This window comes from Abramis brama, assembly GCF_963993115.1.
Source record: "Abramis brama genome assembly, chromosome: 11".
Taxonomy (NCBI): Eukaryota; Metazoa; Chordata; class Actinopteri; order Cypriniformes; family Leuciscidae; genus Abramis; species Abramis brama.
The window spans coordinates 6,455,772-6,527,860 of record NC_139973.1 but is presented as its reverse complement, the minus strand read 5'-3'; the positions used below and the strand labels follow the sequence as shown (position 1 = coordinate 6,527,860).

The 72,089-nt window shown below is 37.2% G+C and overlaps 2 protein-coding genes and 2 long non-coding RNA genes across 4 annotated transcripts; 1 reads left to right on the top strand and 3 right to left on the bottom strand.

Moving 5' to 3' along the window:
* The first annotated feature begins 42,739 nt into the window (after window positions 1–42,739).
* Window positions 42,740–53,226, top strand: LOC311091678 (uncharacterized protein). The gene is made up of 17 exons (XM_084127686.1): window positions 42,740–42,943; window positions 43,030–43,156; window positions 43,248–43,307; window positions 43,399–43,476; window positions 43,591–43,959; window positions 44,040–44,141; window positions 44,231–44,463; window positions 44,549–44,727; window positions 44,823–44,916; window positions 45,022–45,372; window positions 45,772–45,889; window positions 46,497–46,588; window positions 46,691–46,808; window positions 46,959–47,063; window positions 48,351–48,515; window positions 50,613–50,795; window positions 52,667–53,226. Exons 1-17 carry the CDS (start codon window positions 42,857–42,859, stop codon window positions 52,897–52,899), a joined length of 2,694 nt encoding a protein of 897 aa, XP_083983812.1. The 5' UTR covers window positions 42,740–42,856; the 3' UTR covers window positions 52,900–53,226.
* Window positions 53,227–57,015: 3,789 nt separating this feature from the next.
* On the bottom strand, window positions 57,016–58,498 carry LOC311091701. Its single transcript, XR_014608148.1, has 4 exons — window positions 58,433–58,498; window positions 58,146–58,185; window positions 57,506–57,579; window positions 57,016–57,155 (listed from the first exon to the last, which is right to left on the bottom strand). It is a non-coding gene; the product is annotated as an uncharacterized lncRNA (long non-coding RNA).
* Window positions 58,499–58,965: 467 nt separating this feature from the next.
* Window positions 58,966–60,652, bottom strand: LOC311091704. Its single transcript, XR_014608150.1, has 3 exons — window positions 60,592–60,652; window positions 60,365–60,444; window positions 58,966–58,996 (listed from the first exon to the last, which is right to left on the bottom strand). It is a non-coding gene; the product is annotated as an uncharacterized lncRNA (long non-coding RNA).
* Window positions 60,653–61,261: 609 nt separating this feature from the next.
* Window positions 61,262–65,306, bottom strand: LOC311092720 (uncharacterized protein; the record flags this gene model as incomplete). Its single annotated transcript, XM_084129655.1, has 3 exons — window positions 65,052–65,306; window positions 62,643–62,799; window positions 61,262–62,124 (listed from the first exon to the last, which is right to left on the bottom strand). Exons 1-3 carry the CDS (start codon window positions 65,259–65,261, stop codon window positions 61,262–61,264), a joined length of 1,230 nt encoding a protein of 409 aa, XP_083985781.1. The 5' UTR covers window positions 65,262–65,306.
* Between the last annotated feature and the right edge of the window lie 6,783 nt (window positions 65,307–72,089).

Here is a 72,089-nt window from a genome sequence, read left to right as displayed (position 1 = left end):
ACTTATTGAGGTCCCCTGGAAACATTGCTGTTGTGTTCTGTTCTATTTGCAGCGCGTTTCTGTATTTGGTTGTGCTGTGAGTATTTGGAACACACATGTGTTGTAAAACTGATGAAGATGTTTTTTTAAATTGTGGGTGTTTTTTTATTTGCATGTGTTTTCTTCAGTTGCAGCGCGTTGAGCTCTCTCGGCCACCGTACTCAACAGAGCAGGTGACAATGAAGATTGAACAATACAAGCCAAGTTTACATCATGCAAAAATCCCCCAATATGCAGGAGAGAAAAGAGAAGACCATTCACTGCTGCTGCTTTATTAGAAGAGCCATTAGAACAGCATGTATGCTAGCAATGTGTATCTTAGATATAGAATTTAAGAGGAATTCTGAAAAGATGCTGCATATTGCTACAGCAGAGGCTGACCAAGAATTTAAAAGTTGAGCAGCAAACTCATTGGCTACTGATACAGAAGGAACCAATCAGCTGTGCCCTATAGAGAACGATGTGATTGCAAGCAGTTTAAGTTAAAGACCTATCAGCCTGTGCCATCTAGTTGTTGGCAGAACTTTGTATTTTTTACTTTGCTACTGTGCCTTTAAGACATTTATGTAAACACTATCTATATATGTGGGTAGATCTGGGTTGTGTTTTCCAAAAGCATCATAAGTAGATTGTAGAAACCATTGGCACCAACGCTCTTTGATCTACGTAGGTTTACGATGCTTGAAATGCAGCCCTGGGTGGTCGTTTTTAACTTTCTGACTTTTTTTAAGCTTACTTTCAATAAACACTCTTTTTGGACCAAGGAGAAAGTTTTCAGTGTTGAAACTTAGATTCAGATTTGAAAAGATCTAAAAAAGTTTAAATCAATGCATGTTAACTAACTTCAAGTTGTAACCGTAGAGTAAAATATCACAACAACTTCTGTGCCAACGCATTTTATTTTTAGTCTCACTAAGTGTTTTGTGGCAACAACGTGGTCACATAATTTAATATCCCATAAATGATTCCACAGGACTACACATGGAGTCTCTTCTTTCTCTTCCCAAATTCTCACTCATGTCCCTCTCTGGTGTATTTTCACGGGGGGTGCATTCAAACTTTATTTTCTCTATTTTTCTCTACTCCTTTTTCTTTTCTTCTGATCAGTATTAACATTTCTAGATCTTATTTTCAAGCTGCCAGCTGTCTGTCGATGTTTTTAAAATTCGGTAAACTACAACATTGGGTTCATGCAAACTGTGTATGACCCTCTCAACATCAATCTTTCATATAAAAACATTGTACTAACCTGTCACAATCCAGTATGCTTGTAAACTTCTCAAAAGTCTTTTTCTTCTCTCTTGTCTTTTTTAATATACAGCCTCACCCAGTCACCCTGACACCCATTCCTCCTATAAACTCACAATGACTTTGACAAATTCCACAACCCGAACTGTCGGCTCCTGGGCCCGGTGCCCGACAAGACTTGTCATGCTTCTCTGGCCTGTACGGCGCCGGGGAATCAATCGCTGTCCCTATTCATAATCCATACCTCACTGTACCCTGAGCAGCCATTTAAATCCTCATTTGTCCTCGGCATCGCAGAGGTGAAAAGTTGATGAATAAGGAATTATTTGGATTGCACATTCACACCAGTCTGAGCGCTGATGTCCTATTTTTGACAGTATCGTAATAAGCTGCTGAATTCTGTCATTTGTCACCAGGAATCTGGGGCACTGAACAGTACAATTTTCAGCAGTTTTTTTTTTTTTTGCTGCAGTTATTTTAAGTGTATATCATTAACCACCCGATGTTTTGTGAATCTGGTATTGTATTTGAAATATGACATAAAGAATTGTTATTTCATGATAGATGTTGCCTTTTCAAGATAGTCGAGAAGTAGTTGTTGCAATGGTTCAATAAGACAGCGAGTTAATATGAGGTCACCTGCCTTAAGGGCAACCAATGAACAATGTCAAAATCTTCTCTGACCAAAACATCCAGAATGCGCAAGTTTTGACATTCAAAACTAATGAGATCATAATAAACTAATGAGACCGCCCAGAGGCTTTCAATGAATATGAGGAGCACACAAACAAGTTGCATGTAAATGTCAGCTAGTTCTGTGTAAAAACAAGACTGTCTACTCATTAGCACTGATCTGGAACTACTCTTACTCGGATCATCTCTAAAGCATCAAAATGCAAATCCTTCCATCAGCTCGAATCTGAAGGGTAAGGCGACAACAGGCTCGTGTTGTGCTTTTTTGCTGTTGTGTTTCTGCTGTTTAGCTGAACTTCAGCTTTATACAGAAAATAAATTATAAAACGGTTATCTGGAGTGTGCCATTAAGAATTATTATTACCAACATGATCATCAGGAAATCTAATTCACATCCAAATGGTAATTATTCTACATAGTACGGAACCCAAACAGGCTGTAATCTGTTTAAATAATCAGAATTTAATCAAATTTGCTGAATATAAAGTGCTGTTTGCTGTCTGTCACTGAATGAGGCTTGCATGAGACTTCCATCGAGCCTGATAGATGTTGTTTTTCAAACTTAGGGGAAGAAGTTAGCTCTATTATTTCATGCATTTTAATTATGCTATATATAGTGTATTGAACTGGACAGACAGTTCACACTGTAAAAAAATATTGTTGGTTTATCTTTAAAAGTTACCTGGTTGCCTTAAAAATTTGATAACATTTTGATAAAATTTAATAAATAGAAACTCAAAATATTATGTTATCTGAACCATATTAATTTTCTAAGTTGATCTGACAAAAGATTAAAAGTTGTGATAACAAATCATGAAAATAATTTTTTACAGTGCATGGCTATGATATAAAAGACTATTGGCTATTTTATGCTCTTTGACTTGACTTGACTTCATGCTGCCAAATAGAAAATATTTAAAAAAAAAATCATATTTAAAATGAAAATACTGTTATAACTATTTAATATATAAATTTTGGATCAATTTAATAAAAACAAACAAAATGGAAGTCTATGGCACTACATAAATCTGAGCTTGCATTTTTCTAAAAGCGTTTACCTGAAATATTCACATCAAAATTGTTTATTATTATATAATTGACCTGTAAAGTTGTCATAATTGTTTATTTTGAGGTAGGACTACTTTTCTATGTGGATGAAGATCTGGTCATTAATGCCGTGTTTAAGTATTCTCCATGAAAAATGTTGTTGATTAGTGCTTAAGTTGTATAACCCAGATGTTCCTTTAAAGGAGTGGTTGATTATGATTTCACTTTTCTAACTCTAGTTAGTGTGTAATGTTGCTGTTTGAACATAAACAACATCTGCAAAGTTACAATGCTCAAAGTTCAAAGCAAAGGGAGATATATATTTTTTAAAGAAATTACTTTTTAAGGACTACAACAAACGGCTGGTGAGCATGAGCTTCCTCCCGGGTTAGTGATGACATCAACCCTAAAATTTACATAAACCCCGCCCCTGGAACACAATTTATAGATTATCATGACAGAATATGCTAATCAATGACTAGAAGATAACTACACATAAGCTACATAAATTCATCAACTAACCTTTCAGAAATGTTGTCTACATGTTGTCACTTCTACATGTTGTCACATCTCTCCATCTGACTCCGGTTTGAACATAAAAGGCTAAAAGGTTTTGAAATTTTCAGTGCATGTCTGTGTGAGGTAAAAGGACACAAGCTGTTGAAGCTCCGCCCTTTGTGCTGGGAGCAGCAGCTCATTTGCATTTAAAGGGACAGGCACAAAAACGGTGCGTTTTTTGCTCACCCTCAAAAAGTGACAACTTTAACATGCTATTTAAAAATATCTGTGGGGTATTTTGAGCTAAAACTTCACATACACACTTTGTGGACATCAGGGATTTATTTTACATCTTGTGAAAAGGGCATTATACCACCCCTTTAACAGCTTTCATATTCTTCAGCTCGTGGGATTTGTTTGTACTGTATTGTGCAGCGAAGGGGCCTTTGGTGGCACGTGTTATAATTTTAGGAGGTTAAGAACAGACAGGAAAGGTCTTTTCTGCAGAAGAGCCACCATTGACAAGGACATGCCCATCTTTCTGTCCTCGTTTAAATCCCATGGAGAAGGCCACCGCACGGAGTCAACGTTCATTAGCATCACTTGCTGTTATGGAGGGGAATTAATTGGCCAACTCTTAATGACAGGGCACACTAATGCCTAACAATGATCGCCATCTGTGTTTAAGATCTCGCTCGGATTGCACACCGTGTGAAACATCAGAACTGTCCCTACAGACATTGCTAGTACAACATTTACTTATAGATACTGGGATAAATGTAATGAGGAACTAGTGTACTGAACATGGGGTTTTATTAAGTTTTAGAAAAAATATATTTCAAATTCTTAAAGTTTTGACTTTTTATCAGTGATAAGAAATGTTTTTTCATCAGAAAGTCCTTACAAAATGAGACTGAAACAGCCGATTCTCATCTTCACACAATAAGAGATACAAATCTTTCATTTATTATTTTATTATCTCTCTATTTACCTTTGTGCTGAACTGACTTTTTTAAATTGCCGTGCAATTAGCAAGGTTGTGCACTATTGTTAGAGTTGTATTCAGAAGGACTTTTGAATTTGTATGCAATTCCTGAACTGAGGAAGCAAACTGAATGCAGAATTTCAAGCCCATTGTGAATGCAAAGTAAAATTAAAATGAACCGAAGTTCAAAGAAATGTAACGTAATTACATATAATGTACATATAAAGGTCTATCAAGACAAATGTTTGAATCTCTAAAGATGCCACATTTAGGAATTTGTAATTAGTTTAATAATATTTGAGTTATTCCTGTTCCAACTTCCTGTGGGGTGTGGCTAAATCAATTAAAATTCACACACATGATTGAAAGGGAGCCAATTCTTCCATTCTCAATTATGTGAATCTTATGTAGAAAGCACCAAATTGCATGTTATTGCATGATGTTATCGTTTTAATATCCAGATAATCCTAAATGAAGTGTACATGAAGTTTTATGTATTACAAGTTGTGAAATTACCATAATCTATAAAACAGGATATAAGGCAGAATTTGAACATCAGTAGACCCGTCCGTTATGCAAGTGTCATGAAGAAATACATGAACTACAACATGATGCAATTTCAACAGCATAATGCCGCAGAAAGTTACTGACACCATCAAAGCAGAGCAGAGGCGTCCGAAATAAGTTTTGAGGTAGAGACGACTGGCGTGGAAAACTGGAGGAAGAAAAACATGACAGAGAGGTTAATGAGAAAAGAGAAATGGAGAAGGGCAGCAGCATCGCTTGAACCAGCTCTTCAGCAGTCGGTTAATCAGGTCACGTTCTCTGATATGATAATCCCAAGGGCGCTGCATGAAAGGAGAGGCTAACACCATGCTGACAGTGAGGGAGAGGGGAATCTGATAGAAGGAGCTGTTTGGGAGGTTCCTCTATGATGTCTCCTCTCAATCGTGTTCAGGAGGCCTTGTAGTCCCACACTCGCTCTGCCTTCAGGCGTGGTTGGGTATTTAGTTGTTTGTGCATTTGGTCCACCCAGATTGACGGCTCCATCCGTGGGGAAATGAATAGCAATGAATCCTGCTGCTGATTGTGTTTATTTGTACACGTTGAAATTTGAGACAAATAATAGAGGTCACTTGGATATTGCCAGGACTTAACAATAAGGATTTTTTTCCCCCTGTAACATTTTCATTATATATATATATATATATATATATATATATATATATATATATATATATATATATATATATATATATATATATATATATATATATATATATATATATATATATATAATATGCGATTTATATTTCAGAAGATCTTAACAAAGCAATTTACAACAAATTACTTTTCATTTTCAAAAATAGCTCAATAATAGAAAACTATATATAATTTATAACACACCCTGTTTTGCTAAAAGGGTATTTCTAATGGATACTTCCAAGTCATTCCTGAACTTTGCAATTTGTTAAAATTTTAACAAAATTGTATCTACATTAGTCATTTACTTATCTATTTCCTTGATATGTCACATTTCCTGGTTACACTTTATCTTGATAGTCCACTTTGGCCATTCTACTAACTATAAGCAACTTTGTATAGACTCAACTCAGTATAGACTGTTAGGTTAGGGTTAGTAGAAAAAGTTGACAGAATGGGAGGACCATCAAAATAAAGTGTTAGATATTAAGCAGACAGTCTACTAATACTCTAATGACTGGTAGTTGTCAAAGTTATAGTGGAGAAAGTCTAAAGTGGACTATCAAAGTAAAGATACCCATTTTGTAAAGGCGTTGCATTTTTGAGTAAAACATTTTTTAATGTATTTTTTCGTCTCATGAATTCTCTCTAATAGACCCCCATCATACTCTTACAGCCCCCATTTGAAAACCCCTGAGCTAGCTAATGTAAAGAAACACATTCAGTACATAACAGAAATCATAATGTTTAAGTTGTGAGGCTTAAAATTGATCAGTGAACGCAAAATTTACATACAACACTGAAATGTATCAATGGAGCCAGTGACAGTTCAGTCAACTAGCCTGAATTTTCCTCAATGGCCCCAAGCCATCAGCCCATCCTTTTTGTTGAGCCCAGATTTCTAGTTTCGCCACTAGTATGCATGTCTGTGTGTGTTTGTCTCGGTATGTATGAAAACACAACTGTGTCAGCCTGTATTTTCTGCCATCTCGATGAATCAGTATGAATGAGGTGAGGGATGAGCTGCGCTCTTCCACCTCAGCAGTCAGAGAAGTGTGAGATTCAAATGAATAAGATGCTTCCAGCTGTGTTTGAGGGATGTCAAGGTGTCAGAACTCGAGTTCGGCCAAGTCCTGCTGAAATTCACTGTGCAAAGACGTTCCCTAAGGCTATAGTAAAGGGCCGAATGCTCAAATGTCAACGGCTGACTCTTCCCTTCAGTAAAAACAACACCTACTACTGATGAAAACAGCTATAACCCTCTCTGGCAGGTTACATTTCAGTGAACAGAACTTCCCAACATGGAAGTCACATGATGTAATGTATGTATGAGTCGCGATGAGCTACAGAAGACAGCTCAATACTACTGGGCAGGGTTACTTTACTATTCAGAAAATGGTAGTTTTTATTTTGGTTTTTGTACTTTAATTTTCAATATTAGTTTACTTAAAGTTGCAGTAAGCAATTTCTGAGAAACGAAATTGAAATCAACACCCAAACAAACAATTTTGTGAATATTTGTTAGATGTCCGTTCTCTGTGTGTGCTGAAATAAGACATATTGGCCCTCATTTATCAATCTTGCGTAGAAACGGGCGTATATATTGGCGTAAGATTATGCTTACACTCCTCTCATCGCCTGATTTATGAAGCTGTGCGTACCTTTGAAATTCTGGTGTACGCAATACCTGCCCTTGATAAATGCCGCGGCTGAAATCGATCGTCATTAGAATAACACGCCCCTATATATTCAAGTCTCCGCTTCCCCCACGCCTTCATTTTACGCCATGGACACACGGAAGACGGCAAATTAAAGAGAAACTTCTTTGAGAAAGAGAAAGCGAAACCAGGGAAGTGGAAAGAAACAAATTTGATTTCTAGATTTGTATTATTAATGACGCTTATTGTTATTTAGAAGAAGAATGTCGTTATTATTATTTGTATTATTATTATTATTATTATTTAAAAGAAGAAGAATGGCATTTTTATTATTTTGTCAGTCTGAATTATTTTTTTGGTCATTGAAAACCTTTCATTACTAAACCCAGTACGTGCATACCTGCCAGGCCTAACCCTGGCCTAACCATCGTTTCAAAGAATAGTACAACGGCGAGCGCGTCGAGTATAAACGCCTCGTCCGTTTGGGGAGGTGCGCGCGCAGTCTGCGGAGACTCGCGCTGCGGAGCCAGGCGAAAGTATAAACAAGGCTTGAAACGTCAGGTAAAGCGCACAGGCTCGCAACTTAAGGAATACATATGCCTACAATTCAAATGCTTTGGTAAAGTCACACAAATTAAACATTGAAGTCCATGTTGCACAAAAATAAACACTGAAGTTTATAATTTCTATGTTGTTGTTTTTTTACAGTGGGTCATATTATATTATATCTTTTAGTTTGTCAGTGCGTTTTGTGGTGTTAGGAATTGTTTTTTTGCGCATTCCCGCACTCAAAACGTGCGTACACCACCTCCTGAGCTGGCGTAGGATTTGAGCGTGCCGTACGCCAACGTCCATATTGATAAATCTCAAAGTCAACGTGGTTTTGGGTGTACGCCAGGTGTACGCTGGAAATTTGGTGTACGCACTTTTGATAAATGAGGGCCATTGTGTTTGTACATGGCCCTGGCTGTGTAAATAGGAGGAAAAAACCCAGAGTGGATCGGGACAATGCAAGGAGCACCAAAATAATCGTATAGCTAATTAGCAATAGGCGACATATACTGTATACGCTTATGACAGGGGAGGAGAGAGAGTGAGCAAGCAGGATATTTGTAGAAAGACTAGAAAGAGAAATGGCTAAGAGAAAAGGTCAGAGGAACATAATTGGAAAAATAAGGGTTATGATTAGGCAAGAGCTAGGACCTGTGATCATTTTGGAAAAGACGTTGGAGTGCAGGGAGGCCTGAAAACTCGATATGTGAGCAACATTGCTTTTGCTTTGTTTCACAGAACCAAGATATGCTGTTGTTGTTTTTTAATCACAGCTGATTCCTTCATTTTTGAGCAAGCTCTCTGATACGCCAGCTGTTAGTCGTTGCCTGTGTTGCATTGCATGTTTGTTATTTTGGGGGCGGAGCAATGAAAGTAGGGGTGTGTTTCTTTTAGGTAGGTTGTGTTTGTTTGGCTGCCGATTTCAAATATCAACAGTGCTTAATGGGTTATCTGTGTCTGTTTTGGGTGGGTTTTGCATGTGTTTTAGTTCTGTTTCCTGTGTTTGTATAAGTTCCCATTGTCTCCCATTGTTAATTTGCACCTGCTCTCTATTTCGTTGATTAGTACGCCCTGGTATTTAAACTCTGTGTTTGTTCTGTTCATGGTCCGTTCATGTCGCATTTTACCCAGTTGTTCTGTTCCTGTTTTGCCCAGTGTTTTGTTTAGTGAGTTGAAGTTTAATAAACTGTTACTGCCTGTGATTAGATCCTTCTTATCTCATCTTTACCACGACCGCACTTGACACAGTGTTTCTCAGAAATTTCTTACTGCACCTTTAATAGATAACAGTGGCCCCAAAATGTTTTTGGACACTTTTGGGCACTTAAGTTACACTTAAAGTGTAACACTTAGATGCAAAATATCATACCAAGTGACATCTGCACACAAATAATGCTAAAGTTTCTGAGTCACTTTCTAAAATATATTTAATCAACTGATCTTGATGGGTCATTTTTCGTGTGACATTAGTTCCTCTCAAGTTCACACAGAGGAGTTCATTAAATTAAGAACATGTTCTGCAAAGTTTGACAATTTTTTGTCCTCATTTAGATGAATGCTTTATATTTTGAAATTGAACTAACATAATTTTGTAAATGTATGTTTTAGTAATATTCCTTAAAAATAAATACCATTTGTTTAGATATTTTGTTATCTAATGTAAAAAAAAAAAAAAACATTTTTTATTATTTTTATTGTGTTCAAAAAAATTTTTTAGAGCCACTGTAAATATTTTTCCGTTTTTAATTTTCACCACAAATTGTTACATCTGGATATGATGGCATACTCTTTATCAGAAGCTGCACTATACTGCTTTATTTGTAAAAAAAAAAAAAAGTGTCAGTTGTCATATTCAAAGGACTACAGTATACTGCAGTAATTACTGCAAAAGGAATGTTCTATAAATTGTATCTGTATTTATGATTCAGCAGCATGGACCGAATGCGCTCAGGTGTGGCGTCAGATGCCCCGCACCAGAGAATACCTACAGTAAAGCTGCTGGATTTGAAGTTCATGGTATAGAATATCATATTCAAGAGTTTAGCTGCATTCTGGTTTATAATTGCAGCATCATTGATTTCAGATTAAGATTTCAGATTGATTTCTGTCTCTAAATGACTAGTACAAAAAAGCAAACTGTAGTTAATGTTGATCAGATGACTCTGCCTTTCTAAATTGGGCAGATTTTGGACAGAATACACCAATAATCTGAAGATAGGCTTGAATTTCTCTCTCTCTCTTTTTCACTGCTAGTCTTCACCTTTAACTGAAATAGTTTCACTAATAACTTTCCTATACTGAGCCTTGATACGTTTTCAAAGAATGTGTCCATCTAAAACGAGTTAAAGAAATGGCAGTTCTGATGACTCAGGGTTACTGATTGCTGCCGCAGAAAGAGGAGAGGATAAGCCGAAGATTGCCAGTGAGAATTTCATAAAGAGGCCTCATGCTGCTCGAAAGAAATTGAGAGGGGAGACACTGAGTGTGGCGTCATGCTGTCGCAATCTCAGATGTGTTAGACCATTTACAAGAAGAGCATCACAATCGGGGTGGCTTATACAACCGGGGCATAGATGAGCGTTCTCCATCCCAGCGTGAAAAGACATTCAGTTCGAGATATAATTGAACCCTAGAGCTAATTGGAAGCTTCTTATTGCTATCTTTTCTAATTAATCATGACTTTAAAAAATGTCCAAATACAAAAAAAGTAGGATGATTCAAGATATGAGGTTGTTTTATCAGGTGTTTGTGCAGGCTGAAGAATAATACAGGGCCAGGGAGTGCTGTCATCTAATCAAAACGGTGTATTCACTGACATTTGGGACTCCGAGCTTCCTATACCACTAGGGCCTGACTTTGCCAGTGTGACATTTAGATTGAAAGGGAAACTTTGAATGTTAGATAGTGTGCTTTACATCGCACAGCATCAATCAATCAAAAAAAGAAAAGAAAAAAGGCTGTATTTCAAACAGGGATGTGCACCATTAAAAACAAAAAGAAAACGAAAGAATGGCTTTTAAATTACAATTTTCTTTTGAATTTGAATGGAGGAAGTCTGTATACATACTGTATACATATATACTGTATATATATATATTTATATATATATATATATATATATATATATATATACAGTGAGGAAAATAAGTATTTGAACACCCTGCTATTTTGCAAGTTCTCCCACTTAGAAATCATGGAGGGTCTGAAATTGTCATCGTAGGTGCATGTCCACTGTGAGAGACATAATCTAAAAAAAAAAAAATCCAGAAATCACAATGTATGATTTTTTAACTATTTATTTGTATGATACAGCTGCAAATAAGTATTTGAACACCTGAGAAAATCAATGTTAATATTTGGTACAGTAGCCTTTGTTTGCAATTACAGAGGTCAAACGTTTCCTGTAGTTTTTCACCAGGTTTGCACACACTGCAGGAGGGATTTTGGCCCACTCCTCCACACAGATCTTCTCTAGATCAGTCAGGTTTCTGGGCTGTCGCTGAGAAACACGGAGTTTGAGCTCCCTCCAAAGATTCTCTATTGGGTTTAGGTCTGGAGACTGGCTAGGCCACGCCAGAACCTTGATATGCTTCTTACAGAGCCACTCCTTGGTTATCCTGGCTGTGTGCTTCGGGTCATTGTCATGTTGGAAGACCCAGCCTCGACCCATCTTCAATGCTCTAACTGAGGGAAGGAGGTTGTTCCCCAAAATCTCGCAATACATGGCCCCGGTCATTCTCTCCTTAATACAGTGCAGTCGACCTGTCCCATGTGCAGAAAAACACCCCCAAAGCATGATGCTACCACCCCCATGCTTCACAGTAGGGATGGTGTTCTTGGGATGGTACTCATCATTCTTCTTCCTCCAAACACGTTTAGTGGAATTATGACCAAAAAGTTCTATTTTGGTCTCATCTGACCACATGACTTTCTCCCATGACTCCTCTGGATCATCCAAATGGTCATTGGCAAACTTAAGACGGGCCTTGACATGTGCTGGTTTAAGCAGGGGAACCTTCCGTGCCATGCATGATTTCAAACCATGACGTCTTAGTGTATTACCAACAGTAACCTTGGAAACGGTGGTCCCAGCTCTTTTCAGGTCATTGACCAGCTCCTCCCGTGTAGTTCTGGGCTGATTTCTCACCTTTCTTAGGATCATTGAGACCCACGAGGTGAGATCTTGCATGGAGCCCCAGTCCGAAGGAGATTGACAGTCATGTTTCGCTTCTTCCATTTTCTAATGATTGCTCCAACAGTGGACCTTTTTTCACCAAGCTGCTTGGCAATTTCCCCGTAGCCCTTTCCAGCCTTGTGGAGGTGTACAATTTTGTCTCTAGTGTCTCTAGTGACAGCTCTTTGGTCTTGGCCATGTTAGTAGTTGGATTCTTACTGATTGTATGGGGTGGACAGGTGTCTTTATGCAGCTAACGACCTCAAACAGGTGCATCTAATTTAGGATAATAAATGGAGTAGAGGTGGACATTTTAAAGGTGCTCTAGGTAACTTTTTAACCTTAACTGAACAGCTTTGGAGTCAGTGGAATGGTTATATTACTTATTTCGAGTTGAATGGTGGTGGTTTCGCACCCCCCTGGTGCCCGAGAGCGGAAAAAACTCACTTGCAACTTTGGGCCGGCGGGTCGGCGTCAGGAAGTATCGCGTGATATCAGGTCTCGCGATGTAACGAATTGCTTGAGGCACTGCACACGTACACGCCCCCATTCAAGCACCGGCTAGCTATAAGCAAAGGGCAACGATAGATTGAGTTATGGCTGAGGCTGTAAAAAAGATGCAGAAAGCTAGGAAATCTTTGTCGGAGGACCAATGAAAGAGGAAACGGGAGACTGACCGAGCAAGAAGTCAGACTCGAGTAAATATCGGACCTGTTTTTTAAGAATGGGGAGAACTGAGAGAAACAGAAGCCTGCAAAACGGATGCTGATCCTGCTGTTGCACTTGTAAGTATCTTTGGAATAAACTGTGTTTAATATTTAAATTTCAAGTAATTGCGACCTCAGGATGTTTGCTATTGTCTGTAAAGGTTTTTATTATGATCGCTGTCTGTTACGGGCTTATTAGTACGCTAGATACTATAACTTTGATGTTAGCATTGTCATTAGCAAACACGTTTGATTTCTGTAGTTGTTTGGCCGTTCCTCTGTCGGTTTTATTTGTGTAACTTACACTTTTATTTTATGTCACTAAGTCAACGCGTCTGATAATAGGCAATAAACATGTTGCACATATCATGATCGAGCTAGAAAAAACGTTCTGATGTTTTCTTAGACAAGCAAAGGTAAACCGTCATTCTACCAGATTAACTTATAGACCTTACTAATATAACTTTAGACAAATATTAGCCTCCGATATATATATATATATATATATTTATGCTCATGCCCTTTCTCCCAAAAACAAACAAACACCAAAGCAGTAGTTCGCCTCGTTCATATCGTTCGTTCCCAGTAAAAATAATAGTATGCATGACAACACAATAAAAAAATTAAAAAATTAAAAAAAAATCACCATCAGTTGGAAAGAAAAAATTTCTTTACTTGCCTCGGTAGACCTAACTGGTTTTGAAATAGCCTGTTCCTCTGCTCAGCTGGGTTGACAGCTGATCAGCTGGGTTGCTCGTGGCGAGGGGGGGAGGGACAACAGTTCGTTTTTACGACAGAGTGTTTGAAAGCATTTACTACCAGACACTAGGGGGAGCTTCGTAGAGAAAAAACACTCAGGGCCCTATCTTGCACCCAGCGCAATTGACTTTGTACACCGACGCATGTTTCATTCCTATTTTGCACCCGCGCAAAGCGCGCTTTTCCCTCCACAAAAGCACGTCGCTAAACTAGGGAATGAACTTGCGCTCCCTGGGCGGTTCAGTGCAAAAAAGGAGGCGTGTCCCGGCGCAAACAATCCCTGGTGCTATTTTACTGTTCCATAAAACAATTGCGCCACTGGCCAGAAAAAACCTAGTCTAAAGTCAGTGGCGCGTCGCGCGTTGTTCATTATGCTATTTTAAGGGCGCATGCTTGACCATAATGTATAGCGTGCACAACGCGCATACACTTTGATTCTCTAATCTACACAGAAGCAGCAGTTTTCATTTTTGCAAATCAAATTATTACAAACGATAGATAGATAGATAGATAGATAGATAGATAGATAGATAGATAGATAGATAGATAGATAGATAGATAGATAGATAGATAGATAGATAGATAGACAATTTATTATAAAAGCATACATCTAGCTTACACATTTACCCACATTATTATATGCCTGTTTAATTTGGGTGTGTTTCTCCATCCCCAATGTCACTTCTCTCTCTTTTACGGCCATGACGAGAGCGTTGCTCTCCTCGGCTGTGAACCGCTCCTGGCAAATCCGCCGTTATAATAGCAATACGCCAAGGAAAAAGCGCGTCTGCTCTTAAAGGGAATGTGAGATGACGCTCTGATTGGTTTATTTCACGTTACGGCCAAACCACACCTATGAATAATGAAGCTACTTCAGACCAACCCCTTTTAGATTTGCGCCGGGCGCAAGAGCCATTTATCCCGCCGGGAAAATAGCAACAACGCCGAGACCCGCCCACAAAGTTACTTGCGCTTTGCGCTTTGACACTTGCGTTTCAGATCGTTAAAATAGGGCCCTCAGACTTGCATGGTGTCCCTTTAAAGGCAGACTAACAGGTCTTTGAGGGTCAGAATTCTAGCTGATAGACAGGTGTTCAAATACTTATTTGCAGCTGTATCATACAAATAAATAGTTAAAAAATCATATATTGTGATTTCTGGATTATTTTTTTTTTATTATGTCTCTCACAGTGGACATGCACCTACGATGACAATTTCAGACCCCTCCATGATTTCCAAGTGGGAGAACTTGCAAAATAGCAGGGTGTTCAAATACTTATTTTCCTCACTGTATATATCTACTATATATACATATACATGTTATTGAATATGGAAATGTTAATGTATTTAGTTTAGGTGGACTACATCTGCTACGCTGCTGTTGATTATTTCTGCTGGACTTGCAACTGCTAATAGATACACAGGCACACTGCTGTGAGCATGTAAGATATGCTGTTGGTGCATAAATAGACATACATAAATCCAGTAGCAGATCTAGACTGGGGGAGGTGGAGGGTTTCAGAGGAACTCTGACGCTGCACAACCAGCTTACTATTTAAAAAGTGAGAAGCTAGGTCATTGGCTGCAGTATTAGCAGAGACCAATCAGCTTGTCTCACACGGTAATAATATGATCGCTGGTAGATTGCATGTAAAGGACATTTCAGAATTTCATGACGGAACTGTGTGTGTGTGTGTGTGTGTGTGTGTGCGTGTGTGTGTGTGTCTGTCTGTGTATCTATTAGCAGTAGCAAGTCCTTACAATAATCATCAACAGCAGCAGAAGCAGCATAGCAGATCTAGTCTGCCAAGACCAAATACATTAACATTGCCATGTTCATGCAATGTATGTATTTTGTAAAATGTATGTATTCCTGCAATAAAAAAAAAAAAAAAAAAAAAAAAAAAAAACAACAACAAAAAAAACATTGCCATTTTCAATAACATGCAAAAAACTATTCAGATAGTTGTTGTGATGCATTAACTTATACATACAATAAATAAGGTCTATTTGGAAAGATTCCTATTTAGCAAATGAGGCAATTTTGGAAACCAACAGTTGTGGAGTTTAGGGAACTGCTGAAAGGTATTTGAAATTCAAAATTAAGGGAATCGTTTGTGGTGGTCTCAGATGTCTCATTGAAGCACTTACTGATTGCTCATTGAAGTGAACCACAGATTAGATTACATTTTTGGTGTCTATCTTTAGTATTTGGTCCTATGATTAAAAACATAACTGCATTTATGGCATCAGGGATGGGCTTCGGGCACTTAACACCAACTGTTTTTAGTAAAGTCCAAATGTTTTTGTTTATCACCTTGTCTTTGCCAATGAGTTTTCATGCATAGTCTGTTTTGAGTATAATAAAACTATTCAGATTTTTTAAATACGGTTCTGTTCTTCAGATGTCACAAGACCTGCATAATTCTGCAATAAAAGTTAAATGTAATTTAAATTACGGCACTGCAGTCTGTTCTGCAGACAATAACGAATAGATTAGCTGTGTTTTGTGAATTGTACATGTATCTAGTTGATAATTAGGCTAATTTTGCTTTTATTGTGATCAGATGACCTCCACCACTGCTTCTGCCGCAGCTTTACATTAAAATCTTCCCGCTCCAAGATGTTAGCATTCAGCCACATGTTAATGTCACCTATTTCCATTTGAAGGGTACGACACGGAGGAGGTCAGGACATGCGCCTCTTCCATGCAACGTGGAACCTCAGGTGCACAGAGCTGAAAATAGGCTTTACCGTATCAGATGCCTACATGCCTGGGCCTGCGAGCAGCCATCTTGACCTTTTTCACTATTCATTCCCCAATCGCATCAGTGGTCCCTTAGCCAATCAGAGGGTGGGGAATTTGCAGGTCAGCGCAACCACTTCAAAGGAGAGGTGGCAGAGTGGGAGGGGGAAGGTCGAAGACCTCTATGCGGTGCCGGGCTTATCTGACAGTTGAAATGAGATGCGATTTCCCAGTGAGGGGTAAGAGCAGCTAGGGCGGACTAGAAAATGGCCCGTCCTCAAACAAGCTTTAATGTCAAGTAATCTCATTGTGTGGGGAAATTGTGTTGTGGGTGTTATTGGGCAGGGCAGTGAATATACACACTGAGCTGGCAAAGGTAAAATGAACTGTGGTAAATATGAGGTGTGAGGCCTTCATTGCTTGTTCTCCTTGCTTTCATTTAGGTAAAGGAGACATTCACACTTTTGTGTTGATAACTGAAATGTATTTTTTATACTCGTATATCATATATAAATTTTTCTCTTATATATAAAATCAATAATTATAATTAATAATTCATCCCTTACTCTTAATATTTTATTTATTTATTTTGTATTTTTTTTGTATTAATAATCAATAATTCACCCCATACTCTTAGATAATACTCTTATTATTTATGAGTAAAATATGGGTGAAATATTCCAATTACATACAAAAGTAGAAATATCACAGATTCTTTTTTTATATTTCTTTTTTCTGTATGACTGTAAAGTTTTGGATGTTTGGTTCAGGAAATGTGCTACCAGGATGGTGTGTTCATTAAAACACAGGGGTCCAGTACTCAGTCCATACTCATTTATTGTAACAGATCAGCCATAGAGTGGAATGGGAATCAGATATAGAGTTGTATGATTTCTATAAACAATTAAACAACAAACAGAATCTTTAACACCACTAGAACAACTAATAAATCATTAATCTCATAATCCAATCCTAAACAGTTCAACATCAAACTAGTAAGAAACACTGAAACATAAGTAGAGTAATCACATAGAACATTTCAGAATTCGACACAAACAGAATCTCAAGAATTAACATTATAAAACAAATCAAAAGAACACAAACTTACATTGTCAGGAACACATCAACTCTACAAAAGGTTCTCATTAGGAGAGAAAGAACGGACAGTCTGCTTCCATTGCATCTGGCACACACCAACACACCAAACACTAGTGATTAAGTGCACCTGAGGAGACTTAGCTCCTCCCCTGACTAGCTACGTCATGTGATCCATAGGAATTCTCAACAGCCGCCCCCAAATGTGTAAACATTTGACCCTAGAGAATTCTGTACAATTATTAATTCAAGTCATCTGAAAACTTAGTAAGGACCACCAGACGACTAACTGGGCGTATATAGCGTTTCCTCTCAATGAGAACCTCCACAACCCCTATCCTGCCATCAGGACTTGGCAAGATCTGTGTGACAGTTCCTATAGACCATAGTCCCAGTGGAAGCTGCAGGTCAACGACCATAACTACAGCATCACATGAAATCGAATTTCCCTCCTGCATCCACTTCTGACGAATTTGAAGGGAAGGAAGATAATCTCTGATAAAACTTAACCAGAATCTATCAGACAGAACTTGACTATGCTTCCACTTTCTACATGAAAGTATTTCAGAATCAGCATACATTACTTGAGCCAGTGAAGCATCTTGCCGCCCCATCAACAGTATATTCGGAGTTATGGGATCAGGGTCCGATATATTAGATGTCACATATCCAAGAAGTTTAGAGTACAAGCATTCAGTCAACTTCCCATTAACCTCGGCTGGGACAGGGACGGACTCTTCGGCTGGGACAGGGACGGACTCTTCGGCTGGGACAGGGACGGACTCCTCGGCTGGGACAGGAACGGACTGGTGCCGTGTAACAACAGGTTCCGTTAACGTTTGTGCCTGAGGCAGCTGTAGAGAATAGGGCTCTAATAATCCTCCCCCTTCTTGTGGCAATGGCATAGGCAGCATAAATCTTGGTGGAGGAGGGAGAGTACTTTGTCTGCTGAGTTGAGGAGGTGATGTAGATGGATCCATATCATGTCGGTTTGCCTCATGTTGTCTTAGGCATTCACCCAATTCATGAACAAGAGATGCTCTAGCATTATCATCCTCTTGATTATATTTAACAACAGGAGATGTTGTCTTAGAACTCTGTTTGGAACTGATCGAAAAGGAAGATTTCCTACTTCTTATCTGCATTGTTCTCATTCTCTGGTTTAGTTCTGACAACATTTCTTTTATTTGCTGTACATTGCCAGCAAGCTCCCTCACCTCAGCCCGAGTTTCAGATATAGCAGCTCTCGGTGATACTTCCCGAAGCACACGATCAGAAGTGGTTTAAATGACGGAGTAATTTAAGTTTATAGTGCTACAATGTGGAGAAAATCCAGCAAAACGCGCCCGCGCGTTTGCCGACCTCAGAGGGTTAAAGGGGTGGTTGAAATATGATTTCACTTTTCTAACTCTAGTTAGTGTGTAACGTTGCTGTTTGAACATAAACAACATCTACAAAGATACAATGCTTAAAGTTCAAAGCAAAGGGAGATATTTTCTTTCAAAGAAATTGCTTTTTAAAGGTGGTATCAGCGATTTCAGGCCCAAACATAAATGTTCACATTCATCTAATCTTACCTAACGATCCGCTAGCTGCCCGCCCCATAAGCATGCCGTCAAAAAAACGTGTCTCTGTAGGCAGCCTAGGCTCTGAGATCTGTACACAAAAACAGTTGTTTTCACCCGGTTTAGCCAAACACTCAAAACCAAAATAAATAGTGTTCCAACCAATCACCGACAGGGGAGGGTGTTGCAAGGTTTTGCGCTCGTGCACGGCTGCCTATGACGGCTGCACACAAAAACCTTGCAACACCCGCCCCTGTCGGTGATTGGTTGGAACACTATTTATTTTAACACTAACCGGGTGAAAACAACTGTTTTTGTTTGCAGATCTCAGAGCCTAGGCTGCCTACAGAGACGCGTTTTTTTGACGGCATGCTTATGGGGCGGGCAGCTAGCGGATCGTTAGGTAAGATTAGATGAATGTGAACATTTATGTTTGGGCCTGAAATCGCTGATACCACCTTTAAGGACTACAACAAACGGCTGGTAAGGACTAAACGACATTCCTCCTGGGTTAGTGACATCATGAACCTTAAAATTTACATAAACCCTCCCCCCGAATGCGATTTATAGATGATCAAGACAGAATATGCTAATCAATGACTTGAAGATAACTACACATAAGCTACCTTAATTCATCAACTAACCATTCAGAAATGTTGTCTACATGTTGTCACTTCTTCTTGAGTCTCTCCATCTTTCTGACTTCAGTTTGAACATAAAAGGCTAAACGTTTTTGAAATTTTCAGTGCATGTCTGTGTGAGGTAAAATGACACAATCTGTTGAAGCTCCGCCCTCTGTGACGGGAGCTGCAGCTCATTTGCATTTAAAGAGACAGACACAAAAATGGTGCGTTTTTGTTCACCCTCAAAAAGTGACAACTTTAACATGCTAAATAAAAATATCTGTGGGGTATTTTGAGCTCAAACTTCACATACACACTCTGGGGACATCTTGTGAAAAGGGCATTATACCACCCCTTTAACACTGATTTCACTTTCCCAGTAGAGGTTTTGCTGTTGACCCAGGTTTGTTTGTATGGTTTGATTAACGTGAAAACCACTTTCCTCGTGGTTGATATGAATGTGAACCAGAGGTGAACTTCTGTTGATTACCCATATTTTGCAATCAGTGCATAGGTTTGTATCCGTAAAAATAAAAATAAAAATCAGATTTAAAAAAAAAGTTTAATAGCTTGTTGCCCGATCACATCATGTTAGTGTGAGTGGACACTTTTGGTCAGAATAAGCTGCTAAGTTGACCAGACTTACCTGTATGTAAAAGTATGACTCTGTGAGACTAGAGGGAGTCAATAGTCAGTATTAAAAGGAACCTGCAAGGCTGGATCGATCCAGAGAGTAAGCTGAGTCAATGGCTCCCTACAGAATCATATGTGGGCTGTGTGTGCAGTGAGATGACACAAGTAGGCATTTGCTTTAATCTTTGAGATGCATATGCCGGGTCATCCTGTGACACAGAGCTGTGTTGTGCATTCAGATACACACTCAAGCTCAAACCCTCAGGCAGTGAGGCACATCTTTGGGCCTTCAGTATAGTCAAGGATTAAATCAAAATGTGAACTTATGAAATTTATATCACATATTTTAAATATTTATACAGTATGTCCACTAGTAGAAACTAACAAAAAAGGACACTGTAGCACAGATGCTTGGCAAGGCAAACATCACTTACTATTGATCATGCTTAGTTTTAGGGGGGTTTCGAAACCCTTAACCCAAAGTATTAAGCTCAAATCAGTAACTCAAATCATTTGTGTTTGTACCTTTTTAGGAATTTGGATGGTTTTCGCCTACCGATAAAATTGGTGAGTTTTGCATAAGTACCACTTACATGTAAAAAATATAGTTAAATTAGGCATTTTCTTTGTCTTTGCCCATCATCTTGGATGAAAGGATAATCTTGTGGCAATACGTTCTGGGATTACATTATCTATGAATATATGATATACTGTGATACTATGATATACTCAGAGCTACTTGATCATCTTGGTATAATTTTGTTGTCTACAGCTAATGTGCAGACCAATGAAGCCTATAATAATGTTATTGAGGTTGTCAGCTTAGGGTTTAAAACAGAGAATGCTGTTATTTGTTAATTTTCCTTCACCTGCTCATCGTTTTTTTAATGAAGCAGGGAAAACTGAATATAAAAAGGAAAAGTGGCAAATGGAAAATAAATATTATTTTCTGTTTTAGATTGTCCTCATCCCCCATAAATAACTTTCTTTGGCGCTCAATATCCATATCCATATCCAACACGCATCCAAAGGAAAAAATAAACTTGAAGTGGTTATTTGGCCCAAAGTTTTTGGAAATAACCTCTGTATCTCACAGAATGTGTTTGCAATCCAAACATTTTAGCAGCCGTTTGAATCCCGAGTCCTCTGAGACCGCCATATATGAAGCGAGTCCTCATTTTGAATTTCAAATACATTTCAGCGGTTCTCAAAATTCATCCATAACTTGGTCTCTCAGGGACAAAGCAGTTGCTTTTGCAAACGGTCCCATATGCTCAATATGAATCTCAAATGACAGTCCATGGAAATGTAAGTCCTCGTAGGGCAAAACCGTAGCATTTTATGTAAAATTAAATGATTAACATTTTTCAAGGAGGTCAAATGATAAATAAAGGGAGCTATGAAACTGAATAACCCTCATTATTTTTGTTTCATGCTAGATTGTCAGTATTTATCTTTCTTTTTTTTCTTCTCTTTTTTTTTTTGCGCACATTCACTCTTTTAGCAGACCATTCAAAGCCTTACCAAACAAATCAATACATTAAATTGGAATAATGCTCCTAATGGCTTCCATTCAATGCTTGCCATTTGATTTCAGAGGGGAGGCAGGGTGGGCCTGCTTAGCTACACAAACACAAATGAATAGGGCCCAAATTGAAAAATCCATTGTGTGCTTCTCTTCTGCCACGATTTCAGTCTCCCGCTTCCTTTGTGATGCACGTTGTCTTAATTGAACTCATATTTGAAAGAAATAAGCTACGTAAGCTATTTCCCCCCCAACTACATCCTACTGTGCTGTATTTCGATTGAATTTAAGGCCACATGCTTCCCTGTTTCTCACAGGTTGCCATTATCTATTTTGTGGAAATACATTTAAATAATAGAACGTGGGTAAAAAAATAATTGAATATAGCCTGGTCTAATGCTATTATTTTCAATAATAGAGCCAAATGTGGTTGTGTAAATAAGCACTGCACCTGTTGGAAAGAGAAATCACATCTCTGTAATGGCTAAATTTGGTTTTCTTAAAGTAAATGGAGAATTTAGCTGAAATCTCCTGCTTCTCCGATTGTTCTCATGAGAAAAAGACCCTAGTAATCTCACATGTGTCTCCTTTAGAGTTTCAGAGATCTCAACAAAGTCGCCATGAAAGCGGCCTCGCAATCAGAAGGTTTGATGTCACATTGACGTATTGATCAGCATCGAGGTTGTAATCCCTGCTGAAAGAAAAACCACAGCGCATTGAATGTGATCCGTTATTGGTGGGATTTGAAGGTGACAGAGCAGAAATCTGACTCCGCTAACGAGCCCGCAAGGGGAAAAACGGCAATTATCGCGTCTATAATAAAGTGTCAAGAGTCCAGAAGACTATAGGACACATGTGGGTCATTCCTACTAATGCTCTGATGCTGCACTGATATAATGCTGCATCAGACCATCTGTATTGTTGTCATAACAAAGCTTATATTTCATAATTAAAAATTGTAATTTCACATGTTTCCATATAAATAATTTCATATTTTAAACCATTAAATTAAAATAATTAATGCAACTTTTGTGCCTCTTGCTTTATTTAATTTTCTTTTTTCACAATAATCACAATTGTAAACAAGACACAAGAGTAAATCTTAAATTAAATAACTTGCTCTCTAAGCAGATGCTGCAATTTTGTTTATTTTATTTTAATTTAATTGCAGTTTGTGTTGTGTTCCTGGCTTCCTCACTAATGTCTAAAATGCAATACTATAGTAATTTATTAAGAAATTCCTGTTTTTGCCCCCTTTAGCTAATTGAATTATTTCAAGAAAATGTTTTCTTGTGATTATATTTTAAATCTATTCAATGTGTTGTTCTCAGGGAGACAATCATTGAGTATTAGTAATGAATTTGATGATATCTTTATATATTAACTGGTTTGTCTCACTTGATGTTGGGGGTACGCATTAAAAGTAACGTGAGTTCAAGTAACTAGAAAAGTTACGCATTACTTTTAAATTTACAACAAAATATTTGAGTTACTTTTTCAAATAATGCAACTCTGTTTGGTTACACTTTATATCGATAGTCCACTTTTCACATTCTACTAAATCTAAGTAACTTTTCAACTACTTGTCAACTAACTCTAATTAGCAAATATTAAGCAGACAGTCTACTAATCCTCTAATGAGAGTTAGTTGACATGTAGCTGCAAAGTTACTTATAGTTAGTAGAATGTCTAAAGTGGACTATCGAAATAAAGTGTTACCCTTTGTTTTCCCATTTATTAACTGACCATGTTGAGAGAAATCATGAAAGAGTGCAGAGTGCAGCCAGAGGCTTATTAATTTCACTTTTGGTGTGAAAGGGCCTTTACATGTGCCAAAAATGTTGTGTTTTCTGTTATTAAAAAACAAACCATCATGCCCAGCCCAGGAGAGAAAAAGTAACGCAAAAGTAAACATTTTACTTTCCATAAAAAATAACTAAAGTAATTAGTTACTTTTTTAGGGAGTAACGCAATATTGTAATACATTACTTTTAAAAGTAACTTTCCCAACACCAGTCTCACTCTAAAACATTCAGTGTTTGAAATTACATAAATTGGGATGACAAAATTCCAAAAGACAGATTTGACAACCTAATGATAACTATTTATTTCCATCATTGATAAATTTGACCAGAGCATGAAGCCTATGTGACCTTTTACAGAAATACTTCCTGAAATTACCACACAAGCATATTTATTTTTAGGCACAGAGTTGGAGACTTCTGGCACTGCATAACTAGAATGACAATACAGCGGATGCTGAGCCTTCCCTCACGTAACCCCGAGAGAGTGACAGTAACCGCGTTTCCATTACCCTTCAAATTGCGCAAATTGAAATTGCAAATTGAAAATATGGCCAATGGAAACACGTCAATTTCGCAAAAACTTCCATTTATCGCAAAAAAGTTTTTACCCTCGTAAAGATGTTTTTTCAGGCAATTCAAAAAAGAAATATTTCGCAAAACCGCAATGGAAACAGTTTTTTCGCATTTACAGGCCAGCTGACATACTGTAGATGACGCGGTATGTTTGGACAGAATACGAGATAGTTCTTTATTAAATTCATAAAAGACAAAGAATGACAGGAACACTGGATTTTAAACCTCAAAGAAATGCCACAATCAAGACCTCGAAGCAGATATGAGGGAGAAACACCCAGAAACACCTCATATGTGCTGCTCTCAAGTATAAGGGTCTTTCCTTGCCATTAATGATTGGATAACACACATACGTCTTCTTCGATTAATAATAATGGCCAGTCCAGTGGCTGGGATATACATAAACCTACCAACGTCCGTTGCCATGATTTTTGGAATGACTTTAGTTTTAGTCGCAAAACATCAGTTAATGGAAACGGTGTCATTGTGCAATATTTTTTTGTCGACCTTTAGAAAAAAACGCAAAAGTTTTGCGCAAATCTGTAAGGGAAACGCGCCTAGTGAGTGTTGGTAGTGGCCACTAATTCTAGTCCTCCTATCTCTGTACTTAATCATCCAATCAATCTTGCCTTTGACAAAGGCTCCTGTGATAGAACATCTCTGCCTGCAATCTCTTCTCCATCTCTGCTACTCTCAGGCCTATGGGGAAAGAGAGAGAAGGACTGTGCGGAGGGGGTCTTAATCTACTCATTCAATTCCTGCCAATGCTCATCGCTCTCTCTCCGTTTCAAAGGGCAAATGCAGCATGCGGCCAAAAAACACCACCACCAAATTACATTGTCTCTTCTGAGTTCTCTTTCCTTCTCTCTGCACTTTTTCTCTAGATTTCTCGCTCTTTCTCTGTGTTTCAGTGGCAGTGGCCGGCTTCTGAAATGAGAATGTTTTGGTGTTGCTAGTCAAGTGTAAATTAATGTTTCAGTTCGATTTGATCATTACACGGTTTCCAGTTTAAAGGTATATGGGACAGCATTTAGTTGACTCTCTCAACGAGTAACTAAATTCTATTCCTGTGCCTTTTGAATTCCTTTAACCTATGAAAAAAGTAATATGCTTCTATTAAGGCAGGGTCTTGCAGGTCAATAGGGTAAAATATAGGGTAAAAACCACACTTTCCAGGTGATTAATCACAGTACATTAAGACAATTGTTTTGTATTAGAAGTTATCTGAAAAGTTATTTTAAATATGCAACTGAGGCATTATCTTATTAAATATTCAGAATTATGGACACATTTGGATACATTTTGAGAACAGAAATGATTTATGATGGAAATTTACAGACACAAATAGATAAAGTGTAATAAAAGTGTAAACACAAGTTAATAAAGTGTAAAGTTGATCAAACTCTTCAAGCGTGTTGCAGAAATGTCACGGCCCTCACCGTATCCATCTCATCACTACTAATGCAGCTCAACCAGGCCTCGTCCCTTTATTTTGCGAATTCCTTGTGCGGGAAAGATTTTAAAAAGGCATATTGTGATGTGAACATTCCCGGAAGAAAACTCAAGACTACAATCGAGGCGTTTCAGGGAGTTCAGAAACACTGCGCACTGATATAGAGAATAGTTAACTTTGGAGTGACTTTGTGCTTTGTAACTTTGCAGACCTTTTTCATGCTCAAACAGCAACATTACACTTTAAAGAAAGTTGAAAATGTGTTTAGGCATAATAGGACCCCTTTAAGGGGAGTATAATGCCATAGTGGATTTATGCTCAGGCACTTAAACTAATATTGAGTATAGTTCTCATGCTTTGTCCATTATTTGCATCACGTGGTGTTCATTAAAAGCCCAGCAAGTGTAAACACGTTCATTGTTAATGGTCGAGAACATGTTTGCTGTTGGGTAAGTTATTCAAAATCGAATTGGTGATGTGCCAACAGATTTTATTCTGGCCGCCGCTGTCACTGTATGTTAAGCTTTATTTGAGAAAACAGTCATTTTGCAGAATTACCAGTCAATCTGTACATTTACCAACTCACCGACCGTGAACATTTGCTGTAATTCTGCATAATAGTAACATTTTTCCCTAAATAAAAGTTTATCACGATCTGTTACATACATTTAATCGTCTGCTGTTCCAGTCTAATGTTATTTATTATCAACATTGGTTCCAAAATGCCACGATTGATGTTCAGTGTCTGTGATGTGGAAATGTCTAGCTAATTTGCTTTGGTCTGAGCGCTGTCATGATGTGTCGGCTTACATTCAATTTGGTTGGTTTTGTGTGTCATACGTTTTGCAACCCTGCCAGCTGTCACCATATCCCGCTGAAATGCACACACCGATTGTGTGATGATGCAATTATTTGTAATGAGGATTTTCATTTTATTACATTTTTGTTTTATTTTGGTGATAACTCTCAAAGTCACCGTCCTGATTGCTTGTTGCATTTCTTGTCAAAGGTAACTTGTGCAGTACTATAGAGGAGGACATGGTAAGCTTGGCTGATTTTTGGCTGTTTACTTTTTTTCTCGACGAGTAAAGGGAGTGAGAGGGCCAAGGCCAAGATTCACGGTTCGCTACTGAGCTTTCCACCCCCAGCATCTCTCTCTTTCTGTCTCTAAAATGGAGCTCTTTGAATTCCTCTCTGATGTGAGGAACTTGTAAGATGTGGACGGGCTCAGTAAGAGAGGCTCGATTTGACGCAATGAGTTTGCTTTCAAGATGTCACTCCATCCTTCTTTTTTGCTTCCAATCTTTCTTTTTCTCTCATCTCATGAAATCTCGCCCACTTGCTTCCCCTTGTCTCACTCTGTTATGTATGCACAGTCACTCTCGTGCCACATGCACAAACATTCATTCAATATTATATTTGCACAATTATTACATAGGGCCTCGTAGGGTTCCTTACCTACACTCGAATTACCCGCAAAACAGTCAGTCCGACAGAAGCACCATCTGTGTGTATTTTATGTACAAGCATGTTGGTTTAAAGATGATGCGTGTTGTTACTTTCTTATATTCCAGTTTAAAACTGAGGTGCGTATTTTCAGCAAAAAACTTTTTTTTTTTATTCTGCTGAAAAATGCAAACACTGTGAATTTGTAGTGATTTTAAAACAAAACATTCTGTTTGAGAATACTCAGCCCAGCATAGCAACACTGGCTTAACCAATGACGTGAGTTTGGGGTGGGGCTAACTCTTTTGTCCGACCAGTGGCTGATATGGGGTGTGTTCTAGTAACTTGATTTGAAATCAGCATCCAAAATCACGCACTGTCTGAGTAGGTACTACATTTGAATTTGAACTTTACGATCGTTAAAAAAAGTATAATTAATGTAATCCGGACACACATCTGCCATGTTGTCATTATCATGTGACCTACCAGCGTCAGTTGCGTCACTTTACTGCCATTCACAAATCCTTTCCTCTGGCCTCATGGGATAGTGAAGTGTCCATCGAATGTGCACTTCAGAATATGGGCAGAAGTAGTAGGTCATCCGTTTTTCGACTGCTATTCAGACATACTACTCTGGTGGCGTACTGTTTTTTGAATACTATATTGTAGGGAAGTATTCTATTTCGGACACAGCAATTCTTTTTTTTTTTCTTTGCTATTATTTTCATTCATAAATTATACACTTCAGATTTTAAATGATTGTAAAGCACATAATACAAATCCTTGATATGCATAATTTTGGTTTATTAAAATAAATAAAAAGTTTGTACTCAAAACGAGAAACCGTGGCCATCAGACCAATAAGTCATACTTTTTGATAAATGAATTTAAGATAATTTGAACACAACAAAACAACAAAATATTATGCTAAATTATTTGTGTGTAATTAATATTCAAGAGATAAGCATCAGTGAACCTCACCACTTTTTAAAATAAAGTGAGTGACACTCATGCATCAGTTTAAGGAATCTCTTTCTTTTCTTTCTTTCTTTCTTTCTTTCTTTCTTTCTTTCTTTCTTTCTTTCTTTCTTTCTTTCTTTCTTTCTTGCTCTCTCTCTCTCTCTCTCTCTCTCTCTCTCACTCACTCACTCACTCTCTCTGTATATATATATATCTTTTTTCCTTACTTTAAAAAACAAAAACAAGTCAAATGAAAATGAAGCCAGGAGTTGAAACAGTAGAAGATCCAAATGTACTTAAAGCAAATGTTTTGACAGAAACATGACATACTACCAGACAGAGATATATTTACCCGACTTCTACTGTCCCGCAAGACCTCTAAGCACTTCCAGCTATCAAGCAGCGAAGAAACGTCCTTCTCTACTCAGTTTCCGCTTCAGACGGTCCACCCACGGTCCACCCACACTCACTTCACTGACCGCCTGATGTATATTGCTCACAAAACTGGAAAGCAGTTTCTCCATCTGGCAAGATCTAAGGTTTTGGCTGGCTTGATGCAACCTCCGGGAGAAAGGCTGCACAGGTGTGTTTTTATCATTCTGTCTGCAAAAAAAGTTGTGTGCAATGAGAGCTTTGGACGAGGAATTAATCACTGGGGTTGCCAAAGTTTGCCAGGTTAGTGGCATAAACTGTTTATACTTTGAGACAATAAGTAGCAAGGTAACTAGATATCCACGAGTAGACCTTAGTTTTCTGAGTCATTTTCCTTCTTCACTGACAGACTACTAAATCTTCCTGCCGACTTTGGAAGAAACATTTCAGACATGATCAAAAAGGTAATAAAAATCTGTAAAAACACTTGATAAATCAACGACATTATCTCACTGTATCTCACTCAGTCTCACAATAATAATGTTATTGCTTTTAAATGATATTTGATGTTATTTATTTTCTTTAGTCAGAATTAATGTGTTTAAAGCGAAACACTACATTATAAAACCTGAAATAATTAAACAAGTATATTATCCAGTTTAATAAAATATTAAGTTGAACAGTTGTCAAGATACCATAATTAAATAATGGTCATTACATTTAATTTAATTTAATTTAATTTAATTTAATTTAATTTTATTTTATTTTATTTTATTTTATTTTATTTTATTTTATTTTATTTTATTTTATTTTATTTTATTTTATTTTATTTTATTTTATTTTTCATAACTGGTGTTGCATTTCCATGACTTCATTGGTAAATATTCTATGGTTGTATAATCCCTTTTTTTGAACAGCTGTTTTAAATGATGGATGGATGGATGGATGGATGGATAGATAGACATAATATAATTCGCCACAAGACATACAAGACATAATTCGCCAGTAATGCTTTCTAGGTATAGGTTTTGCAACTGAGATATATTCGGAGATTGTGTCAGCCTCTTTACAGTGAAGCAACCTTCTGAGTTTAACGTGCGATACTGCGGTATTTGATGTCCTCAGGATATGACAACCTCATCCTGCAGGAAGAAGACAGGAACTCTGTACATAGCGCTTTGGAGAAAATCGTTGAAATCCGCTTGCTTTTCATAGTGTACAGTAATGTTCTCAGGTAACCTGTAATCAACTTCCAAATGACAGCATAAAGCAGGAGAAGATGCAGAAGTGAGCGGTGTACGAACAGTAAATTCACTCAAAACCATCTGCTTTCTGAGAGCGACGAGGTGTTGTCGTTAATTACTTTTACCTATATTTACTCGCTCATTTTTCTCTCACAGATCAGTTGACATCATATCTCACTGTCTCAGGTGAGAGGTGAGAAAACAGTGTTAAATTTAGAATATGAGCATAAAATCTGAAACATGCACAGTTAACTGGAATGGAATTGGAATCATATTTTCACACATATTAGCAGACAGGAGTGTTATATAGTCTGTTCAGTGTTTAGTTTCTCAATTAGCATGCTTTCCTTGTTGATTTATCCTCATAGAAATGACTCAAATTCATAAACATTAATGAAAGTGACATTTTTGAGACTGTCAATGCCAAAAATGTACTAATTGCAAGAAACTGTTATTTCAAAGCTGTATTAAAATAAAACCTCAAAATAAAATATTATTTGATGTTTTGATATTTTAATGAAAATATTAGATAAAGCATTAAAGATTATATTTTGAAGTTGCAGGAATTTAGAAAAAATAATTCTCAAAGGCATAGTTCACCCAAAACTTCTGTTATAATTTTGTATGAGAAACAGTTTAATACAATTTTCAGTTAATATATATATTCTTGAAATACATATTACTTTGATTCTTTAGTACTCCTGCACTTTGCTGGGCTACAGTAGAAACATTTGGTTATCATGGGATGCTTTATTATATCTATTGCATCATTATTCACAGTAGTTTTTAGATCTATGTGTGTGTTTACGCTTAAATTTCTGTTTTTGTTCCCCTTGTGATTTCCGTCTTCCTTAACTTCTCCATTCACTCTAAATGTAATTAAAAACTTTCGACCCAGCTAAGCTGATGCCTGTTCGGTAATAAGTCCCACTGGATTGCACAGTGGGTTTGGCACAGCCAGAGAGAAAGAGAGAGTGTGTCCAACTGTGAAGAAGTCTCCTCTCAAAATGCAATGTAAGCTGTTCAGCAGAATTAAGTGCTGGAGAACAAGAACTTTGGTGAATCAAACTAGCACAGGTAATAGAATTGTTCAAAGATTTAATTATTACGTTGGACTCAATATTTTTGTGTAGTGATCACTAAACTGTATATTTGACAATTTCCTATACAGTGCCGTTCAATTTGACATGAATATTGTGAAATATTATTGCAATTTCAAATAACTGTTTTCTGTTTGTATATATTTTGAAATGTAATTTATTCATGTGATGCAAAGCTGAATTTTCAGCATCATTACTCCAGTCTTCAGTGTCACATGATCCTTCGGAAATCATTCTGTGATGATTTTCTGCTCAAGAAACATTACTTATTATTATGAATATAAAGTTGAAAATAACAGCATTTGTTTGAAATATAAATCTTTTGTAACATTATAAATGCCTTTACTCAATTTAATGCATCCTTGCTGAATTCCTATTATTTTTTAATCTTGTCTTACAGTCTGCAATATAAAGTTCTATAAAGTTTGGCCACAGAACTGTGTGATTTCTGTCACTCCAGGATTGCTCTCTCTCTCCAGTGAGCAAGGAGGGGAAAAGACCCGGAATGGAGCTGGAGCGGAGTGATTTAAAGAAATCTTTCTATTTTTTGGTTTCCTTTGAAACTTTTTTGTTGGTGTAGAAAAACAAAAAGAAGTACACAGCCAAATTTTGCACGTAATTTTGTCTGAAATTGTGTGAAAACCCATGTTGCAATGTGCTCAGAAGTAGACAAACTTGATGCACTTTTGAAAAAATACACTGAATTTCTCAAAAACATAGTGGTCCTCTGCTATCAAAGAACAACTGTTTGAAAAGCTCTGAAAATCCTATCTATCCGTTGTTCCGAGAAAAGCACTGTGGCTTCCCCGGCTCCCATCAGAGTTTGACCAATCGGAGTTGTCCAAACCCTGGTGACTCAATAAAGCAAGAGGAGACCATCGGTAACTCCCACAAGCCTCTGTTTGACAAATAGCAGAGTCCTTGAGCTGAACGGATTAGCAAGCTACTGTATCTTACTCCCACAGCTGGAAGACGCGACTAAGAGCTGCTCCACTGCCTTTTCTAAGCGATCTGGCAAGGGAAAAGTTGCAAAAGATGTTAATAAGAAACTGGACGTTTAGAAGGCAGGAAGGAATAAAGCTGGTCACAGATACATTGGTGCAGTCCCTCAAAGCTGTTCAACAAAATTAAATTTGCCTTTAAGCATCTTAGAGATCCATGTTTTGCTAAAAAAAAGGAAGTCTTTGGAGTTAATTTGTCAAGGGTAGGTGGAAATCTTTTTATAGGACACTATTACTAATGTTCTCACATACTTGGACAGGGAAAGGCCGTCTGAATGACATGTAAAGCAACCAGCCGCAGTTTTTAATGTGTCATTTAGGCTCGGTTTATCTGAAATAGAAGATACCACACTAATAAATGTAATTTAATTAATGGTGCAGCAGTATGCACCAGTATTAGAAAAACTAATAAGAATTTCTGCTAATACAAACAGACTATTTTACAGATATACACTACCGTTCAAAGGTTTAGGGTCATATATATATATAAAAATGCATTTTCTTTGTAATTTTTTCCACTGGTCTGACAAAGAATATACGAAACCAAGAGTGGTCACTTGATGAATTGGACATTGCCCTGCCTGGTTCAGATGCACTAGGCAATGAAGGTGATTATTTGTCACACAGGCCAGGGAACCAAGCACCAGATGGACCTTGGCTCTACTATTACCAGCTTGCATCTGCTTGTTTAGTGGAGGGGAAAAAAAAAAAGCCTGAGGCTTCGCCCGTACCAAATTAAGTCCCAACGTCCAGAGCTAAATAACACAGATACCCAGGAACAGCTATAAAAAATATGTGTCCAGATCAATTGGGAAGAAGTGTTTTGACAAACGGCCGTCCAATGCAAATTCCCCAAGAAACGTGCTTGAGTCTATTCACTGCTGTTGAGTATGTGGCTCAGAGCCTAAAGGCACCATTTGAGGATCGAATTTTGTTTTGCACGCATCCCAAATGTTTTGTGGGCTGTATTAAATATGTTTTATGCGCATACTACATGTGTAAGACTTGCTAAAATTGGAAAGCAGCAACCTAAAAAATGGAACTCCAATGAGAGCTGTCACTCAAGATGACTGACAGCTCTCTGCCTCGGGTCAGTAGTGTTCTCTGTGTTTTCTCTGCTTTACTGACTGCAAGTGGAGAGGAAGATGCAGGATTGGAATTGTGACAAGCTAAAATCAACAATGAAACTGTTCTGCGTCTTGACGGATATTGCTCTCAGTGAAAACATTACATCAGACACGGATACTCATTAAAATCTCGGCGCTGACGCACAATGTCTTATTTCTGTCGTTTGTGCCATGATTTTCTTGGTTCGAACTTTGAGGAGCTCACTTGCAAAATTTCATCTGGAATTCTGTTTTAATTACACAACCAGAAACAAATTGATTTTCTGAAAACATTACCATATTTCTAGTTAAAGAGATACTTTAGAAAAGAAAATGACAATTCTGTAATAATGTTTTAATATATCTTGTTCTTTCTTACACTACCATTCAAAAGTTTTTGAAAGTCTGTTGCGCTCATCAAGGCTGCATTTAAAATAGTTAAATATACAATTTCTATTTTAATATCTGTTAATAAGTAATTAATATCTGTCATAGTAAAGCTGAATCAGTATCATTACTCCAGTCTTCAGTGTCACTTGATCCTTTAGAAATCATTCTGATTTGCTTCTCAAGAATTATTTCTTATTATTATCTGTTGAAAACAGTTTTGTGGCTTAATATTTTTGTGGAAACGGAGATACAATACTTTGGGGTTCTTTGGTGAATATAAAGAACAACATTTATTTGAAACATGTATTTTTTGTAACAATGTAAAATCTTTACTTTTAACACAGAAAAAAATATGTAAATTTTTTTTTACATATCCTGGCTGAATTAATTTCTTAAAAAGAAAAAAAATCTTACCGACCCCAATCTTTTGAATGGTAGTGTATGTGTGACACACAGAGCTAGTAAAATGTCAAGCCTATGTTTTTTTTCTATACAATAAAGTAGCGTAATATGAGAAAAAACCATCACAAAAGTACACACACCTTCTGAAGCCATATGATAGCTTTATGTGCGATACAAAAAAATATGATCTCAAACACCTTGCATCATGGTTGCAAGACGCAAATGAGATTTCACAGCTGGAGGGGAAGATTTTCAGCAAAAAAAAAAAAATATATATATATCACAGTGAGGTAATTTTCCTTTAATTTTCCATTTGGATGAGTTAGTATTTCCCTACTCAGAGTGGCCAAATTCAATCCTTCAAAGGTTCAAGGCTTCCCTCTCTGAGTGATTATGAAGGTGACCCTCATTTCCTGTAGAACCACTTACAGCGCTCCATTGGGATCTGGCCCCTCAGCACTATAAATCCCTCAAGTCATGTCAGCATATCCCAGAGGCAAACCATAAACACCCCTGGAATCTGGTACCTCGGAGCGCTTTTGCCAGCCTGATGGGAAGTGATATTCCTTAAAAAGATGGGCGAGCTGCACTCTATTTATCAAATATGGCGCATAGAGATGCATGAATGCATGAACAGTCCCTGTAGCTGCATATTGACTTATGCATCAATAATCCTAATGTGCCTTACATAAAGCTGAATGATACCCAAAAGTTCCACACGGAAAATCATTATTCTCTGAAAATTCTGCATTCTGCCGCAGCCCTTCAATCTCCATATTTTGCATATCAAAGATGCTGCGTCACTTTTAGCATTTTTATTTGTTTATTTGTTTTCATTGCATGGGAAATAGCAGCCTGAAACTTCCTGTCGCGATCCAGGGATGAAAGAAAGCCAAACTGATTTGGAACTTTAGAGTAAATTATGACAGATTTTTCCTTTTTGAGGGAAATATCCCTTTAAATATTTTTTTTTAAAACTCTGGTGCCTCATAATATGGAGTTGTTTTTGCAGCTTATATATATATATATATATATATATGTATATATACACACACACACACGCAGTACATACACACACACAGTTACTGGTATACCGCCCACTTCTAATGTGAAACATTACATCAATACTGCCACTTGATTGCAATCAAGAAAAACCCTGAGAGTGCATAAAACATTATTATAAACAGGTGACATGTTAAATCAAGTTCAATTTCCTAGTTCACACATAAGAGGAAAACACACAAAGTACTCAAGTAAAGGTTAAAGGTTGACAATTGTATAGATTTTTCCCCCCTGGAACAAAGAAGCAAGAGTAACCTATGGTTTACAATCATGAACTACAAGATGTCCCTCAGTAAATTACACTGCTGATTTCCATGTAAATGTTGCCACAAGATTTATGAGCAGCACATGCAGCATGCTTACACCTCCTATAAGCTCTTTGGGTATGTTTTATGTCAGGGTCACATCCATTAGTTTAAAGACTAGTTTATGTATGAACCTTTGATCAGTCTAAAAATAGTCTCTATACACTCTAAATAACAAGACATTTAACTCAGGTTGATAATAAGACGTGTTTTTGGGGGAAAATATAATGAATTCAATTTTTAATTTTTTCCCCCTAAGCTCTTTCCTGTCATGCATCACATTTTTTACTTGTAGCCTTAAAAAACTCAACTTGCACAGTTGCATTTTTAAAGGGGGTGCTTCACTGGCAAAAATGGGGTTTCAATAAAACTTGGCTGCCTTTACATGACAAGAGAAAACAAAACAAAAAAGGCTTTTGTCGTCTCTTTTGCCAAAATAAGTAGGGAAACTTCAACACCCATAATGCACTGGGCATGTTGCCATCCAAGGCCACTCCCCTCAGTCTGCTATGGATACGCTTACCAGAGTAAAATACCACCTTGCTTTAGTAGGAAATACTCATTAGCTAACTTTTAGTCATAGTGGTGTCAACTTGTTCCCGGGTGCAATAATCCAAAGATAGACGTTTAGCGGGAGTGTGTTACTTTCAGTTTCCAGTGTGTAGGCAAGTAACTAAGGGACTGTTCGTTTTTTATTTAAGGGGCCTCCGGAGGAGTTTTGAGATCTGTAGTCAAAAAATACATGACCCTCCCTTCGCCAGCAATAAATTTTTCTATGACCCTCCAAAATGATTGTGAAAAAAGGCATGACCCTCCCCGATAATTTATTGATTACTTCTGGTTTGCATTTGGCAAAAATGTTCAGATAGCCATTGTTTTTTTTATAACCATAAACTCCTGCTTTCTCGTCTTACTAGGGCTGTAACGATATAGACCAAACCTACGATTCGGTTCGTATCACGATTTTTTATTTTAGATTTGAAAAAAAATCTTGTTTTCGGTGCTGATGCCAGTGTGACGCGTTCAACATGTGGGTGGCGCTGCCAATAAAGCATCTAAGCTGTCACAAAGAACCCGCAAAAGTAATTATTATGAATATGTCAAATATAGCAAGGAGACATTTTAATTAAACAAGTGTTTTCTGTGTCGACCGCTGTCGATGCTGACTCGCGATCTTCGCAGAACGCGCCAGAGAGAAATGCACATTAGCTACATACGGATTACATAAGCAGAGATCAGTCTGTTTTCTCTCGTTTTCAATTGTTCTGTTTAAAAGTAGACATTTCAAGCTTTCTATTTATCAGGTCTGTGAGGCAAGTAGGCTACCTTACGCTGAGTTTCGGTTCATTTATGAGACAAGTCTAGTTCACTCGCCGGCGCCTCCGTGTCATGATTATCTATTTTCTACTATATTTACTTCTTATTTATTGAATCCAGGCAATTTGTTGATGAAACATTGATTAAAATGAAGATACAATTAATAAAAAAACGAAATTCACTTTAAAGAAAGGCTTTGTGCTTTCTGTTTGAGGTCTCTGTGAAAGTTTTAAAGTCGCTCTCAGAACGGTCATGTCCATAATGGAGAACAACCATAACATTGTTTTGTTTTTTTCTCATAAATGCGAACACGAAAAATAAAATAAAAAGAATATTTTATGTTCTGTGGAGGCCGACCCTTCTTCATCCGGTGGGTAGGCTATATTAGCCTACTTTTGGTTTGCGCAGTGTAATTCATAGAATTACTAAAAAATATTTTGCCACCTAAAAGTTAAAGATTTTTTGTGTCACGTCATGTGTATTTCCCTCATATTAAATATAAAACGCATGTGTAGACTGATATTTTTCTAATGTCTTGACTCCTTTATTAAGGGAGTATGATATAAACAGACATTTCAATATATTGGTATTAACCCTTGTGTGGTGTTCATATTTTTGTTACTCAGCCAGTGTTCGTGGGTCTGGTGGACCCGCTGCATTTTGGGGTTTTTAATTCAACACAATCAAAAATGTTATGTTAAAATACTCAACAGATGTTTACTTCATCCCAATTACAAGCAATATAAACAGCATATATGGTTAATATTTTCTCTTTACCTTTGTTAGATCACATTTAAGAATTGCAACCTCGTGTGGGAATGGCAGGAGTAGAAACACAAAACTCACTCTTGCACTCTTTCACACTTACACACAATCTCTCTCTCTCTCTCTCTCTCTCTCTCTTTAGTATGTTTTAGTATGAGGACACAGATGTCGTCATAAACCATGTTTACGTTGCAATACCCATGTCATTATACACATTTGTGTCCTCATAAACCATATACAAGAACATACACACACTAACAGCAGGCCCTGACAGGAGGAGGACAGAGTAAAGGTACACAGGACCTACAATTTCTACACTTTTATTAGCCCCGGGTCCAGTGGACCCGAACATCCTGTGTGTAATATAAATGTGTAGGGGGGGGGTATACAGTGTGTTTTCATTGAAAATGTGTTCTGATATATATTCCTCACAGAAAATGAGCCAAGGCCAATGAGTCTCAGTTTGAAAAAATAATTAATTGTATCATTTTTCTTTTGATAGAAAATGAAAACGGGTCCAACAGACCCGAACACCATACAAGGGTTAAATGCATTTTCGGAGAATTTATATTTCAAGTTTTGACTGCAAATGTCACGTCCATAACGCTGGAATTTATCCTCAACTTTTTTTGGTGTAGGTCTATGTATTTTTTATGTTAACTTCAAATAATACTAATAGTAATTTAAAGATGTGTTAGCCCTATCTTACACATCACACTCCACTGTTATGGTGGTAATTTTAGTAGATTTACTCACTAACATTATTGTGAAAACAAAATAAGAATGGAAACTAAAATATGATAGTATCGTGCAACAGCGCACATTCTATCAGCTGCAGTTCTGGCACCTCAGTCCCAATACTGTAAAACTCGATGTACATTCACATCACATGTTAATGCAGTGGTAGAGTTACACTCACATGACACTGCACTTATTCGCAATCATAAAAGTTCATTATTTGCTCGTGCTTTAAAGCTTTGCCGGGTAAACATTTCATTGGCGTTCTGTTCTGACATGATGCACTTTTTCTGAGCACGTGAAGTGCGCGCGCAGTGTCAAACAGCGCCAAACTGGATTTTTGTTGGGTCAGACGCATCTGATAGCGATGGGGGGCCGAGATCGCGAGAGCTACATGGAGCTACATGTAAAAAAAATATGCACCAAACAAGCCACTTTGAAATGTTGCTGTTTTCACAAAAGTTGGGTGACCCTCCCCCTAGACTAAAAAAAGTTGGATGACCCTCCCCTCAACAAAGAATAAAAAGACATGACCCTCCCCTATTTTCCTCCGGTGGCCCCTTCCATAAATACCGAACGGTCCCTAAAGGCTCAGAGAAAAAAACCTCAGTGTTTTTAGTCAACATCTGAAACTGGATGCCCACGATCACAGTTGCTGCGTCCGAAATCGAATACTTCCCTGTTATAGTATGGCTATGCGAAAAACAGTACGCCAAAAGAGTCGTATATCTGAATACATAGGCCGTTTCTCAATAAGCGTTCTTAAGGCATCATCAACCATTGAAATTCAATTCCAATACTCAAGGAGTACAGAGGACACATGAGGACACACAAGTACTCAGATGTGTTCTTGGTAATGAGAATGTATCGAATGCAGACTTGAGAGAATCAAACCGTTAGAAATACCAGAAGACCCTGCGGGAGGACCATGCACGAAAGCCTGTAAGCTTCAAACTTCTCGTTCTCACTTAAGACATTCCAGCTGCAGGCTTGCAAATATGAAAAATAAACATTTGTCCGTTTGTTTTGCTTAATTTTAATGAAGTGATAAAGACCTGAAGAAAGCCTGCAGTATTTTTATAGGCATATTAAAAAGAATCTTAACATTGACAAAGCATAACATAACTTTTTTTCACAAACACACTCGGTAAAATAAAACGATATAAAATAATTTGACAACAATGTCTATAATAATTTAAAAGAAATGTTTTAATTGGTTGTGACATTTGTTTGTGATGTTATGTTGTATTTATTGTGCATTGGTTGCTACGTATGATATGCTGGGATGGTCAGTTGAGCAACAAGATCGTTTTGTGTCCTTGCGTCCTTCAGACTTCGTTCTTTCAATGTAGCCTGTCAAGATCGGTGTCCATGAGAATGTCCATGGAAATTTTTTTAAGAAACTGCCGTTCTGAAAGTTCTAAAAAAATCTGTAAGTACAATCTGTTGTTTTCACAAAAGCACTGTAGCTGTCATAAGTCCGCCAGATGATGCGTTTTGTGAATTTCTTGGTCCAGGTAACACAGAGAACGAGTAAACATTGTTCATTCACATACATAATGTACTGCCGACATTGTAATAATACAAAGCAGGTTGAAAATCGATGCAGTTACACTTTAAGTATAGTTTTACTGCAAAACAACACAACAATACTAATTACGAAAATGATTTTTTGCAGTGTAATGATTGATAGTTTTGTGACATGAATTTCCTTGGAAATGGGAAAGAAAGCAAAAATAGAAGGCCGTCAAACAGAAAGGTTCAGAGAGGTGAATTTGCCTGGTTCTGAATCGCTTCACTGGGAGGGTTTGGAGAGGAGGTTTATCTCCCCGTGAAGACACTCTGGAAGGGTCATTGGAGCGTAAATACATTGTGGGTGGAAAAAAATAAAGTCAAGGTTTGCATTGTGTTGTTTTAAAGGCAAAAGATTTATTTGTCTCTTTGTGATTTTGTTTTGTGTTTACATGCAGCACAGCACACTGGGAAAGGAAAAATAGCCTTAGACTTGCTGCTCTGTTGAGCTAATGGACAACTGAAATGAACTGAATTACTGCTGAGGGTTGGCTGTACGAAGGCTGGGCTTCTTGGTGAATATGGTTTGTTGTAGTCAAAAAAAGGCCATTAGAACCAACCAGGGAATCTCTGAAGACCATGGAAAGTCATACATAAATTTTTTATGGATAATGAAAATTAAATGGGATTCCAATGCCATTTTTACACAAAAATGCACTGTTTGCACTTGACCATAAACATAGGAAAGGCCTAGCAGATGCCACAGAGACATTCTCTCTCTCTCTCTCTCTCTCTCTCTCTCTCTCTCTCTCTCTCTCTCTCTCTCTCTCTCTCTCTCTCTCTCTCTCTCTCTCTCTCTCTCTCTCTCTCCACACAATATCATGTATTTATTCAAGCACACACATATGCAGATTTTCATACTTGTTTAAGATACAGCAAAGAAAAATATAACGCTTAATACATTTTCTAATTAATCTTTGCACATGAGAACATGAAACCTTAAAACACTAAATGGAAATACAAAAACTTCTGCTCTGCTTGTGCATGAAATCGAAGTAACCTGCTTTCTTTCTTAAATTAATTTGCTTTTCAGCTGAAGCATCAACCATTTTTTAGCGGATCGTCTTCAGTCACTGGCTCTGTTCTGATATGTCATGCCCATTTCCATGACTCAGTCAATTTCCATTATGTTGCTTGTATACAACAATTCAATAAACAAAAAGTTAATATTGAAAAACTAACATTTTCCTACAAAAACCAACACAATCCGTGTTATTTTGGTGTTTACTCTTATAGTATTTGTTAATATTTTTAATCAGCTTTTTTTATATTTTCAATTTCAATTTTACTTTGAATTTTATTTATTTTGTTATGTGCTGGTTATTTTTATTTATATTATTTAATATTTCTATTAAGCTTTAATTTATTTTTATTTCAGTTTTAGATTGACTAATTTACCAAATTTAGTACTTAAAAACGTGCTTGAAAAGACCTACTTATGTTACTTGAAAGAGTCGCTGAAATACTGAACTAACTGTTGCATAAACATACTGTAAAAAATGATATGATCAATAAGTTATGACAAGGTTTTTTTTACATTGCTTTAACTCATAAAAATACTGTAAGTTAAGCAATTTTCAATCTTCTAAAATATTCAACTCATTTTCTAAGTCAGGTTAATGTAATTTAAGTTGAAATGACATAAACATCCAAGTTTATTGTACTTAAAAAATGAAGGCAACTTTGTTTTCTTTTTACAGTGTATGTATTGTTCCGATTATGGTCTCTAATGTATTACTGATAAAGTCACAAAATATGAGGAAAGGCTCTTTGCAGAACTCCTATTCAGGTCACAAATGACCACCTCAGTTGACTTATTGCCTGAACCCCAGGCATTGTTTCAACAGTTTTCAAACGCTCTGCGGTCTCCTACTATCCGAGCCTACAGATGAGCACTGCAGCCTCCATTCTACCCCTGCAGAGCATCAGGAACTCCAGCAAATGAATTTCCATTACTGAGCAGTGACTGGCTCAAATAAATCATCATAAAAGTGCTTCTCTGGACTGTCATCTCTGAGAGAGCAACAGAGACTTGTGGGACCATGGAGGGACCTCGCCCATCACATGACTCAGTGAAGCAGAGACAATGGAGAGGAGCGTTTGGGGAGGTTGCCTGAGCCGGAGGCGACATCCAAGCTAGCATCACGACATGATTAAAATACATCACGCTTTGAAGTCTCCACTTCAGACTTGTTGTTTTGTAAGTGTCTTCGAAGAATTGTGTTTATTAATAATTCTTATGTAAGGGTTAAACCCACATGATGAGAAACAGAGAATTATGGTAATCAGAAAACTGTTTTCCATTATCACACAGGTTCTGTAAGAAATGCTTCTCTACAGGGATTGCAGTCTGGCACATTATGGGGAACTATAGCATATTTCATGCACTGAATTCTGATTGTTTTCTTCAACTATACAATGCAACCCAGGCTCATTGGAAATACGTTACTCTGGGTACTTTTTTGCAAACCCTGAAATACGTACCTGAAAGTACATTTCCCTGCACTTTCTGGGTGAAACGTCCACTAGAGGCACTATGTACTTTTTTGCAAACCCTGAAATACGTACCTGAAAGTACATTTCCCTGCACTTTCTGGGTGAAACGTCCACTAGAGGCACTATGTACTTTTTTGCAAACCCTGAAATACGTACCTGAAAGTACATTTCCCTGCACTTTCTGGGTGAAACGTCCACTAGAGGCACTATGTCCAAGTCACGTGACTTTCAAGATTCCGGTCGCGAGAACAAAATAACATGGCGGACATTCCTATCATTTTTGGTGAAAAAAAAATCAATATTTTGAGTTAGATTCTGGATAAAAATAAGTTTTGATTACATTTCTAGCGAGAAATATATATTTTATTTTCATAATATTCATTCAGTGAATGTACATAATCACTCGCTTTAACAAGTTTTGCCAGAACCTTACGATATGTAGTCAAGGCTACGTTTCAGTCAGGTGATTGTTTTATGTAGACTACTCCGTGAAACGTACTACAGCAAGTTAACGTTAGTAAGCATGAGGACACCCAGCTGAGCTTCAATTAACCCTGGTAAAAAAAAATAGTACGTTGACCCCATAATCATATCTATATTATATACATACATATTCTTTTGAATTTAACATATAGGCTACATATAGAGGGGACTAATCACATTTAGGCTAATTGATAACGTTTTATTATTTTTGTTATCAGTGAATGTAAGCAAATATAAATAGTCTTACATTGAACATTCACAGACTGATCAGGCTACGATCAGCATCGTAAATGCTTTAGATATTTATGGGGTTATATATTTATTTATTTATTTATAGAGTAGTGAGCAACGGCGAATGTGATCCACACTCCATATCAGAAGGTGGCGGTAATGCACACTTAAAAGTTGTTTGACAACTGCAATTTAAAAAAAGAAGACGACCCGCGGCCTGGCTGTGAATTTACAGGCCTATACCTGTAAATAACCATCTGTAAACCTGAAAACCATTCTGTAATAATGGCCACCAATGATTTCTCTGATCCATCTGCAGAATTTGAACTCGACATCGATGAAATAATGTCTGATTTGCAGGAGTTGCAGGAAGTAAATTGTCTCTTGAAATGTCTGTAAGTATTGATACTGTTCGTTTTGTAGCATTTTATTCTGATAACATATATCATTATGGCTAGGAGGATACTGCTCTTAAATCACGACCTAAAAAAAAAAAGAAAGACGTTCCAAGGATCAGATGGAAAAAAAGAGACAAAAGTGGTCATTTGGTGTATACAAAAAGAGAAGCCAAACAAGGAAAAGGAGGTAAGTGATAATATCATGTTTATTTTCTCTTAATGTTTCTGTTTTCAAAAATCGTATAGAGGCTTATCACTTTTACACTGGTACGTTACAGGTAAATCCAGAGCTTCAGTGGTCCATGCATCAACAAGCAACCAAACTTTGATTGATCCTGGTAAGCCGATTGTGTCCATTTAGTAGTTTATAAAAGAGCCAATAAAAAATACAATAATGGGTTTACTGATTTAAAAAAATATATATTCTAGTAAATTCAAGTGCTGCTGACTCTGAGTCTATGAATGAGGATTGTTCAGATACACGCATCAATGCACAGTGTGCTATTGGTAAGTAACAAAAGTCTTCCATCTTGTCAAGATTTTTTTTTAAACCATTATCTGTGTTTTGATAAATTATAATAGATAATGACTTTGTTTTTTATATGACTTTTGGCTTTTAAGATATACAGTTACATCAGCTCCATGATGCACTTATCTCAGAGAAAAGTATGTCTGCATCTCACAACTGGACAGTAAGAAAAATAGTGTCTGAAAACCATTGGATGGAAGCAAGACCAAAGCTCTTGGACTGCTCGCTTGCCTCGGACAGGGTATTTTCCGTATCTTGTGATCACTGCAGAGTGAATGCAGCAGTGAAAAGGTGCAAGGACTGTTTGCCAAAACCACATTACTGCGACAACTGTGATGTGTCAACCCACCAATACCTTGTTTTGCATAACAGGGAGTGTTTTTTAGATTTTTTTTTTAAACCTATTCCTCCATCAAATGTCATAAAGAACATCAATGGCCAACACACATTATGTGAGCAAGGTAAGTAAAACATTTTTAAGATGTGTTGTCTAAAAATCTAAGTCATATGTTAGTTATGTTCTTTTTTTTCTTTTCTTTAGCATGTTTGTTACCCATCCAACAACCGCAAAACATTTGCAGTTGTGTGGCTCAAAACATGTCTGTAAGTGCTGGCCGATTAGTACATCTCATCAACATAAATGGTATGTACTCTTTTAAAACCAAAGTATTTACTCAATCCAAAATTTTTGATATTCAGGCTTGTCACTAACTTATTTGGACTGTATTGTAGGTCGCTATGACCTCTCTTTGCCTGTTTGGCGCTGCATTACATGCCACAAAACATGGACACCTGAGCTGCAGGACCTTATCCAAAGTGGTTACTGGCCAGGCTCTTCTGCATTTCAAACTATATATCAGATTGACCTATTTACATCTTTTGAGCAGTTCAAAGTCACTGCACCAGGCCTCTCAAGACAAGCCTTTGTGAACATGTTAGAGAATAGGTCACGGACATTTGGACGGGTACTTTAAAAAAATTACAATTAATTTTGTTAATGAACTTTTCCTTATCCCCAATTAATTAAATTTTTTTTTTATTCACTGCTAGATTGATACTATTTGTGGCAAAACATTCCAAAAAGCATTTTTGGAATGGACTTATTGTCGTCATGAGAAAGAGAAGCTCAGTGGAGTCGATCATTTCTTGTGCCCTGCATGTGTCCCAGATGCAGTTGCTGTGTCTGCAGATGGAAACCGTAAACTATACCGGTTTAACAAAGCCAAAGAGTAATAGCATAACTAATATATTAAAGGAATATTTCTATACATGTTTAGTGTATATTGGCCCTCTAATCCAATTTGTTCCACTGTAATTAACATAGAGTAGAGGAGCAGCCTTTCTACGAAGGTATTTTCATTGCCAAGGATGAAGATGTGGCAGCATTTGTTGATTTCATTCAGCAAAACACCAACCCTGTATGTTTCCATCATTTTATTAGTATTTTTGTTGTTTAACTGTATATATGTTATACATCTTTACTGATAATGTTGTTTATTATTATGATTATTACTGTCTTGCAGGTAAAAGGGAGAGGCACATGTGGACAGTCAACATGGTCTGCTGCCAGGGAGACCTCAAAAAAGTCAAGCAATAAATTGGATGAGGAAGGGTTGGAGGTGGCAGTGTGCAGACACAACATTTTGCTTAAAGGACTCAACATGAAGAGGGGGGAAATATTTGCCTATCCAATGTTTTTGCAAAATGAAGTGGCTACAAAAACAAACTGCAGATTCTTCTGCACAGACATTATGTGCCGATATTGGCCCTATTTGCAAAAAGTTGCACAGGCAGTTCCACGTCTGCAGCCGTTAACAGAGATGAAGCCTTTTCTTTCTGTTATGCACGCAAAGGGACACTCTACTAGCTGTGAGGTAACTCTGTTTTAAATGACATAAAAAAAAAAAAAAATCCTGCACATTATCAGTACTTGCACATGTATCAAAATAGCCCATTAACAACGTTTTGGTCCCATGACCTTCATCACAGTAATATACCTACATTCATGATGGTCATGGGATCTAAACTTTAATAACAGTTGTGCAAGTATTGACCGTGTACAGGATTTTTTTTTTTTTTTTTTACCCGCAGTTGTGTAAAGGTAATCGTTGATCGATTGTTTTAAATAACATGAAATTGTTAAAGGTCTTAATTATTATTGTTAAAGGTAACAATTATAATTTGTTATATTTATATATAAATATCTTTTTCTGCATACTCATTTTCACTTTAAACTTGATTTGTCTGTAAAATTGTGCCGGTTTGTTTTATAGGTTCAGTGGAGTGGTAAAAATCAAACGGGAGCAGGCACTACTATTGGTGAAGAAGTGGAGCAAGTTAACAGTTTTTTATCACGTGTTGCTCTTACAACAAAATATATGAGTAAGGCTGGTAAGTGTCATGTACACAGCCTTGTATTTTTGTAGTCCATAGATTTAGACAAAATAATCTAAAATTTCATAATCAAATTTAAAAATGAAAATGATGCCTGATTTAGGGCCTGAGCAGCAATGGTGTGAGGACCCTATTGGAATTGTTCAGTTAATTATTATTATTTAAATTTATATTTGTGCTCATATTAGTTGTTTAGCTTTTCGTAAATCACATAGTTCATTCAAAATAATATTTTTTTCATCATTGATTGACCCTGTTGACTTCCATAGTATTTTTTTTCCTACTATGGAAGTCAATCGGGTCCATCACCTGCGTGGTTACCAACATTCTTCAAAATATATGTTGTGTTCTCTTGTATAAAAAATTGAGGGTGAACAACTTCCATACAAATTGAGGGTGAATCTTGACAGAATTTTAATTTTGAAATGGACAATTCCTTTAATCTTGGAATATCAATGTGCAGTGAATAGACATTTAAAAAAAAAAAAAAAAAAAATATATATATATATATATATATATATATATATATATATATATATATATGTATATATATGTATGTATATATATATATGTTTGTGTGTGTTTGTTTTTTGTTTTTGTTTAGCACGAGTGGACATGATCACCCTTCATGCTAAAGGATGGAATGAGAGAAAGAGGAAGAACCTTCACATTTACTTGTCTAAGCGGTATATCAAGGTACCACGCATTTAAAACAGTTGTTTTAAGCCATACATTTACTATTAATTTATTTTTAAACAGTCATATTCAGTTAAATGTTTAATCTCATCTATGTTTAAGACTGGGCAAAAGATGAAGGAAGCCAAGGAAGATGTCGAGGCGGTTCAGGCAGTCCTGGCTAAGTCCAAAATAGAGCTGCAGCAATGGGTGTGCGATGTTAAGCAATGGGCAACTCAAGGTGCATTCTCAATTTTTTGTTTTTCATATTTTTACAGTTTTTATATTAAGTAAATATCATAGTTTTTAATAATTTATTTGAAGTAAAATCTTAAAATACTTTTCTTGCTTAATGTCCTGATTCAGTAATCTGATATGCTATTTTAAACAGTTCCCGATGGCAGTAGAACCGACGATCCAGTGGGGTTGCAGCATCAGATTGAAGGGTTGTATTTAGGCATTCAGCAGAAAAAGAGAGATTTGTATCGGCTAACAGGTAAATAAAATGCTCTATATATGCTGTAGGGGTGTGTCGAGATCTCTTGCTACAATATCTTGCTTGACTAAAATGTGACAAGACTAAAATGTGACAAGATGAAATTAGCATAGAATGTCACAGTTACATTCCCATTACATGCCTCCACTGATGTTTTGCTGTTAAAAAAATAAATATAACCATTGTAAACTATTGTAAAGTCTGCTCTGCTCATCCAACATGAGTTGCAGTTGCTAATAGTGTAACAGGAATCACATTTCACTGATTGCGTGAAGATTGCGACGGATTTGTTGCATAAAAGAGCCTGCATGTATTGTATTGTAGAACACGTCGTGTTCAGCACCGCTGCTCCGGGTACATAGTACGTGCAATCGTGAATTTGAAAGTGAAAATAAAACAAGAGCTCTTTCTAATGTGTGCAATTTAAGCTGCATACAATAACCTAATATCAAACTTATATCTCTGTACTGTGACTCTGGTCTCTGTTTTTGGTTTGTTTGCACTTCAAAACTGAGAGAGTACTTGGATTATAGTTGAAATTTTTTTTTTTTAAATTGTGTCATCATTTACTGACCCTCAAGTTGTTTCAAACCTGTATGAATTTTTCTTCTGCTGAACACAACGATATTTTGAATAATGTTGGTAACTTGGGTCCCATTGACTTCCCATAGTATTTTTTTTCCTACTATGGAAGTCAATGGGGTCCATGAACTGTCTGGTTACCGGCATTCTTCAAAATATCTTTCTTTGTGTTCAGCAGAAGAAAGAAATTCATACAGGTTTAAAACAACTTGAGGGTGAGTAAATGATGACACAGTTTTTGATTTTGAGGTGAACTATTCCTTTAATAAGACTAAGAAAATTTTATTTTTATTATTAGTTATGCTGTTTTTATTTTTATGTTTTCATGTACAGTAAGGTCTGAAGAGACTTAAATAATATAGGAGAAAAACCAGTCAGTTGAGTTTGGCAAAACCTTTTAAAGTGCTTGTATATAATTGTCTGTAAGCATTTGATAATTCATACTCCAATGAAGTAGTACTGAAATGACATTCATTAGAAGATTATCAGTAAAACAATTCAAATTTTTCAAGTCATGATTTGGCCTGACCATTGAGGATTTGAATAAAATATTGTGCAAAAATCTTTCCTCGTTCTTGTGAACCCATTGCGTCTCATCTCGTGAGATAGGTGTCTCGTCATACCCCTAATCTGTTGTTTCTTATTTGGATAATCCTAAATTCTTTTAAATGGGCTGTTTTAATCACCTTTTTTTATATAACCCAGATCGCAACAAGCAGCGGCACAAAGTCCGACGGAGGATTGTCGAAGAGAAGAAGAAGTTATCCGATGCAATATCCAAGTACAATTCTCTTCCAACAAGTACCAAAGCTTTGAATTCTGCAGATGACTTGCTTGCTGCAGAAACGCCTATCTGGCCATGGGAAATGGGTATGACCATAAATGATTAGTTTCCTGATAATTTACTCCCTTCAGTGCCATCCAATATGTCAATGTCTCTCTTTCTTCAGTGTAAAATATATATATTTTTTTTTAGGAAAACATTTCAGGATTTTTCTCAACACAATGGACTTCAACTGCAACCAATATGTTGATGTCAAAATCAATGCAGTTTCAAAGGGCTTTGTAGAATATCAGCTATAGGGCTGGTCAATATATCGATATATAAAATATATCGATATATTTTAAAATACGATACAAAATTCGACCATATCGCATATATCTCGATATAGTTCAAATTTGCACTGTGATCATTGCTCCAAGCAAGCTGCTGACTGCTTATGTAGAGTGCATCTCAACAGCCTAGGGTACAGCGCGACACATACTTGCATCGAATGTTAACGCAGAGGAACGGGACACTGCAGTTTAGTGAGTTCACAAAAGTTCATTATTTCCATGTGCTTTAAAGCCTTCCCAGTTAAACGTGTCATTCACTGCTGATGGGCTGTTCTAACATGCGCTTTACTGAGCACGAACACCTGAAGCGCACATGCACTGAAGCCTATTTAACAGCGCCTGGTTACTATTGGACTAAGTTATCTTTCGAGTCTTATTTTGCTAATACTCTCAAATACACACAAGGTTTACATAAAGTTGGTTATGTCTAAGCTGAAAGCAAACCGAGAAAATTTTGAGAAATCTGCTTTTCAAATGCATGTATATTAGAAGTGTTGTGGTCCATATCGCCCAGCCCTAATCTCAGCTGAGGAATAGGGTCTTATCTAGCTAAACGATTGGTCATTTTCTAAAAAATATATATATACATTGATATACTTGAACTACAATTGTTCATCTTGTGCTGGTCTGCGATGTGCCGGAAATTACGTCGGCATGTTGGAAATGTCACAAGAGTTTTTTTTTTTTTAAATGGTAATAATAAACTAAATCAAAGATGTCCGACAACAATTTTGAATTTGGAGGAGAATGAGATGGAATTTTTCGCCCCTTCCCTGCCTTTTTGAACCGGATGCCTGGCAGACCATCACAAGATGAACAACTGTGGTTAAAGAGTATATAAATGCTAGATAAAGACCCTATTGTGTAGAGCCCTTTGAAACTGCATTGATTTAGACTTCAATATGTTGGTTGTGGTTGAAGTCTAGCCTGGTTAAAACCAGACCCTTCTCAGTCGTAACTGAGATAGGGTCTGGAAAAGCTTCATTAACAACTCATTTTCAAAGAACACAAACAGACGTTGCTCAAATGCCTCTGGGCGCAATTGAATAGACCAAAAACCAATCGGAGCGATCGTCATTGTGTAAAGCCATATGCTGCGTCCCAATTTGCCTACTTACTCTTTTTGTGAATAAAAGGTATTTACTTTTGAATGTGTAGCAAAAGAGTAGGCAAGCTTTGGGACATACTACTTTGTTATCTTTATTGGACGGATCTTTCATATACATCCTGTCACATAAACTGCCCTGTCAATCATCTTGTCACAGTTAAAATGCTCCATTAAATCTAATTTAATCTCCTACCATTTAGGAGAGAAATGTAATAGCACGTTCCTCTGTCAGTCGTGGGTCTTTCATTGAGACTGTCCTCATGTGTTTGCAATTTTAATATAATAACGCATTTCAAAGTTGTTGCGCTTCACCAACGGATGTCGCTGGGGGTAATTGGATAGACCTAAAACCAATCAGAGCGATCATCATTGTGTAAAGCCACCTCAACTTTTGAGATTATTGCCAAGATTTGGAAAGATTAGAAATGAGCTTAAATGGACTCTTGGCCAGACTAACTTGCAGAGCAAATCTACATTTGCCAGAAGTTGGTCTGTGTTTTCCCTGGTTAGTTGAAGTCCATCATGGGGAGAAAAATCCTGAAATGTTTTATTAAAAAAACTTAAGAAATAGAGCAATGAACATTTTGGTTGGCATTGGGGTGAGTAGATTATCAAGAAATGTTTATATTGACGTGATTAAATCTTTTAATTTATGTAAACAATTTATTTAATTGATAAACGTCCAAAAACTTGTATCATACCTTTTATTTTTTGTTACATATCAAGTTCATTTTCATTTTCAGTTGGTGATGCTTCTCTGGCCATGAAAAAAAAGGTATTTGACAAGCTGATGCAAGTACAGAGACTTGAGGAAGAAGAGGCTATACTTGTGGAGGAGATGAAGAGACACTGGGATCACATCTGCAGACGTGTCAAAGATCTAAACGATCAGACTGATGCGTTGTCAGATGGCCTCACTACTAAGAGTAAGTGTTTGTTTTCTCAGAAATCATTGATTATTAAATTATAAATATTTTACCTCTCATTGGAGTTTACTTAAGAATTTTGACAGGCATGTCAAATTTAGTGTATTGATATACATCGCTAAGTTGCTTCTTAAAAGGTAACTCTCGCCAAAATGCAACCTAGGGTCGTCTTGTTAATCTACCTGAGGCAAACTATCGTTTGTCATAAAACATAAGCCATCAATACAGACCCTTTCCAAAAAATTAAAAAAAGTTAATTTATTTCAGGAATTCAACTTAAAATGTGAAACTAATATTATAGACTCATTGCATGCAAAGTGAGATATTCCAAGCCTTTATTTGTTATAATTTTGATGATTATGGCTTACAGCTTGTGAAAACCACAAAATCAGGATTAGATTTATGACCAGTCAACGCAGCCGTCTTCCAGGACATTTAGAACGCTTTATGCTTCCTTCAGCAGAAAAGCTTTATGCAGATGCTGAGTTCATTTTCCAGCAGGACTTGCACCTGCCCACACTGCCAAATTAACCAAAACTTGGTTCAATGAGCATGAGATTACTGTGTAACTACTGTGTGATTTCATGCAATATTATCATTTTCTGACATTTCGATTTTGTTGTTTTCACAAGCTGTAATCATTAATTAACAAGCTTCATCAAAATCACAACAAATAAAGGTTTCATCAAAATTACAACAAAAAAGGCTTGAAATAGGCTATCTCATTTTGCATGCAATGAGTCTATATATTAGTTTCACATTTTATTCCTGAAATAAATGAACTTTTTCCACGATATTCAAATTTTTGGAAAGGGTCTGTAGATTTAGGTTATCTGGATTGAAACAATATTATAATGCAGGATTGTTGCAATGATAACCATGACGTTCAAACATTTCCCTCTAATTCCATAAAGACTCAGTAAAGTACCTTTTTAATCAAACATTATTTTTAATGTTAATTAGTTTAACACCCAAAGAGCTAGACTAACGTTGTTAGACCCTTATCTGAGAGACCTGACAATCATAGAAAAATTTGAAAGTATTGCGTATGTAAATAACGTAACAATGTGGTTGTTGCAGGGTTACTTAACTGTCTGCTTATGGACTTTTTCAACTTGGTGTAAAACTTACCTCTAAACTCACTGCTAACTGCTTATCAGCCTCTCTTTTCCGAGACACTTATTATATACCGTCAATGGAGACACTGCGTACTGCAGACTGTAAAATTTCGCAGGGGTCACTGCTGTGCTGATGATGGGTGAAACCATTGTGAAGGGGAGGGGATTCTAAATCGGCGATTTCTGTTTGATGCGGGTCTCCTTGGTCTTCAACGTAGGCTATGAACATAAAATATACTTAAAGGTGCTATCAGTGATGTCAGGCGTCTTTTAGGCCAAAACATTTTTTTTCACCTACCGCAAACAACATCTCACGATCCGCTAGCTGGCTGTCTCCTGAACACACTGTAGAGAAACGAGGTCTCTGCAGACAGCCTATTCTCCACAAAAGCAGCTCAAACAAACTGAGCAAAAACAGTTCGACCCGTAAGCAGTAAACATAACAGACTGTTCCAGTCAATAACTGACTAGAATGATGTGGGGGTGGGGTTCGGGGAAAGTATGAGGAGAAGGGAGGGGCTAGTTAGCGTCCGTTTTGTTTGATGATAATTTCAAATATCAACAAGAGGTTATACCAACCGGGATCGTATAATGCACCTTTAAGAAATATTATCTGACTTATAAATGGGGTGGCAACATGGGTGGCAAGGCTTTATCCCATGGGTGGCAGCTGCCACCCTGTAGATCCACCCCTGGTTTCATGTTACCTATATTACCTATATTTATAATGCCTATTTTTTTTTTTTTTTTTAGCCTATCCATCAGGACTGTCAGAGGATGCATATTGTGGCTTGCTCTGTCTTCTTCGAAAGCAGCTGCATGATCTGAAGACTGAAAAACAAAGGGTGAAGGAAGCATATCACCGATTAGTGACTGGATGGGATAGTTTGGATGTCCTTGAAGAAGATGACTGTGGCGACTATGAAAGCATGTCTACAGATTCCTACGAATCAGCTGACGAAGACAGCGTAGATCCACATTTCTGATTTTCCAGAGATTTCCAATGTATTTTTATTTTTTGTATCTGCCTAAAAATGTACAAGATTTTTAGATTGCACTTCTGGAGTAAAGAATGGTTCAAAAAGCACTATTGCATGGATTAAAAAGATGACTGGCAACTATGAAAGCATGTCTACAGATTCCTACGAATCAGCTGACGAAGACAGCGTAGATCCACATTTCTGATTTTCCAGAGATTTCCAATGTATTTAATTTTTTTTATCTGCATAAAAATGTACAACATTGTAGATTGCACTTCTGGAGTAAAGACTGGTTCAAAAAGCACTATTGCATGGATTAAAAAGTTAAAGAAATGTTTGACTCACTCTTTTTGTTTAAAATAGGCCTAAACAGTCCCAGGGCATGCTCTATTATGACATTTTTGTTTGCCTGTTTGTTCATTTATTTTAGCAAAATTTCCTTTAGTAGGATCATCCATATGCATTATTTGCTGATAACAACTACAATAAAGTAATAGCTTAGTTAACAATTACTTGTTTGCATTGGTTATATGATGCATTTTATATTATTCTAAATCATAAAACCCTATCAGTTTAAAAAAAAATAACTTAAATAACTTCATTTACTTACCGTATATTGAAAATGTAAATTTTCTGTCATCTCTTAGAATATCTGAAAGGATTTCTATAGCATTTCTTCCAGTAAGGATACATTTACAGGTTAGACCATTAGTGGCTCCTTATAACCATGCTAAGGGTAATGTTAATTTTTATTTTTAGCTGTTCTAAAAAAAAAAAAACCTGTAATCTAATTGTGAAAAATATATTCCCTCAACAGACTATTTTATAAATTATATAAGTTAATCAAAATTAACCACACTAAAACATGATCCATTCTAGTGAATCTGGTCACATAGTTTAAATTGCTTTGTATTGAATGTTTGTGCAGGATGATGTTTTCTCCTCACCCTTAAATGCCCTTTAGCCAAATATATACACACTACACTTCAAATCAGGTTTCTTAAACTGCTTAAAAGTATAATTCACCCAAAAATGAAACTTCTATCATCATTTACTCACCCTCAAGTTGTTGAGTTTTTTTTCTGTTAAACATAAGAGAAGATATGTTGAAGATTCTGCGTACCAAGCAGTTGATAGCCCCCTTTGACTTTAATAATATGGGGAGAAAAAAAATCTACTCTGTTTAAGAAAAGAAATAAACAATTTCTTTATGACCTATCACTTTAAGTTGTCAATATAATCCATCCACTCATTCTCCAGACCACTAATCCTCTTTAGAGGCATGAGACTTCAGAGGCTAGTTTGCCTTCCCCAACATCTTGGGCCACATGTAGAGAAATACCCTGGATGATTGGCCAGTCTATAACAGGGGTCACATTCACACCTAATGACAGTTTATGTCTCCAATTGAACTATGATGCATGTTTTTGGACTGTTGTAGGGAAACCAGAGAAGGTTAGGGTTAGGGTTAAGCCTGAGGAAACCCCACATATACTGGCTTAGATGATCAAATAGGGACATTGCCTGTTGAGCGAACTTCCTGTGAACGTAACATTTGGACACCTAATTTGATTACTCTCTTTTTGATTAGTAAAGAGAGTCATTTGATAAGTCAATGCAGATGCTCACGGGAGCGTGTCTATGTTCCCACAGCCCTATGTTCCATCATTTCCAAGGTTGATTTTCTTTAACCCTAACCCTAAACCCAGTATAAACGAGACTGTGGGATCATAGGGCTGTGGGAACATAAGACTGTGGAAACATAGGGCCTAATTTTCTAAATTCTTCGTAACAAGAAAAAAAAAATTCTTAGAAATGTGGGAACATAGGGTTGACCCCATGCTGACAAGTTCATGACTCATACAAAAACACTTAAATAGTGCATATTTTAATTGGGTGTGGTACATGGTACATGCATATGTGCACTACTGTAATAAACACAATTGTGATGGGATGCCTGTGAGGTTGGAGGCTGGAGGTTGGGCTTCCAAAGGTTTCACTGAAACTATCCCTGGGAAAAAGCTGTGTCCATGAAATGTTGAAATTAAAGCCTTGACGTAGGATTAGAGAATAATATATGCCAGTATGAAGATTGGAAATGGCTCCTGCTTTGGAATATTGACCTCTGAACCTTGACCTCAGTGCATGCCCTGCTGAAAAATCCAGCTAGCCATGGCTGGTCTCCCAGCCTGGCCTAGCTTTTTTCCAGCCTGGCCAGCTAAAAAATGTTCAAAACCCCTCTAAAACCAATCTGCTATAGCTACTTCCAGTTTAAACCAGCTTAGACCAGCCAACTGTCTTAGGCTGGTTTTAGCTGGATTTTTCAGCAGGGTGTTAAGCCTTGTCATTCAAAATACAGAAGGGGCGAAATACATCGGACCAATTGTTATAGAGAGCTCTTTAGCTATGTGACTATACTCTTAAGGATAGAGTCACTAAAATGGGGTGCAGTCAATTATGGTCAAAATTGATTCTCACCTATTTAGCAGTTATATAAAATATTATCACACAAATGCGATTACATCCACTTAAATCCCGCCTAATTGTACTCTTAATTCAGTATTTATTACTTTCAATTTTAAGTAATAAGCTATATTTATTTAAAACTACAATTTCCTATAGCAGCACCTTCCAGCTTGACACAAATTAGCGCCATATTTGTAGTTCTTCCAGTTACCAAAGTATTGCTGTGAATAGGGTTGTAAAAAGATACATCTACGGAATATATCAAACCTATAGTAGCCTAAAACCGAAGTCATACTTACACTGTATTTATAGATCTATGTTGAGAAAAAGTAAAGATGTTAGTTAATATTTTGGAGCAGCTTTATAAAAACATCAGCAGCACCACTCTCGTTGTCTTAGCAAATTAGGGGTTAAATATAGGGTTATAAAACCATCTATGCACATAATATAAAAAGGTTTTACTGCAGCCGGAGTTTTAAAACGTTTGTTTGGCCATGGCTTTACTAAACTGCCCCCTTACTTAGAAATTAGCAGTTAGCATGTTGTTAACAGTGTAGGATTAATGTGATATGAATAATGCTATTTGGGTAAACATGTTTGTAGTTTGCATTTACTTTTGGATGTGAAACTTACTTTAGTAAATTGTAGTAGGCCTAACTGTATTACAACACTTTGTTAATGAATACTACAGAACCCTGATAAAGTGTAGCCTACTGTTTAGTTTTTACTACGGTAAACTGTAGTGTAGTTCACTCAACAGGCAATGCCATCACAATTGTCTTTATAATTGTCTTAACAATTGTCTTTACAGTAGTGTACGCACCACACAAGTAAAATATGCACCATTTAAGTGTTTTTGCACGAAAGTGTTTGCTAAGTGTTTTTGCACAATTCATGTAGCCTACTTGTGAGCATCTGCATTATAGAGAATAAGTCAATTAGGTGTCCAAATGGTACTTTCATAGCAGGCAATGCCATCACAATGGTGTTTATTAGTGCACATACGTATGAACCACAGTAAAATAGGCTACACTATAGGCCTAAGTGCTTTTGCATGAGTCATGAACTTGTGAGAAATAAAAACTATAGTAAGCATGATACATTTAATTTTTGTTTATTTGATGAATGGAAAGTTTAAAATAATTATTTTATATTATTTAACAGAAAGCTTTTGTAGCATTGTAAATGTCTTTACTGTCACTTTTAATTAATGTAATGTATCCTTGCTGAATAAAATTATAAGTCTACTTTCTTTAATTTATTTTTTTAAATATGTATTCTGTTAGGTTCACACAACCGGCCATTACTATTGTGTTTATTACAGTAGTGAACATATGTATGCATCAAGACAAAGGAAGAAATTTCTCCACAGATTTACAGGATGTCAGTGAAAGTGGATTTTATCGATGATACAATATGGAAAACATAACAGAAAAACATCTATGGTTTAAATTCCATTTGATGATGTTCAACAAACAGTGAATAGATATTGCATACATACACATATAGAATAATATGAAGAAATTGAAGAAGATCAGAGGCAATATTACATACCCTGTCAATGTACTTCATGCAAAAGTTACAGTGATTTATTAAAGCAGTAGGCTAAGGACTTTTTAGTTCACTAACAAACTTTTAACATTATTATTTCGCTACTGGTGATGCCAGTCAAGAGAGACACTTATTAGCTTTGGTTTGAAATGTAAAATTCAATTGCACTATTTTCCAACAGACAAACAGACGATTGATAGAACTGTTGTGCCCACATCTAGCGTCCTCTATCAAGTCACAGGAACCTGTAGAGGAATTGTAAGGAAAAACAGAAAGAAAAAGATGACATCACACAGCAGTCAAGGTCCCAAAAAAACATGACAATTCCAAATATCTACAAATAGTCTACAATGCTGCATTTCCAACATCAAAATAACCTTTTAATCATTATCTTTACTCGTCAAAAGAAAATGCAGCTTCATGTAAACGATACCAAGATATCATACAAGTGGCTATAAATATTTGGCTGGAGATATTGTGAAATTGTGACAGACAAGCATTTAATTACAGATTACTACAGCAGATTAACATTGTGGTCAACTTCGTAATAAACACAAAACTTCTTCATGTCAGATCATGTTCATTATTTTCTTACCATCCTCCCACTCTCTCATTTCCAGCTGGTGCTTTCAGGGTTTCCAGGTCCCAAAGTGGATCTGCTTTAGAAGTCTAAAATTACAAGAAACGTATTATTAGTGTACGAACCACCATTTGATTTTTGTTATCTGATTACTTGATAATTCAGGTTATTCTGTTTAATCATGTTCATATTGTTAAAAACAAGTTACATTTGTTTCTTGGATATTAAACAGGTCTCTTTTTTATGTATTTAAATTTATATGTAATTTTATGCCAATATTAAATCAGTTTGATGCTTAGAAGGCATAATTATTGCATTGCCAATGAATAATAGATCAAAAGATACAACTGCTACTGGTCTTCTATCCAAATACAGACTATTGTGGAGGTACTAGCTGCAATGGAAAACACAGTGAAAAGCTAGCCGAGCCAAGCTGGTACTGTGTAGTGGAAAACTGCCATTACATGGCATGCCAACTACTGTTCCACTTCCTTCCCTAGTGTGGAACCAGGACCATTATGATGTTTACCACACAATGTCATCTGAACAAAGGGACACAAACCTGAACATCAAGGGCATATAGTAAAGCAAATGTCTCCAAATACATCCATTTTAATTAATCTAAACCCTAATAAAAAATTTGATAGTTTCCTACCTGGACCATGCCCCACCCATCCATCAAGTTACAAGTAATCCTGTTTACAAACAAGACACATACAGAAAAACACAGGTGAAAAAAAATAACATCTTTCACAGACATAAATATAAATTAAGTTTTATTAACTAAGTTTGGGAGGAACACGTTCAGATAATTAACACGAGTGGATAGCACTCAGCAAACAAGAGGGTATATATAGACTCAACAGTTTTACCTCGATCCATTAACAGTTTGCATCATCCCTCCACCACCCCTTCTCCACACTTCTAGTTCTGAACACTTACACGGGGGGGAGTACTCTGGATTCGGGCCTAATCCGAGCTCGGAGCCCTCCCTCCGGACAGCACGCCAAAAAGGCATTAAACCTTGCTACCTGAAATTATATGTAAGTGTGAACTAGTGAACATTTATTCATACAAAACTGACATTTAATACAATATTTTAAATTAAGTTATTTCTAAAGATCTGTATGAACTGTATATAGCATAGTTTTTTAGACAATGAATAACAAGCCAAAAACTTTGTAGTTATTTTATTCATTATAATTTTAAAATTAACAAACAAAATGCTTAACTCATTCTTCAAGAAGGGAGGAGGGCTCCCAGGAGTCCTTCCATTTGGTCCCACTGTAAAGATACAACGTTTAAAGTAAAAATTTACATTTGCTGAGTAACTCTGTCAGGCTAGCAAAATGGTATATCATTTTATGAAATATAACTATTAAAAAAAACTGTTAACATTGTTAATGTTTAAACTGTTGTGTATGGTGTCAGTGTGTAATAAACTGTACATTAGTACACCTACCAGGTCTTGCATGGAACCCAACAAATAAGGACCTCCTCTGTTCCCTATAGAATAAACACACACAGAAAAACTATCACAACACAACATCCAGCAACGTTTGTCTTGGCACAAGTCTTGCAATTGTGGTGGTAGCAAGTAAGTCATGTCAGGAGTACTCAAAATATACTTTGTTGGAAAATATTAACATGTAATAACATTAAAACAAGAACATTTATTGCTGTAAGGTGGTGTTTCAAAGTGGTACAGTACAATATCATACATCTGAGTGGTCTAGTAAATTACATGAAAACATTGTGACAGTTTCAATTCATGTTAACTTTACATTACCAACGTATTCATTCTACTATTTTATCTTTACATTAATGTTTTCAAGGTTTCTGCAAGTTTCAACAAGTAAATTACATTTAATTAGTAAATAAATATTTTTAAGATTTTAAGAATTTAAGACCTATTTCATGTCAATACTTGCAAAAAAGTATGAAGGCTATAAGGAAAATCAAAGACGAATAATTACTTGAAAAATTACATTAATGTGCAATTGTAGGTTTCATATTTGTCAGACAGACAGACAACTAATAACTACAAGTAACGTTAAATAAATTCCAACATAAGACCTACCTAAACATATATTGGTTGGTAACCGAAGTATTGATTGGACAGCAGTCTACATTATATGAGCAATACGTACAGCCAAATTATTTTCTGTTATTGTAAAGTATGTATGCATCTTGTTTGTAAAACTCTGGTTAAATTAGTGCTCAGTGCATGAACACTAAATCCAGATTATTGTTCTCCAAACATCCAGTTGTAGAGTCAAGTGCTCAAACAATGAAGACATTTTTTTAACGCAGTATTAAACCGCATGTCCACCAAACCGTTTTTAGCCAGCTGAAAACGCTAGGCGCTCTGCTAAAATCACATATTATATGAAATATCAACAAAAGTGTACTAGTATCTCATTTCACAGATCATTTTATTTCTGTGTTGTTAAAAATTCCAATAAATTTAAATGTGAGCAAGCAGAATGTGACAGTTGGTCTGTGTGGCATTTGTCCAGCCCCTCCTCCACTGTGATTGGACGGCTGGGTAAAAAGTGACAGTGATGAGCGCTGCGTTTTACCCAAAGTTGAACATTCGTCAACTCTCGGCGACTGGTAAAAAACGCAGAAGGCTCGGTATATCAGCGTGTAAAATACGCTCAGCACCTTGTTACACCCATGCATGTTTTAAAACCACGGCACTCCCATTAAAAACAATTGGAAAAATACGGCAGTCGCGTGAAAAAAACGCTTTGGTGGACACATGGCCTTTTTTCATTGTAGAATCAAAAAGGATTAAAATATTAATAATGAGTGAATGAGGGTACATTGATATAAAGCAAGACAGTTTGAAATGGCTTTAGAAAGACAAACCTCTCTCACTCTTCTTTTCAAAACCTTGGAGTACTCAAAGTTGTTTTGCCTCACTCTCATACAGCATTCTGGACACTCATCTGAAAGATAGGCAATATAACATTGAAATAAGTATACCAATATGCCAGTATAGACAATACCAAACTGTGGCAAACTGTTACCAAATACCCTGAATCAATGTGTAATTGATACATCATATCATTTTAAATAGAGAAAATTTACTTAACACTTTTTTTTTTGCTTCATCTTGCTGGCTACCCTCTGTTGGACTGAATCTGTATAAAGAATATACAACATACCACATTTTATTAAACATTATTTCAGTCAGGACCACAATCATCAAACATGATTGACAGTTAGCATACAGTTTTGATTGGCGATTTAGTTTTGCTCTGGACAAGAACTCCATGCGCATCCATGCAGCCTAGCATGAATAAGAGCAGGGAGAGCAGCAATAACAGAACATAACCAACATTAATGTATTGCAGATATCATTAATTATTTGTAATGTACAACATTATTAGAGAATTTAAGTCTCATTCAGAGGGAATCAGAATGCCACATACTGATTGATGAGAGGAGGAGCTGGGGATGGAGGAGAGTAAATAGCTCCTGGGAAACGCAATAGCTGTTAATAATACTGGAGGAGCGTATATATGTATTCAGTGATAGGCGTTGTATTCCTATAGGTAGACGTGGATCAGCTGATGCGAGCTTGTCTAACGTGACCTGCCAGAACTGGGTTCTACAGACTCATTTAGAATGTACAGTATCAGTCAAAAGATTGGGCACGCTTTCCCATTCTCTCAAATGGGTATGTGGGTTCCAACTTTTGACTGGTACTGTATTAAAAGACATAGTTCTGAGATGCCCCACATATTATTCACTAATAAGACATTACTGACAATTAAGGAAATATACTTCACTTCTTTGTCTTTTTTTTGCCTTAGGGCCCCGGGGTCTTGTAGCTTCTGATGAGCCTGTGGTCTTGCTGACAGTAGCTACTGGAGGGTTCTCTGTCTCGCTGACAGTAGCTTCTGGAGGGTTCTCGGTCTCGCTGACAGTAGCTACTGGAGGGTTCTCGGTCTCGCTGACAGTAGCTTCTGGAGGGTTCTCGGTCTCGCTGACAGTAGCTACTGGAGGGTTCTCGGTCTCGCTGACAGTAGCTACTGGAGGGTTCTCTGTCTCGCTGACAGTAGCTACTGGAGGGTTCTCTACTGGAGGGTTCTCGGTCTCGCTGACAGTAGCTACTGGAGGGTTCTCGGTCTCGCTGACAGTAGCTTCTGGAGGGTTCTCGGTCTCGCTGACAGTAGCTACTGGAGGGTTCTCGGTCTCGCTGACAGTAGCTACTGGAGGGTTCTCTGTCTCGCTGACAGTAGCTACTGGAGGGTTCTCTACTGGAGGGTTCTCGGTCTCGCTGACAGTAGCTACTGGAGGGTTCTCGGTCTCGCTGACAGTAGCTACTGGAGGGTTCTCGGTCTCGCTGACAGTAGCTACTGGAGGGTTCTCTACTGGAGGGTTCTCTGTCTCGCTGACAGTAGCTACTGGAGGGTTCTCTACTGGAGGGTTCTCGGTCTCGCTGACAGTAGCTACTGGAGGGTTCTCGGTCTCGCTGACAGTAGCTTCTGGAGGGTTCTCTACTGGAGGGTTCTCGGTCTCGCTGACAGTAGCTACTGGAGGGTTCTCGGTCTCGCTGACAGTAGCTTCTGGAGGGTCAGGGGTTTCTGTGCTACTTGTTGCCTTCTGTCTTTGAAAATGAACTTGCAGAAAAGACAAACATCAAACACAAGAAAAATTAAACAGTTTGCCTACATTTTTGTTAGTGCCACTTTATTCTATATAGAATATGACTAATTATAATTAATAGGACCTGCAGCGGATCTAATTAATAGGACCTGCAGCGGGTGATGATAACAGAATAGTATTTATAATAAGATTGATTTCTACATTACAGGTGTTTTATGTTATGACTGAAAAGTGCCATTAATTATCTACAGTCTATGTCAACAAATCTAGTCATCTAGTTCTCAGTCAAGGTAATGCTGTGCTGATCAGAGCATTCTTGATTTTCTGCTTACTTTTTATCTAGCTTGTTGAAAAACTGCTAAAAAAAACTATTGGGTGATCACATGCTACTTTATCCTATTATGGCTGAAAGTAATGCTCATCCTTTGCGTCAATATGAAAAATAAAGAGAAAGATACTTGTGGGTTCACATTCCTTTGGGTTACCAGTGTTTCCACATTACAGAGCTCCGTGTTTGTACAAAAATACTTACTCTTTAGCACAGCTTCATACATAAGTTTAACCCTCTGAAGCAAATCAGGATCCAAAACATAATCCCCTCCTAGGATGACATCGGCCACTAAGCTTCCTTTGCATTTCTTCCCCAAAAGTAGTACGGGGTAGAAATCAAGGGCAGCAAGTTTGTCAAGCTGAAATATAAAAACATTAAATAAAAAACATGCACATATTTTTTTTAATTTAAATATTAAAAAAATATTTAAATATGAATTTCATGACAGCTGTTTAATGGTAATATTTAATGTACAGCTCATATCAAGGAATTCATTACTATACTATATGTTTCACTAACCATGTTTTCATCAACATTAGAGAAAAAAATATCCTCAATTTAGCAAAAAACTTTATTTTAACTGTTGTTTGAGGTGGTATTTGCCTTTTTCGAAAAAGAGTTAATGTGCTGAACGGGATATGGAAAAAGCTTTGACAAAGTTCCAAGCTGTATATGCAGTCAGGCACATTACTAAGAGGAAGAAAATAAACTAACCAGGAAACTCTCAGTAGCAGTGAGCAAAGATCCCAGCACTTAATACTTATCTGACAGGCGGAATGGGAAATGTGGTGTAAGGCAAATCTGTAATTTCCCTAGCTGGATCTTAATTAATTCCCTCCAAACCAGTTGATAGAAACACCTGATTCATATTTTACAAAAAATTTCTCTTTTTCGAAACATTTAAAAATTTCACTTGACAAATAAATGGAAACATGGCTATTGACTGTTGACCTTTACTGTGTCAATTGACCCTTCACAGGGAGCTTAATTGACAGGTGATCTGACAAATCATACTTTGCCATTTTGCCCGACAATGCAGTCAGAAGAGATAGCAGATTAACGTGAGGATTTGAAGTTGAGAAACGGAGTGTACTAATGTCTTTCCGCGGTTAAAACAACATTTCTTCTTATGTTCATTCATATTTATTTGATGATATAACTGAACTGAAAGGAAGAGATGATCGTGTCACGAGAAGCTGTAACTGATGCTCTACAATGATCTGTCAAGAGTCTCACGACACATTATTACGATATTTATTGTTTATATTTCTTTTAAAAAAATGACCAAATTTGAAAGGCGAGCCTTTGTTTAAACGTACAATATGTAATTTTTTCGCCGCTAGGGGTCGCTAACCTCTTACAATAACAAAGGCGTATTTTGATGACGCAACATTTGCTAAGAAGAATTATGGATCTTGTGGTCAACTTCAAGTCCACCAATCTAATATTGTTTACGGATGAGTAAATACATCAATGTGATATTAAGCAGGGCGCGTTTGCTAAGAGACAGCTATCAGTTCCAAACGCGACGTGAGTCCAGCAGATATAACAGCTAACGTTAAAAGGAATATGCTATGGACATTTCAGCTATCAGCAGAATCACACGCGAATCGAGTCCCACGCAAATGTAACGTCAAAAGGAATATGGACATTTCATTCTACCAAAGTGCAGAATTACTACTCACAGGTCAGTTTATTAAACAAATTAAACATGTGAGGTAATGCAGCACTGTTTCACTTGGTCTAACGTTACACTATCACACAAAACTGCACATAAACACAATAAACATTTATGTTATTCTATGTGTTCGTTTGTCTGTATGACAAACGAACATTAAGCTGTAGCAGTAAGCTCAATTAATATTAGAATAACGTAGGCCCTACAGATCATATTATAACATTTTATCATTGCTGAACTATATAACATTGATTAGTTTATGTAAATGTGCTCACCTGTTTAATAAAGTACATGTACGAGCGGTCGAAGTTAGTCATAGACGTGGAACTCGATCTCAACATCTCAAAAACACAGCGCTGATCTTAATCCTCGTTTTAGTTCTCCTTTTTTATCCAAAGTCTGCTTGCCATGATGCATAATGTTTGAACGAAACAACAACAGCATGCAGATAGACATTACAAGCTACACAGTTGTCCATGTCTGTCGCCTTGGTTAAGGTGCTCTGGTGTATGCATAGACTGTATATGGGTGTATGTCAGTACGAGCGGAAACCAGAGAGAAGCGGATATGACGCCATTGACGGGAGACAAAACGAAAATAAAGACACGTCCCATGTCTTAGAATTAAATTACAAATTTATCCTTATTTGAAAGTTGTTGAAAAGAGTCGGGATAATGTAAGTACACAACTAAAAAGATACATAACATAGATATATTGATTTTTGCTATTTTTAAAGCAAAAAAACTACATATTGTGCCTTTAATATGTTTAATATCAAAAGTAACCGAAAAGTTGTCGGGCAAAATGGCAGATGGCGAAGTATGATTTGTCAGGGGGTGTCAATCGTCCTGTCAATCGAGCTCCCTGCAAAGGGTCAATTGACTTAATTTCATAAATCCATATTAGCATCCTTAACTCTGAACTAATCTTACCAACAGATGACTGCTATTAAGAACAACTGTCCTGTTGTTGTTTTTATTTATTGAATCCTTCCACTTGATTTTTTGATTTTCAAAGTTGCGTCTCTTGGCTGCAACTTTGGCTTTGTACGGCTGCAGTTGTTTGCAAGCTGGACAGGTCTTGTATGCAACACTTATTAGGGTGTTGCACCCTGTGCACATTTTCTGAGAACTTCCTGGCATCTCTAAAATGAAGAAAAAATTATATTAAAACCTATATACAACTTGTTTTTGTAACATGAGATCCAGTAACAAGAGGCACAATTATAATGTTGGGTTAAACCAAAAATCACATTTAAAAAGCATTTAAAAAGTAAAGGGGTGGTTGAATATGATTTCACTTTTCTAACTTTAGTTAGTGTAATGTTGCTGTTAAATTATAAAATAAATAAATTAAAATTTTGGATAGGCAAACATTAAATTGTATATATAAAAAAAGCAACCAACTAGCATTAATCAACTCACCTGTCTGTGTACGTTATACTAAAAATACACGTTTTTAATTTGTACCTAAGACTGTAAGGTTTGTACCATAGTACACGCTGTATTATGGCAGGAACACGTGACTTAATTGGTCGAAAGTTTCATGGGATCTGTAGTTCTTAAGGCATAGGCCTACACGCAGCTTATCTACATGAAAGTAATGCAATATATCTTGCATTTGTTTGCACATATTTGTTGAAGAATGTGTGTATGTGCAAATATATATCGTTCAGACAGTACAGGGTTAGCTCACTAAATACGTAACGTTAACTAACTTTACAAAACATTACAGGATACGTAACTGAAGGCCATTGGTTTCATCGAGAGTGCTCACATACGATTCTAACATCATATTTACCATTACAGCAAACATATCACTAAAAAATAACTTAACAAGCGCTAGCTAGCAGCTAGCTGGCCAGCTGGCTACATGCGTACTTTGCCGATGTAACTTTACGAACTTCAGCTAAATCACGAGGCATTCATTTGTCCTACTGACGTCATGATCACTCACATGGTTCTAAAGTTAGATTTATCATTACAGAAAACATGATCAAGTAAAACAACGCGTACCACTTAACATTTATCATTAAATAACACAGTTTTAGGAAATTGGATATATTACAGTACATACCTCTCCGACTGTCGATCGCAATGCCACATACAGTGACAGTCCTTCTCTTTAGCGACTCCAATGGATGTTTGAGCATTGAGCATTAACTTTACGTACCGAGTGGTACATATTTGTGGCGCTGCAATAAAGTGTTAATAAAACAAATCACCTGACTGAAACGTATCGTTCTGGCAAAACTTGTTAATGCGTTTGATATCTTATTAAATCATACTAGTGTGAGACATAGTGAGACACATAGCAAAGGTATAATATTTTTTGGCTGGCTGTTCGCGAATAGTTTGCCAACAAGTTTTGTGCGGTTTGGTACGTAATCAACACGGTCATGATTGCGCGATTCCCTGCCGTTTAATTTACACAAAACACATGAAAACTAAAACATGCAAAAGCATTTTAATTATGAATTGTTCCTTTTGCGAGGCAATACCATACTATTTCGGTAAGTTACCTCGGGGAAGTGCGATCCAAGGTGCTCGTCGGACGTCTATCCTCAGTCTGGCATGCTTGGCACCTCAAAGGCGTGGAAATAATTCCTAATTTATATTAAAATAAGTGTATGCTGAACATCATTTATTAATATTGTCGCCTTTATAAGCTTATAAACAAGCATCTGGAACGGGGGAAATGTATGCCAAGCTTAAATGTATGTATGCCTCTAGTGGACGTTTCACCCGGAAAGTGCAGGGAAATGTACTTTCAGGTACGTATTTCAGGGTTTGCAAAAAAGTACCCAGAGTAACGTATTTCCAATGAGCCTGGGTTGATACAATGTTGATGTCCGTCGTATTATTGTGCCGTTGTTATTGCTCATACTTAGGGTTATTGCTCATAGTATTTTTTTTTTAAAATTCTCTTCCAAGTGATGTTTTTCAACCCGATCTCACGGCAGTTCTTACGAATTTTACAAGGTGGCTAATTCGTACGAATTCAAAGGAATTCTTGTACGCATTTGTAAGATTTTTGCTAAATTGTACATAATTTATGAGTACCCCTGACCCCGCCCCTAAACCTACTCATCACTGGGGTTTAGACAATTCGTACGAATTGCCGTGAGATCGGGTTGTAAAACATCACTTAGAAAAGAATACTAAAAAAAAAATACTATGAGCAAAATACTCTATAATGCCCTGTCTCGTTAGTACACAAACATGTTGTATAATCACACTTTTTAAACCGTGACAAGTGAGCAATAACCATTTGCACATAGCTTGCACGCCTTTTAAAAAACATCTGTTTTAGTAACACCTGTTACTAAGAATGCAAAATCGTTGTCAGCCCTTCAAGTGCATTGGTATGCAAATTGTATGCATTTCAACAGTTAATAAGACAGACTAGTTTCATGTGCTCACTTCACCTGCAGCTAGCATACATGTTTTATATGCTTTTTTCTATAGCTGCTTTCTCATTATTAAACTATAGCATCATTACTCTTCATGCTTTGGTTTGTTCTCGGCCGTATATCATAGTTTTTCTGCCTTCTCTAATTGTTCTTCTTTCTGCATCTTATGTAAATCTTGCTGTTGTATTGGATTATTCATTGTATCTTTTTTGAACACTGTTGCCCTAATCTAGAGTTTTTAGTGTGTTTGAATGTGATAAGGTCAAGTGAGCAAAAATCCTCCCACTGCAAGTAAATGTTTTAAAGAATCTGTAATGCTGAAGGTTGAATCTCTAATGAGCCCTTCTAACAGACCTGCCCAATCCACCCCCTTAATGCAGTGTCTTTGGCATAAATAGCAACACTGATAAGGATGCCCTGACTGCAGACTCCCTGCCTTCTGCCTGTAAGCATCCTAACCCTCATGGAAACACATAAGTGACGGATTTGGATGCTGTAAATGCATTTGATTCTAGTAGAGTTGCTAAGCTACCAACATGAGCATCTGTCTCAAGCACCAATACACCAGCAACTCATGCCAATGGACCTAAATCTGGGTGGAATGTCTGCCATGAAGATTTAAGGCGTTTCTGAAGGCAAAAGGGGGTCCAACCCGGTACTAGCAAGGTGTACCTAATAAAGTGGCCAGTGAGTGTAAATGCTGCCTAGACCTAGCTACTTGTTTAGTTAAAAACATGAAGAATAAAAAAAACATACCTGTGTATGTTTAATGAAACACTGAAACACTGAGACTTTTTATCAGTATCGTAATAGTAATGAATACGTTTATTAAAGATGCAGTAAGCTATTTTTGAGAAACACTGTGGATATTTGAAATCAAACCAAACAAACACAAACACCCAATGCATTTGGTAGATGCTTTTATCCAAAGCGACTTACATTGCATTTCATGGTACACATTTTATATTCTTATCAGTTCTTGCTTTCCCTGGGAATCGAACTCATGACCTTGGTGTTGCAAGAGCCAACGCTCTACTGTTTGCAAAGCAAAGCAAAGCAAAGCAATGGATGTCTCTTTATCATAGCTGAAGCAAAGCGAAATAATGCTTCGCAAAAAAATAAAGCAAAGATGACGAATGAACAACAAGGAAGAACAAAACATGAACATACAGTTCACAAGAGTATATACAAGCAAGATTTCTCTGTTAGTCACCAGCAGCACAGCAGCTTCAGACAAGCAATGACACTCAGTGAAACATTCACTGTTACTATAGCTACTGTAACATTACAACAACAGCATATCTCGGTTCTGTGAAACAGCAAAAAGCAAAATTACTCACGTATGGAGCAGAAGCAATGCAACCTCTGTGTCTCTTTTCAGGCCTTCCCACTTAGGTCTCTCCAGCGCTGGAAAGCTTTTCTAATATTAATGCTTTTGCCTGATCATACTTTTTTCCAGTGATATTCCTCTGACCTTTTCTCTCAGCCATCTTTCTTTCTACAGTCTTTCTTCAAATCTCCCTCTTGCTCACTCTCTCTCCTCCCTCTTCTTGAGTGGACACACCCCCTTACTGCTGATTGGCTACAAGTGTGTTTTGATGCTCGGTCTGATCCACTTTCAACAGCGTTTCTCAGAAATCGCTTACTGCACCTTTAATAATCTCGCCCTGTCTGCCATCTAGGATTTTGTTCACTGAACTTGTTGCAGGGCATTTTTGGATTGCAATCTAAAGTGAATGATAAATGTGATGCTACAATTTGTCTAAAATGATTAATTACCAAAAAAAAAAATTGTTTCTTTTAGTTTGAGCATGTTTCGTCCGAATTTCCTGTTCCTATATAAGACATGCGTCAAAACAGAAAACTGCACTCATAAGGTGATTTATGTGAAGCCTCTTCCTGTTGTTTCCCGTTTCAGGATCCCCCTTCTCCCCTTCTCCTCCTTTATGTATTTTGCCTATGTAAAAGGGGGGCAATCGGAGCTCGAGTAGAAAATCCTCTCAGAGCCCCTCTATCAGACAGCAAGCCATATCTATTTAACATGTATGCTAAGATTATATGGACACACAAACTCGTGAAAAGGTTTTAAAGTTGCTTAACTTTTAAAGCAGCTTCAGTGTGGTATCATCTATGATGCATTAAAATGCTGTCTCCGTTGGTACTTCGTAGATTTTAGAAATGAGCAAGAAACAAACACTATGGGCCCTATTTTAACGATCTGAAACGCAAGTGTCAAAGCGCAAAGCGCAAGTAACTTTGTGGGCGGGTCTCGGCGCTGTTGCTATTTTCCCGGCGGGATAAATGGCTCTTGCGCCCGGCGCAAATCTAAAAGGGGTTGGTCTGAAGTAGCTTCATTATTCATAGGTGTGGTTTGGGCGTAACGTGAAATAAACCAATCAGAGCGTCATCTCACATTACCTTTAAGAGCAGACGCGCCTTTTCCTTGGCGTATTGCTATTATAACGGCGGATTTGCCAGGCGCGCGCCAGGAGCGGTTCACAGCCGAGGAGAGCAACGCTCTCGTCACGGCCGTAAAAGAGAGAGAAGTAACACTGGGGATGGAGAAACACACCCAAATTAAACAGGCATATAATAATGTGGGTAAATGTGTAAGCTAGATGTATGCTTTTATAATAAATTGTCTATCTATCTATCTATCTATCTATCTATCTATCTATCTATCTATCTATCTATCTATCTATCTAGCTATCGTTTGTAATAATATGATTTGCAAAAATGAAAACTGCTGCTTCTGTGTAGATTAGAGAATCAAAGTGTATGCGCGTTGTGCACGCTATACATTATGGTCAAGCATGCGCCCTTAAAATAGCATAATGAACAACGCGCGACGCGCCACTGACTTTAGACTAGGTTTTTTCTGGCCAGTGGCGCAATTGTTTTATGGAACAGTAAAATAGCACCAGGGATTGTTTGCGCCGGGACACGCCTCCTTTTTTGCGCTGAACCGCCCAGGGAGCGCAAGTTCATTCCCTAGTTTAGCGACGTGCTTTTGTGGAGGGAAAAGCGCGCTTTGCGCGGGTGCAAAATAGGAATGAAACATGCGTCGGTGTACAAAGTCAATTGCGCTGGGTGCAAGATAGGGCCCTATATGTAAAAGCCATTGCAGTTTCTTGTGTCAGATGTGATAGCTGTTTGAATTGTTTGAAGAATGCAGTGTTACGGGAGAATGCATGCTTCAGAGCATCTTTTTAGATCTGTCATTTATGCACGGCAGGCAGTTGTCGAGCCGCTCATTGTATTACAGAATGCACAATGCATTGAGAAACAGAGCACTGGAGTCTTTGAAGCGAACGCATGAAACTATTTTAATGAGACACCAATGACAAATACGCTGGGAATGTTTGTTCATTTGCAAAGCACTAGTGGGCACTAGCCATGGCTGTCTCAAATTACCATTCACAACAGGGCCACACTAAATGATCCATGGTCATATTGGTCACTGTGGCCAGCTAATTCGAAGCTCTAATGGTCATTCTTCTTTATTACTTTATTAAGCTTTTGTCGCATGCTACACCAATATGCAGTACATTGTGTGTATCCCAACATCTGATAAATGAAATGTTATGAGCTCCGTCTCGCCTAACCAAGACCCACTGCACAACACAGTGTTATTGCATTTGCTTGACTGATATAGGGAGTGAAAGCAGGGGAAACAATCATTCACAAAAAAGGGGAGGGGGAAGCAAATCCTTATTTTGTTTCCAGATTACACGTCTCTCTCAAATGCGCAGCTTGTAATAATGTGTGAATATCTGCATTTGAGAGATGAGGCGCAGCATTATGATCAAAATCTATTTCTCCTGTGGGTGCTATCAAAAGCATGTTTCGGTAAATGCGACGCTGAGGACTTCCTGGTGCCAGTGATCTGCAGAGGAACATAATGTAATGTTTGACTGGATGAGTAGCAAGAGCTTGAAATGCTTCGCCTGAGTGACCTGCAGGGCCATGGTTTGTTTCTCTTTTTGTCGTCAGCGTGAATAATTGATGCAGTGTCGGAAAAACAATAACATGAAAAACGTGTCAAGGTTATGAAATATTCCTGAATTTGTCTCAGTAGGAGGGAGAGACGTCTGACGTGTGAGATGCACCTTGAAAGAGTCTTTCTGTCTCTAGTTCTCCACCTTATTCCTCCTTTAAAGAATAAACACACATTCAGAATTATCATAAATGTTCTGAGCTTTGTAGATGGTATGAATATTTTACTAGAGATCAGCAACTAAATGCAGTGTTCTGGGTTGTTGCTATCTGAAGGAAATCATGATCAAAACTGACAGTATTCCTGGTAATATTTTAATGACGCCAGTAATTGTGCTGTGTTAAAGGATTACAATCTCGTCTAGAAATGTACACTCCTGCATAACATGTCACCAAAGCTGCATGTTTGGGTGGTTGCCAACATATGTATAGATGCCACATTCAACTGCTCCTGACACTTAGACACGGAACGGTTAACATGATGTGTTCATCACTCACACTAACAAATCTATGAATTTTCAGCAAAAATGTCACAGCATTGTGCAGCTTGTGGCTATAAACT

Excerpts from the sequence above, each read along its gene's own strand:
- LOC311091678 (XM_084127686.1), top strand. The coding sequence starts at position 42,857 with ATGGCCACCAATGATTTCTCTGATCCATCTGCAGAATTTGAACTCGAC. Across the intron at positions 42,944-43,029 it reads ATTTGCAGGAGTTGCAGGAA|GAGGATACTGCTCTTAAATC; the intron begins GTAAATTGTCTC and ends CATTATGGCTAG. Across the intron at positions 50,796-52,666 it reads AGATGGCCTCACTACTAAGA|CCTATCCATCAGGACTGTCA; the intron begins GTAAGTGTTTGT and ends TTTTTTTTTTAG.